General features: G+C 33.2%; 2 protein-coding genes and 1 long non-coding RNA gene across 5 annotated transcripts; 2 read left to right on the top strand and 1 right to left on the bottom strand.

Moving 5' to 3' along the window:
- Window positions 1–25333: 25333 nt before the first annotated feature.
- On the top strand, window positions 25334–40233 carry LOC104649656 (uncharacterized). Of its 2 annotated transcripts, none has more exons than XR_743546.3 (3): window positions 25334–25473; window positions 27188–27265; window positions 39962–40233. It is a non-coding gene; the product is annotated as an uncharacterized lncRNA (long non-coding RNA). The 2 variants fall into 2 exon arrangements; XR_743544.4 differs by lacking the exon at window positions 39962–40233 and adding an exon at window positions 31350–31670.
- A 10305-nt stretch (window positions 40234–50538) lies between these two features.
- LOC101255146 (zinc finger protein 2-like) lies at window positions 50539–51057 on the top strand. Its single transcript, XM_019215949.1, has one exon. The coding sequence runs from the start codon at window positions 50539–50541 to the stop codon at window positions 51055–51057; it is 519 nt and encodes a 172-aa protein (XP_019071494.1).
- Window positions 51058–54885: 3828 nt separating this feature from the next.
- LOC101255442 (TIP41-like protein) lies at window positions 54886–65845 on the bottom strand. 2 transcript variants are annotated; one of them, XM_004248715.5, is made up of 9 exons: window positions 65633–65845; window positions 64314–64499; window positions 61467–61554; window positions 60735–60848; window positions 60559–60618; window positions 60405–60446; window positions 60164–60292; window positions 55346–55451; window positions 54886–55131 (listed from the first exon to the last, which is right to left on the bottom strand). In XM_004248715.5, coding segments are annotated over exons 1-9 (867 nt in total). In that variant the 5' UTR covers window positions 65773–65845; the 3' UTR covers window positions 54886–55129. The 2 variants fall into 2 exon arrangements, with proteins under 2 accessions (XP_004248763.1, NP_001309360.1); NM_001322431.1 differs by having other exon boundaries at window positions 55336–55451; window positions 65633–65841.
- Between the last annotated feature and the right edge of the window lie 6244 nt (window positions 65846–72089).

Here is a 72089-nt window from a genome sequence, read left to right as displayed (position 1 = left end):
CTATGCCTGCCGTGTACAAGATAATCACCATTGTGATGTTGCGGAATGGGTTTGAATCGGGTTTTGGATTGGGAAGGAATTCCCAAGGGATTATTAAGCGTATTCCATCCCCCGTTAAAGGAGCGAGATATGGTTTTGGGTACATCCCCACAGAAGATGAGATGAAGATGAAGAGCAGTGATCAAGCATTGTCTAAGCCGATCCCACATCTGTATCAATCATCTTGGTAGAAAGAGATTGTTTATGCATATTTTGAAATTGGTGGTGGTCCGTAAGAGGCCCGAGACCCACCATTTTGCTTTTCTTTAAATTTTTTAAATTTTCTCATGATGTTTATAAAGGAAACACGACACTTTGTTGTAGCCAAAGTTTGCATTGTTTCCCATTTTGAATGAAGTCTCTTTTATTGAAACTTACCTATTAAATTATTTGCTATAATTTATTTTTGTAGCTTTATTTGTTTATAGTTTCAGTAGCGTTAATTTTAAACCTGCCAATGTCATTTAATTTCACGAGCTGAATAAACAAAATGAGGCAGATGATGATGAGGGTGAAGGGTGCAAAGAGGAAACTGAGGTACCAAAATATGTTGCTGAACAATTTAACAGTTTGAAAATCAGCATAAGCCAAATTTGGAAGAAACAGAAACCGTGAATCTGGGAGACCAAATGTGGGTCAAAAAGGTCAAAATCAGTGTCCACTTGAATGAAACTCAAAGAAAGGATCTAATTCATTTGCTTACTGAATACATTGATGTGTTCGTTTGGGAGGTCAGTGACATGCTAGGGCTGAGTACCAATATGGTGTCTCACAAGTTGCTGATTAATACAGGGTTCAGTCCAGTGAAAAAGAAAGCTCGGAAGTTCAAGCCTGAGTTAAGTTTAAACATTAAAAAAGATATCACCATGTAGATCGAGTCTCGATTGGTAGAAGTGATGCAATACCGACTTGGTTGGCCAATGTTGTTTCGGTCGCCAAAAAAGACGAGAAAATCAGAATTTTTGTCGAATACAAGGATCTCAACAAAGCCAGCCTAAAGGATAATTTTCCGCTGCCAAACATTCACATTCTGATCGATAACTGTGGTCAACATGAAATGCAGTCATTTGTTGATTATTACGCAGATTATCATCAGATCTTGATGGACGAGGATGATGCAGAAAAGATAGCTTTTGTTACGTCTTAGGGTGTATATATCATTTCAGGGTGATGCCATTTGGCCTAAAAATGCTGGTGCTACCTATCTGTGGGATATGATGACCATTTCTCATGACATGATTCATAAGGAGATCGAGGTGTATGTAGATGACGTCATAATCAAGTCCCGTGAGAGTTCGTACCACTCGAAGCATTCAATGAAGTTCTTTGATCATTTGCGTCGTTACAACTTGAAGTTAAATCTCTCTAAGTGCGTGTTTGGGGTGTCGAACGACAATTTATTGGGTTTTATAGTCATCAGAAGGGGTATTGAGCTCAACCTTTTCAATATTAAAGAAATGCAAGAGTTACCTCCTCCGAAGACTAAGAAGGAGGTGACGAGTTTCTTAGAGAGGTTGAACTACATCAGTCGATTGATAGCTCAATCAACTGTGGTGTGTGAGCCTATATTCAAGCTGTTGAAGAAAAATGTTTTGACAAATTGGACTGAAGAGTGTAAGACTGCTTTTGATGCTAGTAAAAATTATTTGTCCAATCCACCAGTATTGTTTCCTCTACGAGAATGGAGTCCATTGTTGTTGTATTTGTTCTTCTCAGATAATGCATTTGGATGCATACTAGGACAGCATGATGAAACAGGGAAGGAGCGAGCCATTTATTATATAAGCAAGAAGTTCACGCCGTATGAGTCTCGTTATACTCTTTTGGAGAGAACGTGTCGTGCTTTGACTTGGATCTCTCAGAAGTTGAGACATTATCTATTATGTGGTAAACTTTCTTGCGTTCAGCTATCATAGCCATCAGTTCAAAATGATTCAATCAGATCCAGATTCATCACCTCCAACTGCAGCTAATGTCTCAAGTTCAAAGACCAGCACATATGGAAGTGAACATGTTGCACAAGACCAATCACTTCAATTTAGTGAAGCTTCACCAGTATTGTGAACTTAAAAGCTGCCGAGTATGTTGAGACAGGGCCAGTAGCTTCCAATGGAAAGGAGACTTAACCGTGGAAGAGAGTGAAGATATATTTGGCATTCTGTAATTGAATTGGTTGAGTCAATTCTATTGTTCAGTTAATTATTCTAACTTTATTAACTAAATGTAATGTAAAGAGACAAATGGAAAACACGTTTCAAAGGACAAGATACATCCGTTCAAAAAACAAAAATGATGCAATGGCCTTTAATGTCATTAACATTTCACATACGTTTTTTGAATTACTTCTTCTCTTTGAAACTCCTACTTTGCAAATCCTATATAAAGATGTATCTTGAGTGAGCATAATACAACACTACCAACATAAACAAAAAGAAGAGAAACTTCTCCCTCCTTTCTTCTTATCCATAGAATATTTTCGGGAAATTGATTCTAAGCAACCTCCAAACTATAAGCCACAAGTGCACGTGTTTGAGAATAACTGTGGAACCTTTGGAAGAGACCGACTAAAACGATTTGCACCGGAGTCGAGCCGAAATCGCTTTCAAGGCAATGGTTTGCCACGATACAGTGTTTGTGACAAGTTATTTATTATATTATAATTCCTATCTAATAACAATATTGTAGTATTTCTCTTAACAATTTGAAATCGAATTTGCTTGGATACAATATTAATAAATGACTATTTCTTTGAACAAAACTTTTAGTGATTTTTCAAAACATGAGTCTTTGATAGAAATAGTTTCAAATGATGGTCACATAAACTTTAAATTTCCTTTGAATAATTAGAAGTTGATTACGTTTTATTTAAAGAACCTTCTATGAATGGTTCCAACACCACTACTAATTCAAGCAATATTATAGTTGTTGATGATGTTGTTTCAAAGAAGTTTGAAAAGGATAACAGAACTGTGAGAGGACATTTGCTAAATCACATGACTAATCCTTTATTTGATTTTTTTGCTACTTATAAATTTTCTAACGAAATATGAGAAAGTTTGGAAAAGAAATATGGTACAGATGATGTAGGAAAGAAAAAAAATATATTGTCGAACAATGAGTTAAATTTCAAATTGTTGATAATAAGCTAATAATAAAAACAAGTTCATGAATATGAGAACTTAACTGTTGATATTATCAACGAGGACATGAAGATGCGTGAGATATTTCAAGCTAATATTCTGCTTTAAAATTTCCCACCATCTTGGAGTGGTTATAGAAATCAATTAAAATATAAGAAAAATAATTTAACTCTTAAGACCTTATTAGTCGTATGAGGACTGAAGAGGCAAACTGTCTAAAAAATAAGATGGAAGAACTTTATATTAATTCTTCTAAAGCTAATCTTGTTGAATCTTCTGTTACTGTTGTGGAAGACATGTTAAAAGACAACATAGAAGAAAGTCTAAAAAGGAATATATGAAAAAGAAAAAACAATTCAACAAGTCGGAGAGCCAAATTGAAAATTTTAAGTGTCCTTGTTTGGTTTGTGAAAACATTGATTACAGGGCTGCCAAGTACTATCAAAGAAAAGGGCAGGATCAAAGAAGGAAGGACAAAGTGATGTCCAATATAATCTTGTTGAGAGTAATGAAGTGATTGCTCGTATAGTCGTTGAGGCAAATCTAGTGGCTAACAAAATTGACTAGGTTCTAGACACAGGCGCCTAAGAGTTATTTCATATATTTGAGTAGTCAACTAATGGAGAGTGTGTATATATGGGTAAATCCAAAACTTTTGTAGTAATGGTAAAGGAAATTTTTTTACTTGAATTAAAATCTGGAAGACATTATTCTTGAACAATGTTTTGTATGTTTCCTCCCTCCTTAGAAACTTTCCGGAGCACTTCTCAACAAAGTAGGACATACTCATATTCATGCATTCAATCATTTATAATTTTTCAGACATATTAATACACTGTTATAACATTCACATAAAAGAATGAAGCAAATTAATTGGATAAATTTCATGACTTTTTCAGTCAAAAGTATAAAACTTTATGTTAGTCATCATCATATAATCACTATAGTGCACTAGGACTTAAACCCAATGTCTTACCATATAAAGACACCTTTGGTCATAAAAAATGGGACTTGAACCCAACTTCTTATTATCATGGTGCACCAAGACTTTAACTCGATGTCTTACCCATTTGGTGCGATGAAACCTAAATTCACTAACTTACCCTCAACCAATGCCTTAATAAACCAAATGCATTACCAAAAAATAATTATCAAAAATCATAAATATAATCTGAACTTGACTTAATATACAAGAAAAATGAACAAAACCAATTAATTAGAATAACATGTGAGAATCAGGGGCGGAACCACCTTAGTACAAGGGGGTTCATCCGAACCCCTTAAATGAAAAATTATACTATTTATACATGGTTAAATAATATTTTATGTATATAGTACATGTGAAACCCCCAAGTTAAAATAAATTCAAAAATTTTAATAGTTCTCAACACTGTTTTGAAGATTATTATAATTTACTAACTATTTTAGAGTAACTACAATGCAAGATTTGTTAGTACAAATAATATGTTAATAACTAAACAAGTAAATGTTTAGACAAAGAAAAATAAAAAGGTGCAAAAGTAACCAACAATAATAGTGTAATCAATATGTATATGTCACATAACTCAATAAAACAAGATCATAAAGAATAATTTCTTTACGAATTATTAACTTACAAAACTAATTTTACTTTTTAAATATATAAGTGATCAAATTTAAGGTTTACTAAAAGTACAAGAAACTTATTGGACTCATATGATTTTGAGATGGTTAGAAAATTAATGATGCATAGTCAAAAGTAAAATATAAAATTAATGATATAGTATTTTACCTTGAGAGAAAAATAAACACAAATATTTTTACCTTCTTTATATTTTCTTTCTTCAATCATTCAATAACGTGTTGGAAAAATAAAGTTAAATAAGACAAGAAACATAGAAGATGAAAGCAATAGAAATAGGGAGACAAGAGATGAGAGATTTTCTTATTATTTCAACTCTTCAAAGTATTCACGAAATCTTTTCATTGTCTACAATATAAAGTCTTATGCCTATATTTATTGTGTAATATATAGGCATATAAAAGGTTAGTCATACATATAACATTAACATGAACATAATGGGGAGATTATGAAAGTGAAAGGTTATGAGAGTAATGGTTATAAAGTTGGAGGTTATGGAGGTTATTTTATCTTCATAATGGAGGAGGTTATGTAGTAACTTCTTGGTGTGGTGGAAATCCATATTATATTGTTTTGTATAACACTCCCCCTTGGATTTTCATAGATAATATTCCTCGTTAAAACCTGACTAGGAATAAACCCTGTGAGAAAAATCCCGGTGAAGGAAAAGAGTACACATGTCTTTTAACACGCTTTGAATGTTGCCTCTTTAAAAACCTTACCAGGAAAACCCAAATGGGATAAAACCATGGTAAATGAAAAGAGTACTACACATATTTTTCTCCCCCTGATAAAACACTTTACTTGATATCTCAGAAAATAATGCATTTCAATTTTGTATCACAACTTCTCAAATATTGATATAAGCAATCATTGGTGAATATGTTTATAAGATTATCACTTGACTAGATCTTTTGAAACGTCTATCTCACCATTTTCTTGAAAATCATGTGTTAAAGAGACTTTTTGTGAAATATGTTTTGTATGATCTCCTTTGATTGTATCCTCCATTCAATATTATTTTCGTATATGGTGGCTGGAATATCCTTTGTAAAAGGAAAATCACATATTTTTTTGAATATGATAGATCATAATTTCAATCAAACACAATTGATTTACTTCATAGATCGGTATTATTTCTGCATGATTTGAAGAACTGGTTACCAAGGTTTGATTCTTTGAACCCAAGATATTGTTGTGCCTTCATATGTAAACAAACAGTCCATTTGCGATCGAGCTTTATCCGAATCAAATAAAGATTCTATATCTGCATAATTAAATTATTTTTTACTCGTGAATTGGTCATTTCAATTTTATTGAAGCTCATATTTTCTTCTAAAAGAAAATCACACATCTTCTATGCGATGAGTCACTTGCTTTGCTAGTTTCTTGTCATAACTTGAATGATATTATGACAATCTTTTCACATAACTTTTGTTATGCACATCAAATAATCTTCTAACATTTGCATAACCAACAATCTGTAAGTGCACCAATTGTACTAATACATGTCATTTTAAATCATTTTTATAAGATCAAAAATATATTTTCTCTGTGTTATGCAGTCTCATTGGATACTCAATGGAATTGCTTTAACACCCTTTAATCCTTCAAAGATTTCCAGTTAACTTTCATCGTCAAGTTAGACATAATAATCATTCATTATGCATATTCAAGTATTCCATCTATTGCCAGATTGAAACAAGTCTTATTGCATCCACCACTAGAGAATATATCTCCATTTATTAATGGGAGGATTTTTGCGTGAACCTTTTATGCCCCGAAGCACTAACCAAACTTTATAGCTTACGGTTATGCTTTCGCACAATAATTCATTTGTACCCCACTGACATATATTTTGATCTATGAACTATAAGTCCAAAAGTATCACTTTTTTATGTGAAACAACATATACTTTAGTGCATTTTATTTGGACAATCATTTATTTGTCCATACTATATAACATATTCAAATTTAATATTCTCATAATCATTTATAGCATTATTTTCTACTTCATATCAAATATACCGTCAATGATCATGTGGATATCGATTTCAATACGACATAAATTATCAAGATCTCTTCATTTTCATCATTTTCATGTACCTGAACCTTCACCAAGTTTTATGAAATGTTATGTCATAGTGCTCTTTCAAAGCACTTACCTCATTATCAATAACCATTTTGATAATTTGTTCCTATCCTTCCTCAAGGAGTTTTACATTTGAAATAAATTGGTCTATCACACTTCTGGCGTACCATAGACTTTGTCCTTTTAAGGACTATTTATTGGAGCATTTGCAGCTTAATTTAAATGTTGATTCAACAAATACATATGGCAAACTACTTGCAACATTTTGCAAATGAATTATATCTTGAACTTCAAGTTCACTTTCTTTTAACGAGAATCTAGATAATTTACCCTACACATAATTTTTAGCTGCTACACATATCTCCCCCTAATGTTAGGAAATCTAACATTCACCCTCAACCTCATTTGGGGATCCACCTTTATACGTGGTGGAGCAATAAAATCATATATGCACACATCAAAAATTTTTGGATGAAAATTATTTGGTTCTTGACCCTAAACAAATTGTGATGGGAGAACCTTGTTGCTTGATGCATGCATGTCAAATAAACTCATCTCATATCAAAAATTTTTTGAGAGATTTGTTCTCATAATCAATAGTCTAGCTATAATTGGAGGCATACAATTTCTGTTAAACCAACCAACATTATCAACGTGATTTTATAGTTTTGGACTATGCTCTTAATTTCATAATTTGAGAAAACAACCTTACAAAAATCAATTCGTAATTTGATACAAAGGCACATGTGACCATATCATCGATGCATCTATCATATATTTATATAAAATGGAACCTTAGGACCGCTTATGTGGCGCAACCACAAACAAAAATTCTCTTTTAACTTATTTATTTCCAAAATTAGCCTTCCGTTTCATGAAAAGTTGCGACTTTTACAAAAAGTTCTGACTTTTTATGAAAAGTTACGACTTTTATGAAGAGTTGTGACTTTTATGAAGAGTTTCAACTTAAATAAATAGTTGTGACTTTTATGAAGAGTTGCAACTGTAATAAAGAGTTGCAAATTGTATGAAAAGATGCAACTTTTATGAAATATTCTGACTTTTATGAAAAATTGTGAATTTACAAAATAGTTGTGACCTTCTTGATAAGGACACTAAGCATTTATTGATACTACCCTTTGTTGTTTATAAATATAGGAATTTCCTCTCATTTTAAAATAATGACAATTCTTCTTATTTTTCTCAATCTTTCTTCTGTAGAATTATATTCGTGTACTTTGCTCATGTTGAGTGACTGACTGATACCATTATTTTTGTATCAACACACTTGTGAATAGAATCACTCTATCCGGGGAGAGGATCTATTCCTTTAAACATTAGGTAGTAGAATGAACTAATTTCTTAAGGGAACAATGTGCATTTACCAGGCTCTGTTTTTCCTTTATGTTTCATTTTGTTAATAAAGATTCTTGTATGTTGTTTAAAGTCATTAATTTATGCTTATTTTTTATTATTTTTTCTTTGTGTACATGTTTTACACTTTGTTGTTTATGTTTATGTTTTTGATCATTATGTTGAAGTAAAGATATGTTAATCAAGAGTTTGATGTAATCATAAGACTATTGGTGTCTTGTAGATTAGAATTTTTAAACTTATAAAATAAATGAATTTAATCTTTATAGAGTGTTCAGTGGCTAAGAGATCCATGAGATATGCAACAAAGGACTTTCAGTGTGCAAAAGTTAGGGTGGATCAACACTACCTTTGAGTTTTATTTATTCAACTTTCTATCTTATCGAGGTATTCAATCGATTAGTGATATTCAAAAAATAAAAAGAATGTAGTGGGATGGTAAGTATTGTACTCAACCTTAATCAAACGTTTAGGGTTTCAAATGTTAGGTTGGAGAATGAATCACCACTCACAATAGGATGAATCTATATTAATGACATATTAGGAAATAATTACCTCCTTATAAACTTTAGATTAAAAGTCCCAAAAATAATAAAGTTTTAACCATATGGATAAAAACATAAACAATAAAATATGTCTTTTAGCTATCAAAGTAGTGTCATCGACTGCGTATAATTTTGAATAAGAGACCTCCCAAGACATCATTTAATCCAAATTATTTGAGCAACATACATTATTTCATTGAACTCCAAGAGATGTATTTTTATATTTTAATTAACTTATCAAGTACGCTACAAATTATATAAGATGTAGCATATTTAAAATTTGTATCCAGCGTCCTTGAGTAGGACAAAAACTCTCGCAATTAATGAATATAATATTTTGACAACTTTTTCAAAATACAAATATAGACATTGAAACAACTACATATCTTTTGTAAAGACTTTGATGATGAACAACTACAGTAAAATGAAGAATTAATAACAATATTTGTAAACACTTAGAATCAAATCCTTTTCGTTTTAAGATTAAAAATACATTTCATATCATCTTTGGATAAAATATTATTGATAATTTGATGTAGGTTTGTACACTCTAAAAAATATATGTATTATCATATGTTTAGAAGTAGATTATTGACATAGTTTACCACCGCGTGAAGCGCGTGAAATTTACCTAGTTACATCATAATAGTAAACGGTCCACATGACAGGTGAACGGACTCATATTCACCTTTTTATATGTTCCAAACAATTTCAAGGGATACAATCCAACCTTAGCTGGTACAATGATCATTTTACCATGAGAACAAACTACAAAGATAATTCTTGAAGAGTCTTTTTTTTCTTCAACAGCCACGTGAATTCTTAATTTCTTTTGCATTACTTTTGAATCAAAATGGCCAAGCGGTTATGCAATTGCTATTTATTCTAGTAAACTTCTAGTTTACTTTTGCATGTGATTCCATCAGCATATTCATATTTGTATACAACAAATAAGATGGGTAATCTTATACATAAATATTTACAACCCACTTTTGTTGTAATAATTTGAAGTTATTAAATCTTCCCATAATTTAGTCTAGTATAATATTTTTCTTTTCAATACTTCTAAAACTTAAAAAGTTTCTTTTGATACTTAATACAATCCCAATTATGAAATTAGTCCTTTCGGAACTATCAATTAATTTTGTGTACTACCACAATTTTCACAACGTCATCCTTAAGGTGACCATCTCCTTCAAGGAGAAAATTATTATAATTGTCATGGTTAAAATTATTATATTCAAGACTTATTTCTTGATAACCAATGACTAATTTATGTTACTATACAACAACATTTATTTTGGTTATGGCCACAACGTTTACAAAAAACTTTTTTCCAATAGTTCATGATAAAATATACCACAACATTTGTGTAGTACTCAAAGTATATGACTAAATGACCATTTATGTCAAAATATTTCTTTTCAATCTCTCAAACCTCCCGGCTCTCATAGAGGTGAGATTTGACATTCATCCAATAATACATGAACATGTATTTATCCAAACAAACACAAGTCATAGTTACTTCAAGAAATAGACCATAACCATTTGAACATGTTCCATAAGTTTTATTAGAAACTCATTGTCATGTTTTGGCATTATGTGTCTCATCTCAACATCAATTTAAGAGTTCAAATGTACAAAAAATGTACTACCACTTTGTATTCCTTTATTTTAATGGAGGATTTACAAAACTTTTTTAAATTGAGTTGTACCAACAACAATGTGTCCAACTTCTCATACCACTTTGATGGATAAAAATTACCTTTAACAATTACCTTCACATTTGAAGGATCATCTTACGAAACAATGTGTCCAATAACCTTTTATACAATTTTAATGGACAAAATTACATTTACATTCGAAGTAACATCTTAATAATCCATATGGTTCTTCCTTTTAATTACCACAATGATGACCATTAGCATTTTACCATATTCATAATCATACATCGAACCACTTGTCATTTTTCACACACAATAATATACTGCTACCACATTCACATAAGAGAATGGAGCCAAATAATTGGATAAATTTCATGACTTTCAGTCAAAAGTATAAAATTTTATGTTAGTCATCATCATATCATCACTATAGTGCATTAGATTTTAAAGTCCAATGTCTTACCCATAGAAAGACACCTAAATTCACCGTCTTACCATCAACCAATGCCTTAATAAACCAAATGCATTACCAAAAAAATAATTATCAAAAATCATAAATATAATCTGAACTTGACTTAATATACAAGAAAAATGAACAAAATCAACTAATTAGAACAATATGTTAGAATCATATAAAAGTCCCAAGTTAAAATAAATTCAAACATTTTAATAGTCTCTCTCAACATTGTTATGAAGATTATTATAATTTACTAATTGTTTTAGAATAACTACAAAACAAGATTTATTAGTACAAATAATATGTTAATAACTCAATAAGTAAATGTTTAGACAAAGAAAAATAAAGAGGTGCAAAAGTAACCAACAATAATAATTCAATCAATATGTATATGCCACATAACTCAATAAAACAAGATCATAAAGAACAATTTCTTTACAAATTGTTTGTCACGACCGGAATCTAGACCCCAGACGAGACCGGCGTCGTTGACCTCTCAGAGGTCGCAGACAAGCCTACTTACGTCATTCTTACTTTACATAGATTAATTTTTTGCGGAAAATTTGAAATTTTTGATTCTTTAATCATACTTGCTGAACATTCTTAACATTCGTAATCGTTCATCATCAACCATCTAACATTTAAGAGATAAGCAACTGAAAGAAATAATTCATTAAGTATTAATTGTATATCGGTCAAAATAACACCAATACAAAGTCTGAACCAAAACAGGAAAGAAATGCTAGTGGAACATGCTCCAATAGCTCAACTCTAAAACTACGCTAGAATGTAAAACAGTAGCATCCTCGAAAGCATGAGGACCTACCAAACTCCGGATGAATGCTAACGTCCGGATAGCTGCAACAACGAACCTGTAGCTCTAGCGTCCACCTGTGCCTGCACCTAAAAGTAGATGTTCGTATGGAATTAGTACACACTTGTACTAAGTATGGGTATATGCAAGCACACCAGGGACATGCATGAGGAAGAAGCGCTCTTTCCTAACAACATGATGTTTGGAAGTCAAGTCGGTGGACTTGCTAAAATGAGATTAGGAAAGTTATGCCATGAGAGTGACATGCATCATTATAATCATCGTATTGCACACAAGACATAACACCTTCACATATCACATAACATATAACACATAGTTTCTTTCATATTATTCATTCATATACCATGAGACCTTATTACCATAGACTTAACCTTAAGACTTTCCAAAATGAGGGCTCAACATATGGGACCTCGACTAGGGAGCCTTCTTTAGCAAACACAGAGTCTGCTTCATTCATTCATTCGTATTTCATTTCAATTCATTCATAGGCCAGTGCGAACACCAACTATACCTAGGATGTAGTTTAAGACTTTCATCGGACTTGCTGTGCAATGATCAGGAATGACCTAATGTCATTATCTGAATCTAACTCACCTCTTGATTATCCTATCCTAACACCTTCGGCATCATTCATTTCTTTATATGATTCATTTGAGGTTGGCCTCATTCATTCATTGGGAACTTTAACTTTAACCGACATAGATCATGTGAGCATCATGAAATCCAGTGTCTCCCCCACACCGAAAAGAGGTGGAATCACCGGCCAAAGTGATTCAATAACATGCTGGCGTTTATGGGGATTTAACCCCGCCAGATCCCTATAGTGGCAATATAGGTTCAAAGACTAGGAGATGTATGGAGACCCATACCCGGCAAGCCGGACGGTCTCATCTCATGAGAGTTACGTGAACCTCCGCCCTTCCCGAAAGAAGGCATCACCGCTCATAGCTAGCCTATCGGTGCTCGGTATAAAGTTCCATTACGTTTAACTCATACATCATGGAAGTTGGCTTCTAGTATAAGGACATCATAGCTCAATAGATGATTTCTCATCTCATCATTTGTATTACGTGTTTTAAACTCAATATTTTCATTAGAGTGTTCATAGAGACTGATCTCTTCATTATCTTAAACTCTCATTGGTGAGTACGTATTGATAACCTTTACTTAGGCTCATTTGAGATTGCTCTCATCATATACATTAGCCTCACATAATGGTTGTCACCATATTCTTCATTTCATTACGTATATCTTAGGTTCACTTTATTTGAACGTATGGTAAATTATGTGTCTATACATACAAGCCACGGGGCTTCATTTATAGTTCGTTAAGTGATTCCTATTTTCCTAAGATTATGTATTACAAGACTTATGTATCTTGTATATATACCAAGATCTTGATTTTTGATCTAATTAGATGACATTATTCTTGAATATTTTTCTCACGTATGACTTATGTATCAATACGGAGGTTTAACATTATAACTCTAGATTAAATCTCAACATTTTCATAAAATAATAAATTTTCTATTTTAATTAGAATTCTAAATTAAATCTCCATCAATACATGAAAGAATTAATTTTCTATTTTTAATTAGAATTCTAAATTAAATCTCCATCAATACATGAAAGAATTAATTTTCTATTTTAATTAGAATTCTAAATTAAATCTCCATCAATACATGAAAGAATTAATTTTCTATTTTAATTAGAATTCTAATCCAATCCCCCTTTTTATTTATTTTTTTTAATTTATTCATTAAATTCGTCTCATTGGGGAGGTTGTGGGTTCGAACCCCCACAACCCCCTTATTTTTCCTCTCATTTTCGCTGAAGAGAGGCTGTGAGGTGGTGGGTTCGAACCCCCACAGCCCCTCTATTTTTTTTTTAAATAGGGGAATGGCAGTGAGGTTGTGGGATCGAATCCCCACAGCCTCACGCCATTATTTGCGCCTTTCCCTTCAGCGCTGAGGTCGTGGGTTCGATCCCCACGCCTCGCAAAACTTTAATTATTTTTCCTTCTCCCTTCTCGCGCGTTCTGGGAGGTCGTGGGTTCGAACCCCACGCCTCTCATTTACTTATTTACGTGATTTTTCTCCTCCTCCTCCCCCTAGGTTGCGATTTCGACTCCCCCTGCCCCATTCTTTTTCCATGCGAATTTCGCCAGCCCCCCTGTCCCCAGTTCGAGCCCCGCCTTCAGCACTCCCCTTTATTTATTTTATTAAAGCATATTTTGGTGAGGTCTCGGGTTCGATCCCTGAAGACCTCACCTATTTTTTTTTATTCGTTTTTTTTGCTCAAATTTTCCAGAATGCTTCTAAAACTTATTTCCAGGTTCTGGGACATTACTCCATAATTTTGCACATCATTTTTACGGGTTAATTTAGCATTTGTTTCTTATACATTCGTTAATGTTCTTAAGATAAATTTAGGGGGATGATTTGATCATTTATCGTGACTAGAATTTATAGCCTTTCAACCATGTGAATATTATGATTTTAAGAGCCTCTAATTGCACATAAAACACGAGTAATCTCAAATCTATTAACATGCTAAAGAAAGACTCAAAGTCATGATCAAAATCTTGCACAAATACATACATATTTACATTCATATTTTCCGAAAAACATAAAATATAATCACATCATCATGAACACATACTCGAAACGAGATTATCACCACAAACAAGTATCCCTAAATTCTATCAACAAGAATACCCAACCTAAGATCATAGGGAGCTAGTGACAGGGACATGCAACGGGGAACAACCTTAGTTTCGAGCTGAATAGTTTGAATCGTAAGGGACCTCTTGGGAAAGGATCCAAGAGAGAAGAAAACTCATACCTTAATCGATGTTCAAACTTTAAATGTTGCTGCCCGGAAAACTCCTCCAAACCACTCCCAATTCACTTCAACGTACACCTCACTCAACAAACCTCTCTTAGCCTTGACGTTTTGATTACTTTTTCTTTTGCTTAAAAATTTTTTGTGAGTTCTTCAAGCATGAAAATTGTTGATATTTTGGCAGAAATAATGTGAGGAAGATGGAGAACGTGAGAGAGGGAGTTAAGAAGCGTGAGAGAGAGAGGACTAATTGGATTAGGAGACTAATTCAAGAATTAGTCATAACATTTAAAATAAATAAATACAAATCTATTTTTTTATTTATTTATTTATTCATTTAAAACGTGAAAGGACAATTATGCCCTTAAATACCTATTTATTCTTATTTACATAATTCTCTTTTTTTTTAATCGTTACATTGTTAACTTACAAAATTAATTTTACTTTTTAAATATATAAGTGATCAAATTTAAAGTTTGTTAAAAGTAAAGGGAAAATGAAAAGTAATCCCCTATACTATGACTGAAATCTCAGAGACGCGACTTAACTAAATTAAGATCGTATTACCCCCTAAATATATTTCTTTTTGCAATTTTGTGCACTTTTTTTACTTACGTGACATCCTAATATCTCTCACACGCCTCAATTGTGTGGAGTCATGGAATGTGTCACATAAGAAAAAGGTGCACAAAATTACAAAAAAAGTTAAGTTTAGGGGGATATTAGGACCTTAATATAGTTAATGTGTGTCTCTGAAATTATGGTTATAATCTAGGGGGATATTTTTGTATTTTCTCAAAAGTAAAACCAACTTATTGGACTCATATGGTTTTGAGATGTTAAGAAAATTAATGATACATAATCGAAAGTAAAATATAAAATAAATTATATAATAATTGACCTTGAGAGAGAAATAAACACAAATATTTTTACCTTCTTTATATTTTCTTTTCTTCAATCATTCAATAGTAGAACAACCGTGCTGATAATGTATTGTAAAATTAAAGTGAAATAAGACAAGAAATATAGAAGATGAAACCAATAGAAATAGGGAGACAAGAGATCAAAGGTTTTCTTATTATTCCAACTCTTCCAAGTATTCACCAAATCTTTTCATTGTTTACAATATAAAGTTTTATGCCTCTATTTATAGTGTAACATAGAGGCATACAAAAGGTTAGTCATAAACATGACATTAACATGAATATAATAGGGAGATTATGAAAGTGAAAGGTTATGAGAGCAATGGTTATAAAGTTTGAGGTTTTGGAGGTTATGTTTATCTTCATAATGGATGAGGTTATGTAGTAACTTCTTGGTGTAGTGGACATCTATATTATATTGTTTTATAACATTTTTTACTTTTTTCTCTTTTTTCATTCACACTTTTTAATTTGCATTTCTTATATTTCACCACCAAAGAAATAAAAAAAATAAGAATAAGAAACTCAAATAATAATAATAATAATAATAAGCAAATAGATCTAAAAGGGAGATATTGAAACCTCAAATCCCTCGTTTAATTAAGGTAGTCCAAATATATTATGACTGAGAAGAATCAAATACCAGTTGTAGTTTATTAAAAATATGATATATACTCCTACATTTTTTTTAAAGGAAATTAAAAAGTCGGAAAAAATTTGAAATTAATTTTTCCTCTTTTGTTAGATGAAAATAGTACATGTATATAAGACATTTTTGTAACAATATGGGTATATGTGAGTCACTTTTATAGGGATATGTGACTCACTTTTATAATGAGTAGCTTACTTCTAAAGTACTATGTTGAGGGGTATATCAGACCATTTTTCATGTTCTTAATTTTGGGCGGTGTTTCCCCTAATTTTTCTTCGCGTGATTAAGTTCGAGATAAGTTTCAAGAATATACCTAAATTATTCTTTTTTTTATGAGTTTCATACCTAAACTATTGAGAGTATGATTTTCATACCTAAAATATCACTTATTAGCTTGAGAAACACACCTCAGTTGTGTGTGTAATACATCCTATCATTTATTTGAAAAAATCTTGACACATGACATTCCACATGGATAAAATATTTTATCTTGACAAAAAATTAAATAATAAACTATTAATATTAACTAAAATTAATGATTAAAGTAATATTATCCTCAAATCATTATTTTTTTCATTAAATAAAACTTACGTTAGTTTTCTTACCCACTCCACCACCTCCTCTCCGTATCCCCTCCTCCACCCACCCTCCGACAATCCCCGTCATTTTATTTTTAAAAAAATTTACTATTTTTTTTAAAATTATACTTCACCTTCCTCAAACACACACACACACCCGCCAAAAGAAAAAGAACCAAACACTCATTCCGAGAAAATATTGATATTATTTTATTTTTTTTAAAAAAAATTCTACCTCACTCCTAATTTTTTTTGTATTAAATATGTGCATATATTTAAGGAATTCTTATCTACTTGTGTATCGAACATAACATAAATAAAAAAATATTTTAAAAAAATTCTTGTCGCGGCAAGTAAAAAATATTTTTATATTTATATATCTAACACAAAAAGAGAAAAAATTGAAAGCGGAGGGTTAAATGGAGTAATTTTTTCTTTTGAAAAATAAAATAATTTCTAAATTAATATTTGGGGTGGGAGGAGATGAAGTGAGAAAAATTAAATGGAGGATCATTCCTTCTAACATAGCAACATACAAAATGTAGTCCTAAGAGCTTTAAGAGTTTTTTTGGGGGAAAGAATTTGTGAGAGACAAACATTATGTTATCACTTATATGAGTATCTTTTTATTCCAAGTGAATTTATGAGGTTACATTTCTCGATCTCTTGTATTCTCTTTTATATAGTGTATTTCTCATCTCCTCTTACAGATTAGGTCAATTAACTCAACAACGTTAAATATTAGTGTCTCTTTTGACATAATTCTCCTTTGTCTTCTTCTTTAGTATCTTTTGATGTTTGTTTTGCTAGATAATTCTACATGACACTTAATTATTTTGATCCTAACAAGTGCTATCAGAACACGTTTAAAAATGAGTGTTTGTCTTGGTGTGTTCAGTTCTCACCTCAAACTATTTGGCGATAACTAAAAATTTAGTTTGAAATGTTTTATTATAATGTTACACAACGTAGAGATAGACTTAATGGGGGATATTTTGGAGACGGATATTTAACTTGTTGAAAACTTATAAGAAGAAGGTGGAGCAAATTTAAGTAGTCAGAAATCTTTGCCAAAGGGGAGTATTGTTGGGTGTTTGCTTCAGAGTTTCTCACCATAATTGAGTTTTCATCAAAGGATTTCACAACCCAAGGTAGATCCTAGGAGTAACATGGTGCATAGGACCCTGAGAGACCCTACACATGCTACTTAGAATGAATAAATAAGATAATAGAAATTGAAGAGAATTCAAAATTAAATACATCTGTTAATCATAAGAGTTTTACAAAGTAAAGCGGAAGTCTGACAATATCTCAAAGTCATCTAGTACAAAAGAGTGATCATGGTGTAATTCGTATATCACATACAATTCAAAAATGTCATAAATGTCAAGTGCATGGTGATTTGATATGAGTGCCGCCTCATGAACTCAATGCTATGAGTTCACCTTGACCTTTTGTAGCTTGGGGCATGAATGTCATTGGTCTAATAGAGTCAGGCGCTTCTAAAAGACACAGATTTATTTTGGTGACCATTGACTACTTTACCAAGTGGGTGGAAGCATCTTCGTACAAGTCCGTGATCAAGAAAGTTGTAGCTGATTTTTTCGCAACAATATGATATGCAGGTTTGGAGTACAAGAATCCATCAATACTGATAATGGTGCAAATCTCAATGTCACATGATGAAAGATATATGTGAGCTATTTAAGATTACTCACCGAAACTCAATCGCTTATCGTCCTCAAATGAATGGAGCTGTAGAGGCTGCCAATAAAAATATCAAGAAGATCATGAGGAAAATGATTGACAATCACCAAGGTTGGCATGAGATGTTACCATATGCTTTGTTGGGTTATCGAACGACTGTTAGAACATCGATTTGAGCTACTCCATACTTGCTTGTATATGGAACAGAAGCAGTCATACCTGCTGAAGTCGAGATACCGTCTTTGAGAATCATCCAGGAAGCTGAGTTGAGTAATGTTGAATGAGTCAGCAAACGGATTGATCAGTTGACATTGATTGACAAGAAGAGGATGATTGTCGTTTTTCATGGGCAACTATATCGACAGAGAATGATTCGTCCTTTCCACAAGAGAGTCAGAGCCAAAATTTTTGAAACCGGTCAATTAGTCCTTAAGCACATTTTTCCTCACCAGGATGAGTATATAGGAAAATTTGCGCCAAATTGGCAAGGATCTTACATAGTTCGCAAAGTTATATCTGGAGGTGTTTTGGTCCTGTCGGAGATGGATGGCACCGCATGGCCGAAACCGATCAACTCAGACGTTGTCAAGAGATATTACATGTGAATCTTCAAGTCATATTTATGCTATTTCCCTATAATTGTTATATTTTCCTGTAATTGTTTTGTTTAAAATTTTGTCCCTTTTGTAGTGAACTACGTCTGACCTGAATTCTAAAAAATGACATATGTAGGTGTCCTATGTAGGTCTTGGTCACCCCATTTGCGCCTTTTAATATTTCTGTTTATTTGAACTACGTTTGACCTGAATTCTCAAGAATGAGATATGTAGGCGGCCTATGTCGGCGTCGATCGATTTCCTAGTAATTTTCTTATTACCGTTAACCCTTGAGGGGAACTATGTTTGACCTGATTCCTGCCTCAACGGGATACGTAGGCACCACAAGGGTTCGGTCATATTTCCCATAAGATTTTTATTCCTCTTTATAATAGAAATTTGGGACAAAATTTTTGAGAGGGACTCCAAAATTCTCGAGGAAAAGATTTTTCCTCAACAAGTCGAGACTGAAGTCACTTTGGAATCTATAACTGGAACATAATTTTTTAGGGTATCACGAAAATTCCATGATTTCCTTGCCAACAGTTAAAGATAAGCAAAGATAGTTAATTAGGACAGAAATTTTGAGGATGACCTCAAAATTTCAACAGGGGTTTATCAACAGTCTAGAGTGACGTTGAATTATCCCCAACAAATAATCACATAGACCTCCAGGCGTCAAACTTAAAGAAGTTCGCTAAGCCTGACATGACATGATACTTAGCAATAATATTTTTCAAAATACCACTTTTCGAAAATTTATTTTAAAATTTCTCCTTTATGTTTCATTAGTTTTGGCAGAAAATATTTTGTCTTATCTATCAAGAGTCGAGAGATAAAAAAATCAACTGGAGAAAGTAGGGAAGAAGCAGACAACTGAAGAAATCGACACTGATCAATTTGTTTTTAAAACTAATGATTTTTCTGTGGACGCAGGTTTATAAGTTTTTGAAATCGACAAATTCTTTCAATCGATGAATATTTAAGGGGGCGAAGAACTCTCCAAAATTTACAATTTTTCTGTGGATGCAGGAAATAGTTTATATTGCTTATATCGAAGACTGGGAGCGGTAACATTATTGTTTCATTCAATTCCCAACAGTGAAGTCTATAGTGAAGATATAACTTTGTTCGAAGATGAATCAAACGAAAATCTCAAGAAAGACGTTCTACAACTTTTCATCAAGGACGTCGTCTGCATCATATTATCAAATGTAGTAGTATTACTACTTGGAGGGTCATTTTATTTGATTTATTAATTGAGATGATACACTACCTGTAGGGTCATTTTACCGTATCGTCAATTAAGATTATATCATCTATCCAGAAAACACCTAGAAGACGCTATGTTGCTCGATTGAAGTACTATCTTTATTCACTGCCAAGATGACATCAAGAGAAATCATGCATCGCGAGTTCATATTCACACATCGTGGGAATAATATACATGCCCCGCAGAAAATCAGGCATCGCGGAAAGATATTCATGCCTCGCTGGAAAACCATGCACAGTGAGTTAATATTTATGCATCGCGGAAGATCATGCATCACGAGTTAAGATTCACACATCGCAGGAAGATATTCATGCCCCGCAGAAGATCATGCATAGCGGGAAGATATTCATACCCCACAAAAAATCATGCATCGCGAGTTAATATTCACACATCACGGGAAGATATTCATGCCCCACAAGAAATTACACATCAGGGGAAGATATTCATGCCTCGTAGAAAATCATGCATCACGGAAAGTCATGCATCGCGAGTTAATATTCATGCATCGCAGGAAATCATGCATCACGAGTCAATATTCATGCATCGCAACGAGAAATATTCATACATCGCGAGAAGAAATTCATGCATCGCAAAAAATTGATGTATTGCGGAAAACAAATCATGCATTGCGGAGAAGAAGTCATACATTGCAAAAGAAAATTTATGCATCACGGAAAAGTCATGCATTGCGAAAGAGAAATCATGCACTGCCAGAGAAGGAAATCGTGCATCTCAAGAGAAATATTTACCCCTCAACATCAACTGCATCTTTAATTTGGCAAGAGCGAATGCCAAGAGAATCATGGAAGACGACATCAAGAGAAATATCAACACTGCATCAACTTAAATTTATTTTGACATCAAATGAAGAGTATATTGAAAATTATATCCCAAACATAATACATAAGCTTTATTTTCTTTACGTCAAACCAATGAAGTTTGATGCCAAATGTTGAAGAAGAGAAATCAAGTGTCAACACAGTAAAGACACTGTTTCCCATTTGAATTGCATTTTAATTCTGACGAATTTTATTTCAATCTTTATCGAGAGTATCCAAAAGGATGAATTCTCCCAAAACCACAGGTGTGGATGACATCAGAAAGAATGCAGCACAATGTGGAACTTTTTCTTAGCAACGAACTTGGATAAAGTCCAAAGAGGAGTGTCAAACTCTTAGGACGCGAGCAGGAGAACGACTTCCACCACAATCAAACCACACCCCCTATTAGAAGGCACATGATTTTTTTCTTTGACTTTTGTTAGTTTTGATTTTGCGTTTGGAATTCCTGTCTACCGGAAGCCAGTTTCTAATCTGAGTGACGATGCACCAAGAGTTTTGAAAATTATGTCCGTGTAAGTTCTTAATTATGGGTGTGAAGTACACCACATTCATGACTAAGAGGTTACAAACCTCCTTTTCACACTCGATTAATTTATCACTTATCCAGAACCAAAGGTTATCTAGATTTTCTTTTCAATCGATCGAGTCGAACTACACGCATCGTGATTCCTTGAGTCTAAGGATATGTTGGCGTGCTCAATGTTGAAAAGTTGGTTGTATTCCAACGTTCTCTTTTAAATTCTATTCATGAGCATTTCGATCCCTTCATAATTCGGTATCGAGATGGATTTGGACTCTTTCAAAATCATGCATTAAATCAAGCGTATTAAACTACAAGCGGCCTGAATTCTCATATAGTCTGAGATATGTAGGAAATTCATTTCTGGGGTTCGACTATAATTCTTAAAGTCCGTACCAAATTCCTCCCTTAAAGATGAATTCGTGGTCAGTCAAAATTGGCTTGGTCAATTTCATTTTTGTCGAATTTCTTGTATCAATCCAAGTAAAACGAGGAACAGTTGTTGACACTCAATTTTGACCCTCCCCGATTGAAATTAATTCACCTGTTTCTTGAATTCCAAACAAATTTGAAATAGTTGACTTTTTAAAATTATAAGTGGCTTAACTATTTTATATTGTTAAAATTTAGGAAGCTCGTTAATTAATTGGTATTAATTCATCCTAATCGAATCTTCAAAAACTATTTCTTTCGTTTACGTATTTAATTCATTGGACTTGTGGGTCAATGACATTTTTTTGCCATCCTTTTGTCTCTTCCAAGAGACTGATTTATTAAGACCAAATCAGCCCACTATCTAAACCCATTACCAATAATCCCTTTCCTCAAAGCAGCCAATTTAATTAGTATAAATTATAGGAACCACATATTATAAATACAAAATGACCTTTTATCCCTTTTAGAATTGAAATTACTAAAAATCCCTTAAAATTCAAGGAAGCGGGATACATTCAAATGGCACGGGATACATAAGTCTAGATACATCATATTTTGCATCTGCTGCTATTAATTAGGAGTAATTACCGTGATTTCTGTTATTTGTAACTGAAATCACGTAATTAATGTTATAAAGCTTGTATAACTGATTAGTAAATTCAAATTTTAAATCAGATGATCTTCATAAATCAAAATTATTCTTATAAAAGTTGATCTGCATACTAAGAAATAAAAAAAAGTTTGAAGATGAATATCTCAATTCTGCTGCAGCATTCTGGAATTTGGGTAAGCGATGTTAATTATGAAGGTTACAAAGTTGATGGTATTGTTGTTGGCCATTCTATTTCATTTGTGAATCTGAAAACGTTGATTTTATCAGAGCTTGAGATCGACACTGTTACAAAGGATATTAAAATACGATACATTGTCGAGGAAGCTCATGTCCATTGAAAATAAAAAACGACATGGGTGTGAAACTTTATTTCGAAGTAAAAAAGAATGCATCTGAAATCGACATGTATCCGCTTTGTATTGATACAACTGATAAAATTTTATAAATAACTAGATTCAACAATGATGCGTTTTTAATGTAACAGTAATGCTATATGAGTTTGTTTGTGTATGTGATGTATCATATACATGCATATTATTGAAAATATGTTATATTTTACGTGTATATTGTCTTTTTAGTTATTCAAGTGTACAAAAAAATTGACTTGTTCAATTGTTTACTATATGATTCGTGTATACAACCTTATGAGTTATAAATTTGATATATTATATTCAACAGTGTTGGGTTTCAATGTAACAATAATTAAAGATGAGTTTATTTATGTATATTATGTATCAGATACATTCATATGATTGAAAATATGTTATATTTTTCGTGTATACTCCATTATGAGTTATTCTAGTGTCCCAAAACTTGACTTGTTCAAATGTGTACTACATGTTTCGTGTGTACTGCCTTATGAATTATAATTTTGATATATTACATTCTAGTGGTGCTTTGCACTGTAATATTAATCTGTGATTAGTTTGTTTATGTATATGATGTATCATATACATTCGTATAATTCAAGTTGCTAAATATATAACTGCAATATTTTTACATGTATATATTATAACTTATGTATCATATACATCATTTTTATAAGTGAAAAATACTTAAAACTCAAATAATAATGTATCATACACATTAGAACTTAAGTGTCATATACTTCATTTTATAAATTAGCTGTCAAAATTACTTAAACTGAAACACTAAAAAATTTGTACCTTAACTTTATAAAGCAACACTGTGTCTAAAACAATAACTTGAAAACACATAACATTAATAACTAACAAATTATTGTAATACCAATAAGCTTTAGAATAACACAAAAAATAATTGTCTTCAACATAAAACAACATATAAACTTGTTCATCCTGTCCCAGCTAATTACTAATCTATGTTAACAATGTCATCTTCAGTTGGTATTGTGAATTACCATCTCCAGATTTACACTCTTCCATAATATTTATAAACTCACACGATGAAGAGAAAGAACGAGACTAAAATGTTTACCCTTTAAAAACTTAGAAAATCTGGTTATAAAGAAGGAGACTCCTACAAAATATCAAATAGATATGGCTGCAAATTTGTACTTGAATTCAAATTTTATTAAAGTGCAAACGTGTGGAATGGGAAATTCAAATTAGACAATTATACACCTAAAATGTAAGAAAATAAAAAAGGAATAAAAATTAATATGACAAATTTTAATTGGGACTGTTAATGGGAAAGTGGGTAGCTTGAAAATAGGATTTTGTTTTAGTAAAGTAAAACTTGTCAATTGGGTGAGAATTATCTTTCATATTTTTTTAATTGGGGAGAATAAGAAATTTTTGAAAATTTTATAATAAGTAGAGATAAATGATTCTTAAGATAATTAAAGGAATATAGTTAAGTAATTTTTCCATTTAATTACCCAAATTCCATCGCACCTTATTTGCCCTGACCCAACCTATTTTCCAATTCCAAAGAGAAATTTAAAAAGTGTGACACCAACAGCAGTCCCAAATGGTGCGAACGGAGGAGGAACGACGCCTCGTGCAGCGAGACAACCCGGAAAGTGTCGATGCGTACCACACGTGAACAATGAAAGCGAGTACAACGGAAGAGCAAGGATAAAAAGGTCAGTACACTGCGATTTTTTGTTTTCTTCCTCCCGCTCCTTTCCATTTCGTACGACCCAAGCAGCAAAAGGAGCACGCCTTTGTCCTCTGGTGGCATGAGATTAAGACACGTCGAAGCCAAGGACATAGAAGTTGAGTCCAAGTCGTCCATTCTACTTTCCCGTTTCGGAATGGTTTGGAATCGTCAGAAAAAGTATTCATCCTGAAATGGTAAAAGGATTTGGGGTTTTCAAAATTTAAATTGGTTCTTGGCCTTACCTAATTCTACCCTCACCTCTTCCCCTTCTAAACCCTGTTTTCGTTCCTATATAAATTTTCTTTTGAACTTCTGCTGAGGAGGAGATTTTTTGGAGAAGGGAGAGAAAATTTTAGTCCTGATAATTCTAAAAACAAAAACGGAGGAGGAAGAGGGAGAAATTTTTGAAAAAGGCAAGTTATTAGATATTTTCTTTTTGGTTGGACATTTTTTTTTCTCGAACAAAGTAGAGAGAAAACTCCAACGCCATAATCCTTCATAGAACATATTGTAGAGGCTCTCTTTTTCGCATTTTTGAGTTTCATTGTAGGATCCGATTGAGCATTCACGTTCAAGTTTTGTGTTAGTGGAAGTGTCTCTCTGAACTCATCAACCATCCCAAAATCGCTGCACTATAAGAGGTAATAAACTTATCTCATTTTGTCGAATATATCATTCTCTATTCTAGTCACTCGAATGAAGTATCTCTATGTTGAAATGGCTATTGTGTTTGACTGCCATTGTCGTCATTCAATTGAGATTACATGATCAATTGTTGTGTTCTTAAGACTTTATTCAAGCTCTACTGTCTCACTTATCGAGTTTTTTGCCTTATTAGTTTTGTCTGGTTTGAGTTTCCTTTGCCATCTTGCATGTTCGTTTTCCAAATAAGTCATACTTAGCCTTTTGGCAAACATTTTGTTTTCGATGTGATCTTTTGATCTTTGGTTTGTTACTACTGCAGAAAATTTAGTACTGGACTGTTGGTTAATTAGTTTTGGAGTCTAAATAGAAGTATATTTCTCTTTGCTTGGTGTACATGTGTTTGAAAAGGTTTTCTAGCTTTAAAATTGTTAACCTTTGGCTTATTTCTAGATTTTGATGATTGCATTTGGTTTATTTCTCAAAATGTTCAACTCATCTTAGTCTATCTCCGTTTGTAATGACGTGATAATATTTAGTTTTAATTCTTTCTCGCTTGATGTCAAATGTGTGATTTGGTATGTGAATCTTGTCCTGAAGCTTGATGTAGTCTCTCTGCATGTCTATGCCTACTTTCTCCCTTCACTTGAAGTGGTGAAAAAAAAAACGCTAAAAACCTTCCCTTATCCATGTCTGAAATTTTCTGCAAAAATAGGAACATTTTACTGATCTGGTCAGCTGAAATTTTCTGTTCAAATACTCAAGCGTTTTTTTATTGATACACAGTTTCCTCAATGTCTTTGTCCAAATATTTATTGCATTTTAAGCTTAATGATATCAATCATAAGGGTCTGCTTTTGTCAGCATAAATATGCCCAGTTCCTTGTCCATTTAATCACTAATAGCCTTAACTGCCTAAGCTACCACTACGCTTTGGTGTTTTCTTTATTGTGTGAAGCGTCTTAGCATATGTAGTCATGTGTCCCTTGATTCGGTCGGTAGTTATGTTCATTTGATGTCCCCTGCATGTTGTTCGATGTTGCGAATCTTTGATCTATTGACTAATTTGCTCAAATGGTTTGTTGGCTTCTGGATATTATGTTGGGTTAGCAGTTAACAAGGAATCTGATCTTAGCTCTAAATGTGAAGATCATAATTGCAATTTTTCTTTGATAATTTGCCATTTTCATTTAAATTTTTCTAGCTTTGAAGAGTATGCTTTAGTCCCCTTGCCGTTTGTTATCCATGGCTGGAAAATTTATTTATTCTCTTGATACTCATTGTCGGTTTTTATTAGGTTACGTGATTTTTTAAAATCATTTAGTCATTAGTTGATCCTTGTAGTCTTTTTCTACGGTGTTAGCATTAAAGGATAGTAACATATATGCTTTCTCTACTTGACATCCTCTCACCTTGAATCAAGATTTATTATTCACTTTATTATTCTTTGTTTGCATGTAAAAATCCATCCAAGTCCTCGTGGACTTCGTTTTATTCCCGCATTTTCGAGAGTTGTAAAGGCTCAACGTCTCCATCAAGTCTCCCAACTTTAAAATTGACGGACAGTTTCCCAAAATCGAGGAAAATGGAGCCATTAAATAGTTGAAGTTTTTGGTGGCCAAAAACCTATATTTTGTATTTATTTATGTCGTATTTTGTTAGTTTTAGGCTTAAGGCCTTGTAAGTTTACTTATTTTTATTTCACTAGTTTAGGACAGGTACAAGTCGAGTGGGCCTAACACCTACAAACGGAAATGAGTCCAAACTGCGGTCCAGGCGGATAGAACCCAGGTTTGGGCCCAATCTCCCTCTCTCTCTCTCTCTCTCTCTCTCCCGGTATTTGCTTAATTAGTGTTATTTAATTGTCAATAATCTTAGGGTTAATGAATCGAAATCCCGCAAGACGCTATTTTGTTTTAAACAACTTAATTTAATCAAACCAAGCAAATGACTTAAAAGTAAATTTTACGAATTATAACTCACTTAGATAGTATGATTAATACTTAATTTTTAAAGCAACCTTATTTAATTTCATCTTAAAATTAAAGTAAGATCTTTTAGCCAAACGAGTTAGTTGTTGGATAATTACGAGTTAGTAAATATTTTAGGTTCCGTAAATTTTCCTAAAATATAAATAGGAATTTCGGAACCCCTTTAAAGTTTCAAAATGATTTTTCTGTTTAAGTCTTTTGAAAATATAGTTTTTTCTTATTTTCTTTTTAAAATTAAATGGCGACTCCAAAAAAGTCAAAATATATAAATATAATATTTTTCAAAAACGTTTAAAACAAAGTACTTATATAACAAATAATAATTTTGCAGAAACATAAACAATAAATTTTAAAGCATGTAATAAAAATAGCAATTAATGGCATAAGCATAAATAAATAACTGTAAAAAATATACCAAATCCTATAACAATAGAATGAAACATAAAGAAAAAATTGAGTCCACTGAAAACACAACCCCCTTAAGGAAATTATTTCACCTCTAGTACTTGAGGTTTAAAGGAATTGATCCTCTCAGGATAGAATGATTTTATTCACCAGTGTATTAATACAAAAACAATGGTATCAGTAAGTCATTCAACAGGAGCATAAAGTACACGATTATTTAATTATGCAAAAGAAGAAGAAGTTTAGAACTTTCGTCGTTTTAAAATGAGAGAAAATCCCCCTATTTATTGACCAAAAAAGTTAGCGTGAACAAATGTTTATTGTGCCTATTAGAAATGTCCTAACTCTTTGAAAAAGTCACGACCTTTCATAAAAGTTACAAACTTTTCATAAAAGCCGCAATCTTTTATAAAAGTCATAACTTTTTATAAAAATAATAATTTTTCATGAAATTGACAATGCTTTATATTTCATTCACATCTTTTAAAATCCAACAATGTGTACTTGACATATCAATTCAAAGCTCTAATAAATGAGATTGACCTTCAATCTATATTGTACCACCCCTAGACAAAAATGATTAAACTCGAATCACCAAAGGTAAAATAAGACTATGGAGAAACTGTAGAGTAATGCATCCAACAATGCAAGTATACATAGGATAAAAGGAGAAACATTCACAATTCCATAATTAAAAAGAAAAATTTCAAGGTATAACTTATATATATTCATCTGGGTCAACTAACTCACATAATTTGACCCAAAATTTCATTTTTGTATCAGTTGGTTAAAATTAAGTTTGGCATAGTATTCCTTCCTACTGGCGATCATTTGTTTAAAAAAATTCAAAGGGGGGTGATATTTATACATATGGAAGATTTGGTGGAGGCTTAATTTGTAATATGGTTGTGACAGTTGCGAAGGTTTCTCAGAGGATGGGAAGGCTAGTCATGAAAATAAATAAATTAAAAAAGAATTCTACTTTGTGATGGCGTCACGTAAGCGGGTCTAGAATTCTCTTCTATATATATATATATATATATATATATATATATATATATATATATATATATATAGGTTTCTCAGAGGAGGGGAAGGCTAGTCATGAAAATAAATAAATTAAAAAAGAATTCTACTTTGTGATGGCGTCTTTTTCATCACGGCAGTGTTCCTACTTGGAACCCTCATGCGCGGTGGCAAAGTCTTTTCAGCACCACTGTCTTCTCTCAAACTTGCAATAGTTGCTGCCGATGATAACCTCTTCCTCTCGTCGACCCACTCGAGCTTCATGGCTGTTAGTCTAGTATGTCCCTCCGTAGCTTGTGCCTTTACCATGGGAACTGTATATTTCTCTTCCTTTCTCCATGATTGTCAATTTTTGGAGATGAGGATCGATCACCGCATGGCACTGCTGGAAGAACTTCTGCCCAAGAATAATATCAAAGAGATTTATGGGGGCGATGATGAATTTGGTTTTTCCTTGCCAATCGCCTACCGTGATGTTCACCCCGTGCGCAACTCTAATTATGGGAGTCGATGGTGCATTGACAGTCCTGATTTGGGCGTTGCATGGACTATATCGCAACCCCAACCTCGTTGCTGCTGTCTTGGTCATAATATTGACCTCCGCACCTGTGTCGACCAACGCACGAGCATTTTTCCCATTGATCGTGATCTCGACAGATTGAGCACATGCCATAGACTTCGCAAGTCCCTGATCAGCATGCTTCGGCTGCGCTTGCCTTGGCTTCTCTTGCCTTGGCACCTCCGATGGTTGCTCGATGATAGCTCCGCATAGGTTTATCAAGCCCAACGGCTTAGTCTCCCCGACTTCATCTTCCTCTTGGGCTACCTTTTTCTTCCGCTCACGGAGGATAGCACCAAGACTCTTCAGTTGAGGGCACTTTTTATAGCTATGCGACCCTTTGCATATGTAGCAACCATCCGGATTCCTCACCGTGTTGCCACGATCTTCGAATCTCTTGCTGTTGGACTCGTAGGTGTCATGCCTCTTGGGTTGTGGCCGTTGCTCCTCGCCTTCGCCACAATCTTCCCCACTATCATCATGACTATCTACCTCGTTGTCTTCCTCGGCACTAAGAGACTTCTCTCGCCTGAAGTCTGTCAAGGCTTCGGCCTGCTTAATGGCTTCATCAAAAGTCCGGACCTGTCGCCGCTCCAACTCCGTTCTGGCCCAATTTTGCAGCCCATCCATGAAGTGGAACAACATGTCTTCATCCGTGAGGTTGGGAATCTGAAATGTAAGGGTGGTGAACTCCTGCACATACGCGCGTATGCTGCCCTTTTGTTTCAACTCCCTAAACTTGCGCTTTGCCTCATAGATGACATTGTTGGGATAAAATGCCTTCTTGAAATCCTCACGGAACTGCTCCCATGTGTTCAAAGTGCATATCCCCTTTCTGACGTCGGACTCTTTACGTTTCCACCATAGTATGACCATCTTCGAAAGATACGACACCGCAGTGTTGATCTTGTTCACATCACTTTGCACCCGAATACACTTGAAGTAATTCTCCAAGTGCCATAGGAAATTCTCCACCTTCTGTGCGTTGCGAACGCCTTCAAAGATAGGTGGCTTGGGAGTCTCGACTCTGGCCTCCCTTTCCCGGTCAAAAGTGATGTGGATCCACCAACCTCCCTGTCTTCCTTGAGTGCTGCCACTTCGGCGACGAAGGGACAGACTAGACTAACAGCCATGAAGCTCGAGTGAATCGACGAGAGGAAAAGGTTAACATCGGCAGCAACCATTGCAAGTTCGAGAGAAGACAATGGTGCTGAAAAGACTTTGCCACCGCGCATGAGGGTTCCAAGTAGGAACTCTGTCGTGATGAAAAAGAAGCCGCTGAGGCACTTGCCTCCTATGAAGGAAGAAGTTCAAAAGATCGGATCGAGAAAGGTCGGGCAATCGATGAAGAGGCTACTCGAAGGGATTAATCGAGTACGCGAGTTGATGATCGCACGACAGAACTTGACGCCGATACAGTCGCAATGCGACGCGGTCGTCGCATCATTAGGTGGGGGAGATTGTGACGTCCCGCCATCTATCCAGGCAGATGGCCACCTATCCAAGCAGATTGCAGCATGCAAATGGGGACAGGTGGCCCAAAAGTTCAGCAGACGAAGGGGCAGGCAGTCCTGGCATGCAGCAGACGGAGGGGCAGCAGCCTTTAGCCTTGGAGAGGCTTGTGCAGACCCTCTAGAACCTTGGGGCAGACTAGAGAAATCTAGGAGTCCCTTTTGGAAGAGTTAGAAACATTCTTGGAATGTAGACATGTCTTGAGTGCATGTATTTAGGGACTTATATTATTTGTTGGATTATTGGATGATTTACAAATACAATGACTCTCCTATTTATACTACTCTAATGACTAAGAGTAAATAAATGCTGCTATACAAGTCCCCTCTTCCAAAATTCTGTCTATTGTCTTTCTTCTTACTTCTCTTAGCGATCCAAACAGTGAGAGGCTTACTTGAGTTTACGAGATCGTGCAAGAATCATGAGTAAACCGTCAAGTGCCGCAGGGAGTCTTGTCAGAATCAAAAAAGCCGTGACAAGTGGTATCAGAGCAGGTTAATCGTAAGAGAATAACGAACGAAGGAGACGTAAGCGGGTCTAGAATTCTCTTTTATATATATATTGGACACCCATAGTAATTAGTTGCTTAGGTTATGGAGTTGTTAATGTAAAACCGCTCTTTGAAGTTACTGAAAGTTGTTTTTGAAATCCTATATTTTGTAGGTCTTCTTCCTTTGAGCAAGAAGGTTTTCCATTATAAAAATTGGCATAATCGTACAAAGCACATTAAATTTAGTTATATTATTGTCTCATCAATTCTTTACATTGTATCAATGAATTGTGTATGGTTATAAGAAGAAAATCATAAAACATACATACCAAAAATGAAGTATTGAAGAAAGACAATAGCTTAACAATTTTGAACTTGCTAGCTAGTGACCACATCCACGGTAACTTGTCCCGAGTATGCTTTTTGTATAACGGAATTTTCTACTATTTAAATGTCTACATGTATACACTCAAAATTGAAGAGTATAAATATTAGATAAACTCAAGTTAAACACCATGTTTATGTAGTATTGTTCAACAATACCTTTGAACTTGCTACCTAGTGACCTCGTCCACGATGACTTGGCCCGGAATATGCTCTTTGTATAACAAAATTCTCTACCATTGATGAGAAAGTTTGTTCTTTAAGAGGTCTCAACCCCTCAACTTGCATCAAGTTATTGGAAAAGAAAACAAAGAGAATTATTAACAAGACATTTACAACCAACAAACAAGAGTTGAAGCACTTCATATTATTTTTTGTTAAGAAAAAAAATGAAGTATTGTGTTTGCAATATTTTTTGGGTAGAAGGATTATGCCTATATATAAAGGTGATATTCAGGAGTCAAGTAGGTATATTTCTTTGACTATTTTGCTTTAAGGTGTAGGAAGCAAGAAGTCATCTTATTCATACATTTGAATTTTCATGTTTGAAAATGTTAAATGTGCATTTGAATGTTAACGATAATTTTAGTCAAGGAATGAGGCATATTGAATATTATTACTAGATATGTTCTATAACAACATTTTCCTTTGTCAAATATCCAAGATTTAGCTTTTTTGATTAAAGTTTCACATAACTTTTTGGCTTCAAAGAATGATCTATATATGTTCTCTATATAAAAACAATAGAGTTTGACTTGTGTACATCAACAATATGCAAAGAAAACAGATTAACTTATAAATTGTTTTTTGCACAACCAATCACTTAAGGTATTTTTTTTTTACATACAAGCTTTCCTACTAGGTGAGATTTGTACTTTAAAATATGATAGATTATCTGCTATAAGAAATAAAAAATAAGTATGTGATGATAAAAAAAATTATTACGTGAGTGTATATATCTTAAACTCAAAAGAAAACTTTTATATTATCAGGCTACTCAAATAACATATCTTATAGTAAACCTCTCATAATTGATCAATAATTTTTAAACAAAACATGTCACCTATTAAAAAAGTAAATATAATCTAATATTATATATTGATATAAAAAATAAGGTTACACACTCGATGTATATGAGCTCAATAATTAAGGGAAAATTTAATCTCATTTGTCAAACTCTAGTTGGAAAAAGTTTTTTTTGAAACTTATCATATCAATAGATAACAAATTTAAAATATATTTAAATTAATCCTAATACTACGATCATTTGAAAAAGTAAAATATGAGATATGGTTTAATATTCTCATTACCTACCAATGCAATTATCAATAAAATACTATTTATTGGTGGAAGCATGCTTCCATTTCTCCAACCCTACCCACTTTTAAAGACCCAATTTCACTTTACCATTACGACACTCAATTGGTTTTTCCTATTCAATTCCATATCTCACTAGATCTAATTTTTCCCTTTATCAAAATATATTCTTTACGCAGCCCCACATATATAGTTGAATTAATATTCATTTTTGTAATGTGACGCAATTCTTAATAGTAGTATTTTCCTCCAAATAATGGTCAAAGCTTACTAATATTCTACCTTGTATTTAAGAGGATGAATTTGCAAAATGAAAAAGGGTCAAATATTTCTTTAATTTGAACTATTAAAATAGTTTAAATATGTATTTGTTGGTATAAGTATACACTCATATGTTATTGTTTTGGTTTAAATACACATCTCTCATTATAATAAAGAGTACCTTTAGATCATATTTAAATGGGAAAATTATCTTATTAAACATATATAGACTTATCATATATACTAATTCTATCTATAATTTCCAATAATTATATATTTTACTATTGATTAAAAATTTTCTATTGTATATTGAGAAAGATACACCCATATATATTTGAATATTCATTTTTAATTTGTATCCTTATCGAGTTTGATGCAAATCTTAATCTAATATTAGCAATATTTTCCACCAAACAATGGTCAAAGCTTACTAATATTCTACCTTGTATCTAAAAGGGATGAATTTATAAAATGGAAAAGGATCAAATATATCTTTCAACTATCAAAACTAGTTTAAAAATACCACTCCTTATATTTGTTGATCCAATTATATCCTCACGTGGTATAATTTTGGTTTAAATATACCTCTTCCATTATAACGATATTTAAACTATAATTAATGGAAAACTATGTTATTAAACATATATTTAAACTATATATACTAATTTTATCTATAATTTTAAATAATTACGTATTTTACCACCAATTAATAGTTTCATATCATATTTTGAGGGAAACCACCTAGATACATATGTATTTCTACCAGATACGCTAAATTAGGAAGAGAAATGAGCTAGATAGGGGGGGGGGGGGGGAGATAGTCTTGCATGCGAATCACCCTCGCTACACATTAGATACATGTATCTGTATGAATTTCGCGCAATTTACATGTATTTGAGATACAAGATACAGAGGAAATTGACAAGTGGAATGAGAAGGAGGTGAACAAGATTTGTTTACTTATAAATATACATGCGAATTTACGAAATACAATGTATAAAGAACAAATTATACCTAATTTTGACCTGAAATATCTAGAGATGTATGTATCTGGACATATCCGGATGCATCAAATTCTGGTAAGATTCATAATATGTAAACTAAAGTATACTTAAGTAATTTGCTTCCAAACTAGTGATATTTCTGCTAGTTTTCCTATTTAAATTGATGATAAAAAAAAAAAGTTGGAGTAGATTAGGGTACCATGAATTTTTCAAAATGTCAATATTTTAGCATTTAAAAAGGCTCATTAGCAACACTTTCAATATTTAGTAAAAATGTCATATTTTAGTTTGTTATGTATCTTATTAATGTTTTTATTATTTGTTTTTATTTAAAGAATATATTTATTTAATAACAAAAGGGATAAAATTAAGGGAGAGAATATTTCAAAAAAAGGTAAGCATCCTTAATTTTCTCATCAGTTACATTTTCAAATAAAATTTAATTTTTTTTTCTCTCCAAAATTTTTACCTTTTTAAAATTATATTCCTTCCAAAATATATTCTATTTATATTTATTATAGTTTTTTTTATAATTTATATTCATTCCAATAAATATGCCAAATTTATCTATATAGTCATTTAAGAAATGTATTTGCATTTTTATATATTTTTTTCCCTATATAGTTATTTTATTCTTCGAAATTCTTGTATGTATTCATTTCAATATGTATTTTATTTGTATTTCTATTTATTCCAGTTTTTATTTTGAATTTTGTATAATAATATATAAAATACAAAAAATTAGTATGATGAAAAAGTGAATGAAATATAAAATTGAAAAGAAATAATTGAATATTTGGTGTACTCATTCTTAAATAAAATACATAACTAGTTGACATACTTTTAGAATAAATACAAATTAAAAAAAATGTCAAATTCAGAAACAATGCAACATAATTTTTGAATGAATACAACTATTAATTGTATAAATATATACTGACTAAAACAGTATTAAAATTCAATATATACTTCCAAATTTATGAATACAAAAAATAATAAAACTATGAAATACAAAAATAAATACTAACTGTGGTACATTGACATAACTATCAGAAAAAAACAGAATACAAATTAAATTAAATAAATGAAATACGATTCCAAATCTATGGATACAAAATACAATATAACAATGAAATACAAAAATACATACTGACTAAAACAACAACAAAATTCAATATACACTTCCAAATTTATGAATACAAAAAACATCAAAACTATGAAATATACACAATCAAACTCATATAATGTGTTACATTGACATAACTAACACACACAAAAAAAAAAATAGAACACAAAATACAATAAATATATAAAATACAAAAATAAATACTAACTATAACATAATAAAAATTTCATATATACTTCCAAACGCATTGTAACATGAATTTTTTTGAATCTTAAAAATTGCTAGACAAATTAAATTAAACATGCAAGACACAGAACATGCAAAAAAAAAAACTCTTCTCCAACAAATTGGTCTTCTTCAACTTCATGGTTATTAATTTGTGTGGGATTTTGCACATCGACAGATTCAGGCATTTTTCCCCGTCGTATATCCTCCTTAGATTTAGAAGCGAAATCTATATTGTTGTTTAATTCTTGAGTGAAAAAAATTTGTGTGGAATTTTGCACATCGACAGATTCAGGCATTTTTCCCCGTCGTATATCCTCCTTAGATTTAGAAGCGAAACCTATATTGTTGTTTAATTCTTGAGTGAAAAAAAATTAAATGATAAAAAACGGAAGAACTTTGATTATTTTGTCCAATACCTCTAGTTTCTCTCTTGAAAACGTCCATTGAAGAGAGAATTATGTAGTCTCAAATCCTAAAAAATGTTTTAAGAACAACAACAAAATTTAAAAAATTAAAAAAATACTAAAATCAGTAAGTAAATAAATAAGGAATCTAAAAAAATAATAATACCCAAATCAATGTTAATCTTCATATCAAATTTTGCAACGAAATTAAATGAGAATAATAGAAAATATTAATATATTGAATCGAAAATCTGTGAAATTGATTTGGAAGAATGTTAGATAGAGAAATTGAAAAGAAGAATAAGAAAAGAGAGAGAAATCTGGGGATTTGATTAGGAAGAAAATAAGAGAGAGAAATTAATAAGCTTAAGAAAAGAGAGAGAAATTAATAAGCTTAAGGAAAATGTGTAATATATGAGAGAGAAAAAAAGGTGTAAATAATGAGAGAGAAAATATTAATAATATCAGAATAATTATTTATTTTTAAAATTATGACATTTTTGACATATTTAGTAATATTATTAATTTATGGATATTATCACTAAATAAGTTAATTTTTTTGACTAGTTAGCTAAATTTTCCTTAAAATTATGGCAAATGGTTTAATACCTCAGTTGCTTAGTGATTTAAATGTTCTTGATCGGTAACAGTCATTTTCACCAATTTCCCTCTTGCCATAGGTAAATTCTGTCAAAATAATACCACTCCTATTATACGAGGGCATTGAACAACAAATATAATTACCCCTATAAAAAGAGAAAATATTGAAAATATTTCTAAATTTGACGTGAATTATTAGTTCTGTTTCAGACTATTGACAGTCTTAAAAACACCTTTTTACTTGACTAATGAAACTTAAACACACCACGATCTAGCAACATGAGTGAAATACACCCTCAAATTCGTGCCAAATCTAGGTGTGTTTTCAACATGAATATCAACTTCTTATTAAGAGTGTCAAGCCTCTACAAGAGTTTGAGAGTACTTCCTATGTTATTTGGCATATCGGATTGTATATAAGTTTAGCGAGTCAAGTAGATGAGTATTATAAAGATTGTCAATAGTTCAGAATTGAAACTAATAATTTACCCCAAATTAAAAAATATTTTCTAAAACTTTTATCACAAATTAAAAAGATAGTATTTGAAAACAAAATGGAGGAATTTAGAATGGTTAAGTATCTAGAATTTTTCCAATGTAACACTTCATTTTCACGCACTTCCATAAGACTACGTTTTATCTAGCATTTAATGACAAATATAACTATCCAAATACAAAATACAAAAATATTCTATATTATTAGTTAATAAAGTTTAAAAATTATATATCTAGGAGAACATACAATAGCTCAATGAGACTTCAATCTAGTAAATGTCAAATACAATGATCTAAGATATGCAAACCTAATTCAAATTGGGGTACCACAATTGTATTATTTTAATGAAGGATATTGAGCACCAAATGTTTGAAGGAGTCAATAGTGTTGTTTTCTTCCACACAAAATACTTCGGAAAAATGCTTAATTAATGCATATATACCTTCACAATAGCGTGGCCAAAAGCAAATTATAATATAAGATTTTATCAAGTGTGGCCCACAAAAACTCTTGAAGAACGTACACACAAAAACTCAAACAAAAAGTTAAGCTAAAAATGAAAATCAACAACATTCTTCTCGACGGATTGGATTTTGGTGGTGAGGCAGTGGTGTCGTGGGAATAGGCAGCACTGAAATAAGTGTTGAACGACATTAAGGTATGAGTTTTCTTCTCTCTTGGCCCCTTTTCCAAGAGACCCTTAAGGTTCATTTTAATCGCAATTAAAAAACTAAGGTTGTCCCCGTTGCATGCCCCTGTCATTAGATACTTTGAAAGATTCAAAGCATGCGTTGGTATGTCTTCTGGAAGATAATATTAGGTCTGGTTGTGATTATGTATTGAATGTGTATTTGGAAATTATGTAAGGAATGAAAGATGTATTCCGGAAAAGTGTTTTACGTTAATTGTTTGAGCATGGGTGTGTTGTAAATTAACTATGTTGTTGCCTGAAATTTGTGTGTTATAAATATTGTGTTTTCGTATATGTAAATGTTAAAAGTGTGATGTTCATATAAGGGTAATGTTGTTGAAAAAATGTCACCCGAATTACTCCAAGAATCAATATATAAACTATGAGGTATGTTTTAATTTTTTTTAAAATTACGAGGTCATTGGGAATTGAACCCAAGACCTCACCAAATGCAAATTACATAAAAAGTTCATGAGAAAAAGGAAAAGAAAATTAAATTTGGTGAGTGGAGATTGAACCCACAACTTCTTGAATAGATGAGAGAGTTAGGAGAAATATAAAAGAGAAAAATAAAATGAGGGAAGTGGGGATTGAGCCCACAACCTCTTGGATAAAGTTAAGAGAAAGATTAAGAGAAAAAGAATGAGTTTGTGGGGGACTGATCCCACAATCTCTTTACCTTAAACGAGAAAAAGAGGAGGTAAAAGAAAGAAAATATTATAGGGATGATGGGGATCGACCTAGGGTCCCCCAAATCTGAAAAATGCAATCACCAAGTTTAATATAATATTAAGTGTTGCTCAAGGAATTCGAAATCAAGCTCCCTTGCCCAATTCCATATTGACACATAAGTCATACGTGAATAAATATTTTATAAATGCTGCCTCTAAGAGTCAAAATCAAGATCTTGGCATACCAACAAGATGCATAAGTCTTGTACCACATAATCTTAGATAAGTATGGGTCACTTAGACGAATTATGAATGAAGCCTCATGCATTGTGCGTATGGATCCATAAGTCCATCGTACGTTTAAAAGTTAGTGAACATAAGATGGATGTAATGAAATGATGTGAACCTCCTAAATGAACATTCACGAAAGGAGAGTGTAGAATGATGTAAAGTCAAATCTCAAGCATACTCCAAAAAAAAATCATAGTTAATATGTAAAGAAAAGAGTGACTACATAACTATAGGCTAGTGCAAGTGAGATAAGCTGCATCTACGCCTAAAAATCATTGTCACTAAATGAAATTTCTAAGAGAGTATATATATACTAAATGATGATTAAGCAAAGAAAGAGTGGCTACATGAGGATAGGCTAGCACAAGTGAGACAAGTTGTGTCTATGCCTAGAATCAATGTTCCTCAATGTAAACTCCAAGATAGCATATGTATGTTATACGATGAACAAATAATGAAAGGTGAGTAAAGATGAAACGAAAAGATGTTAAGAGAGAATAGGATAGGATAATCAAGAGGTGATCTAGAGTTAAGTAATGACACTAGGTTATTCTTGGTCATTGCACAGCAAACCCGATGAAAGTCTTAAATTACATCCTAGGTATAGCTGGTGTTTGCACTAGTATATGAATGAATGAAAATGAAGTACGTATGAATGAATGAAGCAGACTCTGTGTTTGCTAAATGAGTCTCCCTAGTTGAGGTCCCATATGTTGAGCCCTCATTTTGGGAAGTCTTAATGTCAAGTCCATGATTCCAAGGTATCATGGCATATGAAGGAATGATATGAACTATGTGGTCTGATATATGCAATATGTTATGTGTTGTTTGCAAAATGATATTTACGATGATGCATGTTACTCTCATAGCATGACTTTCTAATCCGATTTGGCAAGTCCACTGACTTGACTTTTCATAACTCATGTCTTTAGGAGAGAGATCTTCTTAATCATGCATGTCCTTGGTGTGTGATTGCATATATCCATACTTAGTACAAGTGTGTACTAATCCATATAACTCTCTACTTTTAGGTGCATGTGCAGGTGAACACTAGAGCTTACGAGACTACGCTGAAGTTATCCGGACGTGGAGCATTCATCCGGACTTGGTAGGTCCTCTTGCTTTTGAGGATGCCTTTATTTTATATTCTAGCTTAGATGTAGGGATGAGCTAATGGAGTATGTTCCACTAGTGTTTCTTTCCCAGTTATTTTCAGATATTGTATTGGTTCCATTTTTGAAACTCTATGTTTTTATACAGATATGACTATGATTATCTTGATATTAGATGGTTGTTGTGAAACGCTTATGAGTTTATGTAGATAGTCTTATACGATTTCAATGTTTCTCACTATGAAGTCTAAGTAAATAAAAACTTCGAAAGTTTTCGCTAAAATTAACCTAGATGATGTAACGATGACGTATGTAGGCTTGTCTGCAACCTCTGAGACGTCAACGACGCCGATTTCGGCTAAAGTCTAGAATCTTATTGTGACACTCTCCAACCCTAAATAGAGCATTGCTATGAAACATGGTCTAGATCTCCACGAGTTCAATAACATTTTGAAGGTTGATATGATGAACTAGATGAACCACCATAACTACCTCGCCCCACAGATCGTTGTTGTTAACTGTGAGACCCCTAGCCTATACTGTAAGACCGATGAGGTTGTCTGAAAACCCTTGGTTATTAGTATAGATGCATGAACCGGTCCCCATGTTTTGGAAGGAACCTCTCTCTATAAGCTCCCTTGCCTCCAGATGAGGCATCAAAAAATTGTACAGATACACGGGTCCTCTTAGGTACCCGAGCTCCTCTCTTTCCATCAACTCTACCTCCTTTACGGAGTTCACAATGGACATAAGGAAGCCCAGTCAGGGGATGATCTAAACACAATCAGATGGATGAAATAAATCAATTCCGTCACAAATCTGTGAACTATCTTCGCCTAATTAGGGAAAATGGTCAAGGCATGCCTAGATAACTAATAGAACCAAGCATAATGCACTACAACTATGAGACAATCCTACCTTAAAATCTCAAATCTTAACCGACTCTCCTCTCTCACGCTTCAAGGGATGAAACACTCATAAAAGGCATCAGTAAATAGCTCCCAAGTCACTTCTGGGCACCCAATCGACTAGCACCTTGAATAAACCCTCCACCACTCTCTTACTTGTCCACCTAACTAGAGCATAACATATCTGACTTCTTGCGACTCAGCTAACCCCATATTCTTTAGAAACTCTCTACAAGTGGTCAAAAACTCATGAGCATCCTTGCTATTTCAACCCTGAAACAAGGTTGGGTCCATCTCTTCATATACCTGCGTTGCTCATCATCTATTAAAACAACTAAAGGAACACCTTGAACCCCAACTATTGGTGCAGGGCCATCCTTAACTATGGGACCCATTAGTGCACCCTAACAAATCATAAACCACTGGAATTATTATGACTCGAGACTACACCCTAGACGTGACCGACAATCGAGAATCATTTTTGATCCCTAAGCGAACATTGGCCTGATTGACTGCTTAGCAGAAGACTTGCTTAAGCAATAATAGTCTTAAAAACAAAATTTAGAACATTCAAACTCAAAGTAAATACTTAAGTACTTAAACAGTCTGTAAAATAGTGTAAGCACTTAGGTTTGTTAAATATCCGCAAATATTAAGACAACAGTCTCAACCCTTTGTGAATGCCACAAGGCTCCCACGAACGCAGAGGACAGTAATCATACCCTCCGCGAATGCAAAGGTTCCACTAATATACCCTTCGTGAATGCAATCACTAGCTTTGCGAACAAAATCGATTGTATTAGTACACCGAAATTCAGCAAAATCACCTAACACACAAAACTCTGGATAGACCCCTGGTATTCGTTCGAAACGCTGTACATACAAACCAAATATGATACCCTACTAAACTTGACGTTTTTGAGTCAATAAAACCATCAAATTAAAACATGAATCATATGTCTCCTTGACCCAGAACCTATGAAAATCGCAATAAACTATCAATAACTCAAAAAAGATCAAGCTACCCTCAAGACCTCCAAAAAATCAACTAAGACATCACCTAGGCCTAAGATCATCCCCAAAGTCCAATGAAAATATTGAAAATTCAATCAGAGCGTCTGAACCCCGATTATTGACCAAAGTCTCTTAGTCCAAATCACTAAACTTCCGCCTCAAGGGCTCAACCATGAAACAACTCCAAATCAGAGAAAAATTACACTCTTGGACCAAATTTCAGATTCCGAGATTAATGCAAATAACAGAATTTCATTCCAAGACTCGAAACTCTGATTGTTACCAAAAATCAATTTTAACCGTTTTAAACCTTTTAAAACTCAAAATCATGTTTTAGAACTAACTCTACAAACTGATCATGAATTACACGGGACAACTACCAGGAGGTGTAAATTTTGGGTCATTACAATGACGAGGAGGAGGAGAAGGTTGGAAATGAAAGAATGTAAGTTCAAATATTCTCACAATATACTATTCATGATAATAAAATACTTACATTATATTGTATTATGTATATACTTATAATGTATAGCAAATATACTCACAATATACTACCTATTATAATAGAATACTCACATTATATTATATAGGTCTAACCCATCGGTGACCCCCTAAACTGGACACTAATTTTCACTTAGACACCTTAACTATACTTTGTTCATTTTAGACGCCTCATGTCATGTTTAGTTGTGTCATTCAACACTTTTTACTGACATGATATAGTGTGTAACACACTCACTACCAGCGCGTGAAAGGCTTATTTAATCATTTTTATTTTATTTTTTTCATTTTCTTCCTATTTTTTAGCCACCATCTCTCAAAACTTGAACTCCTTCCGTGGAGAAATAGTTTTGATGATGCTATGGACAAAAAAAATGAACTTTAATATGAAGAGAATTCACAAAAGAAAATTTTCAACCCATTAAAAAAATCGCAATTCATGTTGTTGCAAAGAAGAAGGGCAGTGAAAAATCTTGAAAGACGATGGATGGGGTGAGAGAGGGGTGTAGAAGACATGTGGGTGGGGAATGGGTTGGGGTTAGGATGGACAAAGGTGTAGAAGACATTGCGTGGGAAGGGGGGGGGGGGGGGAATAGTGAAGGAGACGATTTGGGTAGGGGTTGGAGTGGGTGGGCAGAGAAATGAAATGACCTTGGTAGTTTTATCTTTTTTTAATTATTTTTTGGTGTAAAAAATTTCACGTGTCATTAAGTCATTGACTACTTCTTCATTCTACTAAAATATTATTATTAAAAAATATTTTTAATATACATGCCACATGTTTTTATTTAATTTGTCACTTTGACATGTTATCGGCGAGTGTGTTACACACACCTTGTATATTTAGCTGATTGTTAAAAAAATGCTAAAATGACACAATGCAGAATGTCATGAGGTGTCTAAAATGAACAAAATTTAGTTAAGGTGTTTAAGTGAATTGGTGCCAAGTTTAAGGGGCCACCAATGGGTTAGGCGATATATTATATACTTAAATATATAAAAGTTACAAGAGATATCTAAATGAAAGTAGTTTCAATTTTTGTGAGTCAATGCTTATTTAAAGTTACTGCTTACAAGCCACAAGTATTGTGAATTTAATGTGTCAATATTTGTTTAAGTTAATGTTTGCTAACATTATCTTTTCAAGTATTAACTTATTATTATAGTGACTACAAATTTAATTTCAATATGTGGTTATATAAAATAACGAATTATTTAATTGATGTCATACAAATTTTATGAAAAAAAATAAAGAAATGCCAAGATTCAACGTTTTAACTTTATTAATAGATTGATAAATTTCAAAACATACAAAGTTACCATTACAACTGTTCCTTTAGTAACGTACTGTATTGTTGAGGTATGTTTTTTATTATGTATGTCAAGTTTATACTATTAGTGTTTACCATTACTAGAAGGTAGAAAAATAGACATAATCAATGAGTGAGAATTTTGAGTTAAAGTTATACAGATAAAGATCTCTTGATTTTTCGCGATTGAATTGACTTTATAACTTGTTGTTTGTATGTAATGCACAGAACCTTTCGCGTTTCCCCTAGAAGTGGTCCATATGCTGCCCTTTCAACTATTGCACCTTTCTATTTCGTGCATGCAATCGATATTTTACTGAATTTTGGAATTGTTGACCTTCCACTTATCCTATGATAATGGAAATTAAATGTTCAAAAAGTTGTACAAGTACATCCAACCTATATTTTGCTTTCATTATCTCCTCTTTCCTCTTCATCCAACAAGTAAAATTAATAAAAATACAACAACACCACACCTTTGATTCAACATTTTATCTATCGAGGCATTAATCAAAATAATTATTTTAAATATATATAATTAAAGAAGATGATATATTTTAAATAATTAACTAATTTGTACAAACTATAACGAGTGTTTGACAGTATGTGTAGATGGTTTTACAAAGTTAAAAACTAAATTTATTTAATAAAATATTTTATTTAATTTCATAGAAAATATCATAATTTGAATGTCTAAATGAAATAAACTAACAAAGTCTTAAAAAGGGATTGTGTTTTGTGAATATATCCACCTATATTTTTCAATTAATTTACTCCCACAAAACCAGGACAAATAGTTTTTTATCCCTCTGTCAAACTCTGGATATTGCGTGTTTTCCTTTAATTGATTGACAAATCCCATCACAATTCTTCTCTTATATATACTGTTATTATCCTTATCTGGACGATATTTCAAATGAAGTGGGCAAATTCCTTTTGTAACTAACCACTCAAGGAATAAACCTAAGTCCTACTTTAATTTAGACTTTGGACCATATTACAAGCTAAATATTTTTTGAAATAGAAACCAACCTAAATATGGTCCACCTTTTACCCAAGGATAAATAAAACTTAGGCCAATGACCTTAAGCTCACATGCAAGAAAGATTAGATGAACTCCCCTCACACACATCCAAAACAATTAATAAAGTAGTGGCTTGGAGTCATTAGCTCTCAGGTTTGAATTTTAGTGGAGATAAAATTATTAAATAATTTTTTCTATCGACATAATACATATGTTGGACTCTAAACTTGGTTTCAAATTTTAATTTTGACCTTTAACTTTCATAATGCACAAACAGACACTTTAACTATCCAATTTTTAAATAAATAAACACATCAGTCCTACATGACACAATACACGTAGGACACCACATAGGACAAAAAATGACATGTAGGACATGTGTGTCTATTTGTTCAACTTTATAAAAGTTTGAGTTTCTATTTGTGCACATCCAAAGTTGAAGAGCATAAAAGTGATTTGAAACTAAGTTAAAAGATATATTTATGTATTATGTCTTTTTTATCTATCCTAATTTTGGTGAACAGATTTATCTAGTATTTGTTATTGATGGAAAGTGAAAGTCCAAATATGTTCTAGAATTAATCAAAGTTCACAAAAATTAGATTGGGTATTACAAATATAATGATCGTATAAAAGATTTGAGATGATTTGTACAAGTCTTGTAATATTTCTACCATTTTTCTAGTGGCACTTTGGATGTCACATATCATTTTCAGTAGGGAACTTATTTGTATTTTAGTTTTTGATGATACTATTAGAAAATGTGCACAAATAGGATGAAACACTTGGTTATTTGATGTTATGGAGGGTCTTACTATTGTCCTGGAGACACGAATGTCATACATCATTTTTGGTAGGGAAATTAGGACTGAAATAGTCTCTATAATACCAATCACAAAAAATTTACTTTTTATTGAAAAATCTTGAGCTTGACAATATTCAAATAATTATTATCTTTGAGTCGTATTTGTTTGCACTTCATTGATATTTCAATTTAACTGTTTCAAATGTCAAACTACTAAAGAAAAATACATTCTCTTTTTCGTAAGACTAAACCAACTTAGTATAGAGTTAAGTAGATCCAAATTATTCTAATCTTTAACAATTTTATGATTACTGAAAAGTAATTCATGAAAAAAATTACAATGAAGACCAATTACCATTCATTTATCAGCAACTATCATCATAAGCAATGACCCGGTCGGTCATTTTGAAAAGTTTCATGAATTTACCGTTTCATTCCTCCCAATATCAATTTTAAGTCTTTTATATCTGAGTTTAAATAATTGATTTTGAACTTTGAGTTAAAAATTAAAAATTTGGTAAGTTTATGAATTTAAAAGGCTAAGTTGTTAAGGAAGTAATTTTTGTAGTCCTTCAGAGTTTTAAGTGTTAGAATGAAAATTTTCAATTCCATCATCCCTGAATGTGAAATCTTAGTAGCGAGAGTTGTCTATTTCAATGTTCGAGTCTTTTTGAAGATTTGAGTACTTCAATTATAAAATTGGGAAATTTAGCTTTTGAGTTGACTTTGATCAATATTCAGAATTCGAATGCTTAGATCAAAATTCTGGGAGTTCCATTCGATTCGAAGGATGATTATTTGTTGCATTTTTCAAGAACCGCAGATTATTAGAAGCTGCTTTTGCCTAGTTCCATAGCGACAATATCTCATTTTCATCTGATGTCTTCCGATAAGATTACCTTCATTCAAAATGTGGAGCCCTGTTATGAAAATATTGCAGTAAGAAGGCGAAGGGAAGATATGTTTGAGAAAATGATCCACCAAAGCCAAGGGTATTTCACAGCACCAAGCACTTGCTAAAAAGGATTTAAATAATTTATATTTGGTCAAAAACATGATTTTCGCAAAATGGTTCTAATCTATTTAAATAATTTTTTTTTTTTTAAAAAAAAAAGTTTACCCCTCCCAACACATACCCCCACCTTTCACCAACCTATCTCTAAACGAATTTTGTTTTCAAAAAATAAAATAAAAAAATCTATTTTTCAATAAAAAATAAATCTACCCCCTCCCCTTGGGGTACCACCACAACCCATGCCCTCACTCCCTCCCTCTCCCCCACCTTCCACCAACCTACCTCTAAAAAATTTTTGTTTTCAAGAATAAAAAAATTCTATTTTTTCAAAAAGTAAAAAAAAGAAAAAAAAAATTACCCCTCCTACTCCCCTATCCCTCGTAACCCCTCCACCCGAGCACCGCCCCCCCCTACTCCCTTATCCCTCGTAACCCCTCCCCATCCACCTACCTACCCTTTAAAAAAATTTGTTTTTCAAAAAACAAAAAAAAAATCGTATTGGCAACCCCTCCCCTACCTTCCATCAACCTACCCCTAAAAAATTTTTGTTTTCCAAAAATAAAAAAAAAAATCTATTTTGTAAAAAAAAAACAAAAAATTTACCTCCTTCCCCCCTCCCTCCACCAACCTACCCCTAAAAAAAAAAAAATTTTCAAAATTAAAAAAAAAAATCTGCTTTTCTTAAAAAAAAAAAAAGAAGATCTAGTGCCCCCTCCCCTCCCCCCACCTTACACTAACCTACCCCTAATTTTTGGAAAAAAAAATAAAAATAAAAAAGAATCTATTTTTCAAAAAAATAAAATAATTTACCCCCCCCCCCCAAATCTTCCACCAACCGATTCTTGAATTTTTTGTTTTGCAAAAGCAAAAAAAAAAAAAAATCTGCTTCATTTCACTTATACGAGCTAAATATGAATTCTCATGTTAATCCATTTTGTCCATATTTATATGAGCTTAAATAAGTTTAAGATCATATTAACCCATTTAAGAAAAGGAAAAAAAATATGAGTGATCCCTTTAATTTAATATGGATTAAGTGGTTTTATTTCACCCCTAATCATGTACAATTGGATAGACACACTTAGGGATTGTGTGACAGAATGTACTAGTAATACATGCATTATCAATAGCTGCAGTAATAACACTTGCATTGATTATACATAAATAATTTTTATACATTGTTGATTTGATACTTTAAAATAGCATACATTGCATGAAAAAATTATTTATAAAGATACCCTCCACTATTTTGGTGAAAAATATGTAAAGAAAGTTTTGAGAAGCAAGTAAGTCTTTTGATCATGCTAATGCCTGCACTGAAACCATTGCATAGCTAATATCGAGAAATTCATGATATTAGTAAGGTCAAATCCATCAGTGGCACCAATTTTCACTTAGACACCTCAATTAGGCGATATTCATTTTAGACGCCTCATGTAAGATTCTGTTGTTTCATTTTGATACTTTTTGCTGACATGTCAAAGTAAGTGTGATACATTCAACAATAGCGTGTGAAAGACTTAATTTAGCCATTTTCAATTTTATTCTCTTCTTCTCCACCATTTTTCAAGTCACCACCCCCTATCTTTTTTTCAAGCTTAGATTCCTTCAATGGAGGTCAAATTTTTTATTCAAATCCGTTTTAAAGTCATTTTCTTCTTCTTCATTGTATTACTTATCTAAATATACCATCACCTCCCTCCATTTTTTGTCAGAAAAATGGATACCAACACCCATATTTCATATTTATTCTCTCCTTCTTTCTTCTTTTCCCTCTTTTCTTTCAAAAAACAATACTAAAAAGAAAGAAGATGAATAAATATGAACAATAGTAAAAGAAAAGAATATATTTTTTGAAAAAGCATAAAAGAGATTTTGAGTGTAATAAAATAAGAGATTTTCTAATAATAATATTTTAAATTTATTTACTAAATAAATTTTATAATTATTTAAACTGAAAATAACACATAATTATTTAATTAATTGTTTCCCATGTCATCAACGACTGTATTACCCTCCTTTACATTTTTGTCAGAAAAGTGTAAATATGATACAATCAATAGAACCCTACATGAGGTGTCTAAATGAACATCTAAATGATCATCTCCTAGTTGAGGTGTCTAAGTGAAAATTGGTGCCGAGTTTAGGGAGTCATCGATGGATATTAGTAACACACACCTTCATACACAATAGAGTATACATATTAGTTATACATAGGTTGAAAAAGAGTACCAAACAAGGTACTAATATTACACAAGACTAATGTATGTATTATTTTTCCTAATGCACTACCGAACGACCCCTTAATGTTTTATTGTTTTGAATATACTTTTACTTTAAGTTTTAGAGTAATACTATAAAAACTTGTCCATATTATGTTTAAATTTGAATATATTTTGTTATTCATTCCAGAATGTAACAAAAACTACAACTTCTAGCTCTGCCTCAGCATGTAGCTTGAGTGCTAAGACGATCCCACCAAGTACCATTAAAGGTGTTGAAGATTTGAATATGTATAAAAAGTAATATTTAACTTATATATACGGTATCATTTCCCAACAAAGGGGTTCAACCAACCATGTTTCACCCGCCTACACAACACAAATACTGAGTATCTCTGCCACAAATGCTTTGGCTGACTGAACAGAAAAAAATTGCTTGCATGGTGAATAAGGATTTCTACTGTTCATATACTATGGCCACAAGATGTCAGGAAAGAAACCCCAACATGAAGACAGCCACATAGATACTCCACCTTCAGAAGAAAATACTAAACAAAGTTGTCCACAAGATTCTCTCTCATCTTTTTCCTATTTTTTATTACCATTATTGCCACACTTTTGGCCCTACCACTTCACAACATGTACATCAATCACATTCTAATTTAATGTAGTATAACACACTGCCACCACTCACTCCAACATCTACATTCTGTTCAAAAACTTCTCATACACTAGTTCTTTCATACAGGAAATAACTTTTTGCAGTAGGGTTTCCATCTTTATAATAATTGTCACCTACTTGATAATGAAAGTTTCTGCAGTGTAACAGCGCACAAAAAAGGAAAAAAAAACCCAGGGGAAATGACGAAAACACATTGTGCAGCCTAATGAAGCATTTGGATATAGTGTTAACGTATAAGCTATCTAGTTCTTGATAGTATAACAAAACTAAACTAAAAGCTTCAGGCAGTCAGGGTCAATTAAAAAACCCTACCTTTAGGCATGTGTCAACTCACAAAGCCGCTTGCGTGATTTCTAAGTCATAAAATGCTACAAGGAACGATCATAAACAAATGTATCTATAAGCTACAACGAATAATAGAAGCAGCAAAACCACGGAAGACGACAAATTGTAGAAATATGATGAGACCAAAAATGGAATCAAAACTGGATTGTCTATCTTGTTTATCTCTTATTTATAAAGAAAATATCCAGCTGGTTTATTTTAGTAACTCTAGTGGAAATTAAAGTTTGATATATCAAAAGAATTCATAAATACTACGTCAAGGAGAGGTAATCTTATTCTACCTTCTGCATAATTAGGTAGAATTACTTTAATAGTTACCTAATTAAAGGTTAGAACCATTTCAACAGGCGAGAGATATCAGTGGGGAATCTAGACTTGACAAAGACTGCAGTGAAACATGATCTAAGCATTGTCCCCTAGAACACCAAGCATCAGCTGGAGGGGACAGTGAAAATAGATATGATCAATCATGGTTATCTAATCTGACCTTCACCGCTTGTGAGATCTCTTTATATTCCTTGCCTGTCTGTCTGGAGCCCTTTAAAAGTCCTTTTGGCTAGTATCTCCAGAAAGCACCTTTGTACATCCACAAAATTTCAAGCTGGCTCTTCAGTGAAAATTGTGGTAGAAGAAAAAAGTAAACTTCTGCTCAATTACAATACGATCGAGAATGAGACGTGCTGAAGATGGCTATCAAGGCACTTCTGTGCTTGATCAAGGAGAATGGTTGAATTTGAGCTTAGGAAGAAACTTGCCTTCGATATCTAAAGAATCTGAGTCACATATACCAACTTCAGGCAAGGTTTTTTCATGTAACTTCTGCAAGAGGAAGTTCTACAGTTCACAGGCACTAGGAGGCCACCAAAATGCTCACAAGAGGGAAAGAGGTACAGTAAGACAGTATCAATCTCAGAGGATGATGACAATGATGGCTTTGCCGATCAATAACCCCATGTTCAGATCACTTGGTATGATTCCCCACTCCCTTCTGCATAAATCCAGCAGAGATGCAAGGGCAACTGCGGCTACATTCAGTGAGGCTAGCGCAGGATATCAGAGGACATCGCTTACCAATCAAATGGACAGATCATTTGATCTGAAGTGGCCTGGAAGTTTTCAACTAAATCAGCAGCAAACAAAAGACCATACCACAAATCCCACTAAGCTTGACCTGAATCTGAAGCTGTAATTGTTCTCCTCATCCATATAGTCAACCCAACCCCAAATATTGAAGAACTGAGGCATAGTTGTTATTGTTGTTGTTACCTGTCCCACATGGATCTCGTTATTTGTCCATCTGTTACAGCTTCAGTCCATCAGTACATGAACTATTTTGATGAACTTTGGGCAACAATTAAGAGAAAAAGAATCCTATAGCAGTACAGCTCTCTAATATCAGGATTTTTTCCATACCCTAGTGTAAGATCAATAACAAGAATTTCAAGCTTTTCTCATGTCCAGATATGAAACCAAACGTGTAAAATGTTAGTGCTTTTGTTCCTACAGCACCTGGAACAGCATAACACCAAATCTCCATCATATATATAACAGAAGGTTCTCTAGCTTGTGTTTATAGTCTTCTTTTCTATTTATGATCTGTAATCTAGAAAGTACCATGTTTATGCTACAAGAAGTTGGACGAATTTTATCTAGAAGTTAAAGAAAAGCAACTACATTCAAACATTCTTTACTAATTAAGTTTGAAGATAACTAATATATTTGCAAGGGAGTGAGAGAGTGCATTGAGCAACACACTGGTTTCGCAGCATTAGTGGAAGATGGAAACTATGGGGGGAACCTTAATAAAATTTCCATTTCCTTCTCATAAAAGATGTAGGAGAAGGAAATGAATCTCTCAATTTTTTTTGTTTGCTTCCATCATTTCTTTTTCTCTGGATGGTGGTGAACAATGTTCATGCCTAAGATATCACATACTAAATTGAAAATAGAACGATTTGACCTTCAAGCTAGTACTTTCAACACGTCAGTTTGACCGATTCTTCACTTTCACGTCCCAGGTGAACAGAACTGAGAAATCTAAACCCCTACTAATTAGCAAATATTAGCAAGCCTTCTCTAACACTTACTTCAAAGTTCTACTGCTACACGACATCAGCAGAGTACAAAAAGAAAGCCACTACTTGCACCTCTTGTACGACCTTTTGAAAACTAACAGCCCCAAATGAAATCATGTATGGATGATTCATCTTTAGTTTAATGCCAAATCAGCCAAAGTAAGACCTAAAATATTCAGCATACATCACAAGCTCTCTCTACTAAATGCTTTGAGATATTGACACTAAAAAACATCATGTGAGTACCCATAAACACTCTTCTATATATCTTTACTGACACACATTTGAAGACATATCTTTGATATCTGATAGTCATCATCTATCTAAATTTCATATTATGTAATATATAAGATATAGCGCTATAATTACACATCTTACTAAAGCACCAAATATTAGTTCTATGTAATGCACTTACAATCCTGAGTGACATAATCCATGTTTGATAACATATCTCACAGCTACCAACAACTGAAACTTGTAGCTTCTCCTTTTTCAAGTATTGAGCACCTCGAAGCCGTTCCTGTCAAACATTTTTTTTCTTACTGAATACTACGAACTTTCTGTTTAGCCTTTTTGAGGAAATACTAAACATCTAATCTCTCGAAACAAATCATCGGTACCTGTGGGATATATAGGAGAAACGTATTATTATTGAATTGTATATTTACATTCTTACTTTGAGCCCTATTCGGTATACACTACATGCCAATCCTTCTCCAAGTAGGATACTTGGATACAAATCATATTTATATTCCTACTCTAACACTCCTTCTCAAGTTGGTGCATACAAATCATATGTACCGAGCTAGCTACAGCTATAATTAATATGGAGAGTAGTGAGAGACTTGGTGAAAATATCTACAAGTTGATCCCTCGACATCACAAATTTTGTTACAATATCTTTGGAGAGAATCTTTTCTCTAACAGAGTGACGCTCAATCTCAATGTACTTAGTCCTCACATGAAATATTGGATATAATGTGATGATTTATGAAGGGCCTCTTGGTTATCACACATAAGTCTCATCTGACTGATTTCTCCAAATTTTAGTTCTCTAAGCAATTGTTCTAATCCAAACTAGCTCACAAGTTGCTATAGTCATTGCTAGATATTCTGCTTCTGCACTAGATCGAGCAAACACATTCTGCTTCTGCACTAGATCGAGCAAACACACTTAGTTTCTTACTAATCCGGGACACCAAATTACGTCCTACTAAAACACAATATCTGAATGTAGAACGTCTATCAGAAGGTGATCTCTGTCCAATCAGCGTTTGTAAGGTGATCCCTGCCCAACCAGTGTTCGTATATACAACTATCTGCTCATGACCTTGATCCTCGAAAAAGGAGTCCTTTAACTACAGTGGATTTTATATATCATATATGTGAATTCCATGTAAATGGCTATCAGAGGAAGAATCCAAAACTGACATACAACACTCACAAGAAAAAAAATGACATGTCTAGTCACTGTGAGATAATTCACTCATAATACCATCTAGCCTAGTGTGTAGATTGCATCGCTCACCTTACGGTCTAAAAATCGTGTGAAACCCTATAAAAAAAATTGGCAAATGCGCAGGAAAATTGGCAGAGGTCACCAAATTAGGGTTCCGGTGATCTAAATCCAAAACAAACTTGATGGAAAGGCTCACACGGATTGGGCGAGCCTATGAGAAAAAGAATTGCTCAAAAAACTGGTTGGAACATGCCTCACGTGTCTGCGCCTTGGCAGATCTCGTCGGACGTGACAACCTTTTGATCAGTGTGTGGGACATTAGTTCACAACGGTGCTTGTTGGTTTTGGTTGCAGAGAGATGCCCGAGACCTGATATTGTTATCCGATTTTGAACAACACCTGTATAAACCATATTATGGTTGTCTGACAATGCCAGAATAATTTTCAGTCACCCGAAAAGAATGCACAGTGCTAATATTCCATGATGGCTCTAATGTCATGAGAGAAATATAGGAGAAAAATATTATAATCATATTGTGTATTTACATACATCTACAAGTAGGATACTAAATACAAATAGTATTTATATTCCTATTCCAACAGTACCCCATAATGGATTTGGAGGCAACACAGAAAGAAGAGGGGCTAGCGTTAGCCCTGCAACCTCACCCACCCCCACAACTTCTGTGAATTTTTGGTGTGAATCTTCCATCTAGATCTTAAAGAAGTTGACCATACTCCCGTCTCACGATCGCTCATATATTGAAAGATAACTATCATCTATTCTAACTAGAATTCAAATTATTGGGTCAATAATGGTAAAATTAAAGAATCTTGTAGTATAATAACCCATCAACCGGTCAACCCCTAATGGAATTTGTATTCATACAACTGGACCCATGTCCAAAAGTTGAAATATGTCGCTTGAAAAGTTCTAATAAAGTAATATTGAAAATATTGGGTAATTTGCTGATGGGAGCTATTTTGTTGGTATACAGCTTCTTCTTTATCAGCAACTTCACAAACTATATTCATTTCGTTGCCAGATGTTATTCTAAGGGAAGAATTATGACAAAACATATGCTGGGATTGACCATTTCTCAGCACAGGAGTCCACTCTATCAGGCGAAACATGAATACTAATCGACTCTCCACTATCACCTGCCCACATGAGGTGCACAATATCATTTCTGTCCGCTGTTTAGGACTTCTATGATAGTCATTCAAGCTTCACATGGAGAGCTTTTACAGTTAAAGATTCTATTAAAGGTTCAAGTGAGAAGGTTCCAAGTGGATAAGAGATTTTGGGGTCAAAATGTCTTTTGATTATTGTTAGAAAAGAGTGATTATTCTCGCTTCTCTACCATTACACTCCCATTTCTCTGATGCTCCAACCACTTTCTTGCACTCTTTGCATGCAGTACGGATCGCTCCAGAAATCCAGATGACACACACTTAAATGCGGAAAGATCAACTATTCAAATGAAGGACAAAGCAAAAGCACTCCAGGTTGTGCTATTCATAACTTGCTTGAGGATAAATAACAAAATGTAAATTAAGTTCCATAAAAGCGGGTAAATGAAAAGATCTTAGACAACAATCTAGGATCATACTACTGCTTACAGGACACTCCAATATTAAGTTTTTGAGTCTTCTACATTACAATGGGAAGCCTGTCAGCAACAATGCTTGGATCACTATATGCAGCAGCATCAGAGGGATATCCTTTCTGCAGATATTAAGAAGATTAGCAAAGGGAATGCTACAAATTAGGTAACTATAACACAAAAGCAACACAATCTAACATCAGAACTATGTCAATATGCAATCAAAGCTGTAGTGCCTTGAGTATAAAAAAAAAGAAGAATGTATATTAAATTCCATAAAAGCGGGTAAAAGAAAAAGATCTTAAGACACAAATCTAGGATCATACTATTGCTTACAGGACACTCCAACATGGAGTTTTTGAGTCTTCTGCATTACAATGGGAAGCCTGTCAGCAATGATGCTTGGATCACTATATGCAGCAGCATCAGAGGGATATCCTTTCTGCAGATATTAAGATGATTAGCAAGGGAATGCTACAAATCAGGTAACTATAACACAAAAGCAACAGAATCTAATATCAGAACTATGCCAACATGCAATCAAAGGTGTAGTGCTAATTGGACACAACACTCCTGTAAAATAATGAATTTTCTAACAATAGGCTTCAAGAAGAGAGATAACCTTGCTTAACTGGACCAACTAAGGTTTTCTCAGTCTCTCATTTCTTATCAAAATGCTTTGTTCTTCAAAAAGTATTAAGCAAATATCTAGTAAACAAATGCTCCAAAAGCACATCCCCATAGAACCTCTCTTCTACTTTCTAGGAGAGAGAAACAACCTTCTTATTTCTTCTTCCAGTAGCTCCAGCCGGGAAACCATCTTTTTCTTCTTCATCCCCTTAGTCATCACCTTCTGTTATAGCCTTCCAATATCTTTCTTTCTTCCCTCTCCATTCATACGATTGCTTGCAAAACATGAGAAAAATAGGATATATTTCGACACTGGTTTTAAATCTTTTGATATAATGAGATAGACCTCTAACAACTCCGTGTGGTATGAGTGGGTTGAGAGGAGTCGTAAACTGATGAAAAGATCATCGATGAGCAACAACATCATGGAATGGATATGCTTTACGCTTAAAAATGCTTTCTGCAGATCACATGAAAGTGGTCAAGAGATGGAAAACTTCAGAAAAAGATGCAGAGCATTTCTGAACTAGGAAACAAAATGAGTAAAGGAGGTATATGAGCATTTTGTTCTTAAATAAGGGAGAAAGATCAGTCCTTATTATACCAGAACCAGCTTTGAATGCAGACTGGTGGGACCAGAAGGCCCTCCAAGAATAACTGAAGCCAACTACCCTTACATGAAAGTCGTACAAGACGGTAAATGGCAAAGCAAGAATCTCTTGAAGCAGAAGTGATAAGCAAGATGAGTAACATTAAAATGTTGACAAAATCTAGTGGACAAGATGGACTGCTGCGAAGATGTCCGGTAGAAGAAATTGCCAGGAGGCAAGGATCAAGAGCTCTCTAGTTGAAAGAAGGTGATAAGAAAACAAAAGTCTTAAAGGGCAATGATCATAAGAGATGTAACAACATTGATCAATTATATATTTAGGGTCAGACAACTAAGGGTGCAAATAGAATTGAAGGTAAGATAGTTGATTACTACAAGAAACTATACACAAAAACAATGCACTAGAGACCTGTTCGTCATTTCCAAAACTGTCCTGTATTGACAACAGAGGAATAGCAGAGGTTACAAGGATAATTTGAGGAAGAAGAAAGATGATGATGAGTTTAAAATTGTGTGCAGTTGACAAAGATCCAGGACCAAATAGCTTTACCATGAAATTCTTTATCAAATTCTGGGAGGCAGTGAAGCAAGATATTATGAATGCCTTTCAAATAATTTATGATAAAGAAATGTTTGAAAAAAGTTTCAATGTCACATTCATTGCTCTTATTCCAAAGAGAAAAGGTGCCAATGAGCTAAGGAACTGCAGGCCTATCAGTTTGATAGGCTGCATATACAAGATATTCTCCCAAATTATAACAGAGAGGTTGAAAGGGGTGATGGAAAAGCTAGTTGACTCACAACAAATGGCCTTCATCCAAAGGAAAATCATGGATGTTGTCTTAGTAGCAAATGAAGCGGTGAGATCTGGACTGAAGCAAAAGAAACAAGGAATCCTACACAAGTTAACCTAGAGAAAACCATATGATAATGTCAACTGGGGATATCTACTGAGTCTACTGGAGAGGATGGGCTCTGGGAGAACTAGATACACTAGATCATATTGCATCTCAGCAGTGAGCTTCTCAGTACTAATTAATGGTGCAAAAGCAGGTTTCTTTAGACCACAAAGGGTCTTAGACAAGGTGATCCCCTGCCACCTTTTCTGTTCTTACAAGTTGTGGAAAGTCTCAACAACAGGGTGAAAACAGCAAAAGCAAATGATTGGCTAGAGGGCTTTGATGTGGCTAGAGAAGGAAGGGAAAGTCTGGAGGTGACGCATCTTCAGTATGCAGATGATACACTCATTTTTCGAGATGCAGTAAAAGAACAAGTCAAATTTTTTCGGGTGATTCTGGTTTTTATAAGGGATATCAGGACTCCACATCAACAGGAGGAAAAACATTCTATATTCATCAATGAGGTTGTTAATATGGAGGTGTTGAATGCAATCTTAGGTAGTGAGATTGGCTCATTACGAACCACATACCTTGGAATGCCTCTGGAAGATAAGTTCAAATCATCTGAAGTTTGGAATAATGTGCATGAGAAGTGTAAAGAAATAGGCCAGATGGAAGAGTCAGTATATGTCCTTGGTAGGGAGATTAACACATCAATTCAGTCTTACATGCCATGCCAACATATATGATGTCTTTGTTTCCATTTCCAAGAGGGTTATTTAGAGATTGGATAGCATTAGGAGGAAGTTCTTATAAAAATGGAAGGCACTGATAGTAGATAAGAAGTCTGGGGGACTTGGGATTAAGAATTTGAATAATCATAGCAAGGCACTGAGAATGAAATGGTTATGGAAGTATACAAATGAAAAATATCTTCTGTGGGGAAGTAATTGAAGCAAAATATGAGGAAGGTAAATGGATGAACAAGGAAGTTAATTACTACACCTTATGGTGTGAACTTATGGAGATCAATCAGAGTTCTGTGGAATAAGTTCAAGGATAATACCAAAATTAAAGTGAATAATGGGGACTTCTGGAAGGATGATTGGCATGAGGCAGGCGATGTGTCAATGCTCTTTCCTGACATTCAGAACTTAGTGTTGCACCAACAGAAAACCATAGCAAATCTGTGAAGTGTGTAGAACTGAAGGTGCGGAGCTTCATTTTCAGAAGATAGCTTAATAATTGGGAAATTCAAAGAGTTGCTGAATTTTTCAATACAATATCATTTCAATGGAATTCGAGATGTTGATGATGAACTTTGGTGGCAGGGTAGTAATGAAGGCTCTTTCAAGGTGAGTAAAGCTTACAGGAGGATGAACCATCTCAATCAGCAGCAATTCAGTTGGCCTTGGAAACACATTCGTAAAACCAAATTTCCTCACAAAGTAGCATGTTTTGTATGGCTTCTAGCTAAGGAGGCAGTTCTTACACGGGATAATCTTATGAAGAGGAGGACACATTTATGTCCCAGATGTTTTGTTTTCCAGTGAAAACCCAGACATAGTTAACTACCTAATGATACATTGTAAGATCACAGGGAAACTATGGAAATTATTTTTAAATCTTAAAGGCATTTCATACTCAATGACTGTAAACTGAAAAGATTACAGAGGCACATCAGTGTTGGGAAGAAGTAGGTTGCTGGCTAAGAACAGAAGCAGATGGAGAACTATTCATGCTTGCATCTGGTGGACAATTTGGAAGGAGAGGAACTCCAGATATTTTGAGAGTATAGAGAATATTATACAGCAGCTCAAGTTAAATTGTATCTTGATGTTGTTTTTAGAGTAGTCAGATATTTTCTAATGATCCTGTCTCTATTACTGATGTATTAGACTCATTACAGACATAGGATCATTGATTTTGGAAGTTCTATTGTACATATGATTTCAGTACTCTCCATGTACTGATGATCTGTTTCTTTGACATATATACACAGTTAACAGTTACAAAAAGAAAAAAAATTATCAATAATAAAACTGACATGGAATGTACTCGAAGAAGGGAAAGTTCACGGTGTCCCTAAAAGTCTCTCTTAGATGGAACTATGTACGTCTTTTTTATTTATAAGAAACAGAATGTTGCATCGACCATTTACGTTATAAAGAGAGTGTGATATGCCACATAAATATGCTGCTTCCATTAGTTTTGAGAGTTCAGGTACAAGTTCTCGAGTATATTTCTAAAATATTGGTAAAAGGAAGCACAACTTTTGTCATTGAACCTTTTTGGTTATTAGGGTGCTATGCATGGTAGCTTCATTCTTATTGTGGTTAGTTCTATCCATATTAGTCTAGTGAAGTCTCAGTGAATACCAGGGGAGGTCTTAAAATGTGTAGCCATTTCTTATTTCCTGACTTCGATAGGCAGTAAAAGTTCTTGGTCACCAATTCATTAGCTGCAATAAACATCAAGTGCACACACGCACACAGTAGTTGCAATAGCTACGTAATTAACATCATTATGAATTTTAGAATGTGATATACGTAAGATTAGCAGCCCGTCTGAGGTATAGCAAGATCTCTGCCTCAACCAGCACATCCTTTTCTTCCTACTTGCTTGTCTCTTTCTAAATTCTCCACCACTTTTTATTACATTTGGATCTGGTTTCTTCTTCTCGCATCAGAAGCAAACCTACACTCTCTGCTCCCTGTAAACTATCTACCCACTACAAGATCTCATAATCACTTCGGCAGCAGCTTTGTGAAGTCGTGCAACATACTATCAGCCTAATCAAGGTCACGATCGATATCGCCACTAGCATCAAGATTGTCACTATCATCAATATCGTCACTATCATCAATATCGATCTCAAGATAGTGAATGAACCAACCATTTCACTAAAATTTAAAGTTAAAAATTATTAAGCAAAATTCAGAATATAAAACCGGTTGCAGTGGCCACAATATTGAAAATGGAAAGAATTTAGGCACCCACATAGATACATTTATACTAGAGAAGTGTGTGTGGTTGTGCATGGAGAGAAAGGAAGAGAGAGGATGTTATACTCACCGAAGACAAGGCCTGAAATGTGGTTTCTCTCCAGCAGCTTTCACGAAGAATAGAGGATTTGTTATGCTCCCCAAATAAACAATGCAAACGAGTGTCTCTTAGTCTCATAAGCACTCCATCAACCCTAAGCTATAGGAACATGTCAAACTATCAATGAAAGACATAACAGTATTTCTGATGCAATGGATTCGTTAGTTAACCATAATACTATTTATGTGGAAAATGTGTAGCAGTCACTCACCCAGAAACGCAGCAATAGGAACCAACCACTAGGCATGACTCTCTAGAAACATAAAAAAACGTCAGTCCAAATCTATTATAACCAACTAAGATTGTGGAAGTTTGAATTAATGACATTGTTTAATTAAAAAAAAGGAACATCATGAGAACATTACCACTTTAACAGTCAAAAGTGAGATCCCATTATCTGCCAGTTCATCTTCGTATAAGATTATCTGTTCAAATTGAAGTAAAATTTACCTTCGTGCTATAAAGGTTAGATATATCAAATTGACATGAATGACACTGCTCGGCTGCATGACCCAGAGATCACTTAAACTCGAGTTACCACCTCATCATAGAAGAGAATAGGTTCTTTAGACGCCAATGCAACCAAATCAATTTTCTCCTTACAATCCTCCCACTGAATGCAGCTGCTGCCTTCTTCAGGTATTGCACTTCCACACTGAACAGACAACAGCAGCCAGAATAAGTAAACAACTTTTAAAAGCAAAGATGCCAGTAATTGAAAGATATGGTTGAGAAAGGAAAACAAAGAGAAGTCTTTATTGCTGATGGATCAAAGATATTTTAAGCAATAACACACAGAGATGGCAAAACTATATAATATTAAATGAGTAACGGAATAGCAATAATCTATAGCATATAATTTATTCAAATTATATAATGCCTCAACTCAGAGCAGATCGTTGCTATGTTGTAACCCTGAAATGCACATGAGTCAATTGGCTTAAATAAGCGCCTGTTTGGATTAGCTTAAAAGTTGGTCAATCCTACTTTTAAATCGTTTTTAACCCTTGGGAGTGTTTGGCAAAGTTAAAAATAACTTAAAATAAGTCTTAAATGACTTTAAAGAAAGTTAATAACCAAAAGTAGGACTCCCCCTACTTCTTATTTTTTGCTTTAAAAACTACTTTTTTCAGCCAATTCAAACGGGCACGACGACAGCCTACTAAGCTTAACTCATTGTCAATTGATTCAAAAAAAATTTGCAAAAGAAAATTTTGAAAGACAACCTTCTCAATCTTTAAAAAGTTTTATTCGAAGGGCATAAGGTAGAAACCTCGACATTGCTTTCGACAGTTTCACTTCCACAGTAAGGTGTTGTGAAGGTATAGTCATAGTCGAGCACCACCTGTTGCAAAGGTTTACTGCAGAAACCAAAAAGACAAAATAAAAGAAAAAAGGCAAAAAGGAGTTAGGAAAAGAAGAAAAAGGTAAGCAAGAAAACATATCAGAGTACTCACCTTCACCATAGAAAACAAAAGAAATACATTTTCCCTGGTCAAGAACCATACCATCAACTTAGAGAAATTTTGATATTGCACTGAAGTCTCAAACCATGTCCAAAGGGAAAATTGGAAAAAGAAAACAGGGTAAAAGGCACGATCTCCTTCGATAGAGATCACCTCAGGTAAAAACAGATAATTCTAGTGATTTAGAACTTAAATCACACCCATTCAATTGACAATTATAATTAGCAAAGTCTCCACATTAACAAAGTAATTTACAGACTACCAAGAGGCAAGAGTACATGATATTTCAGCTCCTAATCTCAATGATCTAAGAGATGCTAGAGATGTCTGTCAGTTCTATGGTTAGTTGATTACTATGAACTATGAAGTTCTAACAGAGAGGACAGTAATGAAGACACTTGACACGCTCTCTCTCTCTCTCTCTCTCTCTCTGTGCCTCTTCTATGTGAAAGCGTTTCTTTTTTAGTCCATTTCAAAGGATTGACAATTTAATATATTTGGTAACAATTTAACTTAAGCTTCCCATTCTACCCCTTAATGACAACTTTGACAGCCTCAAAAATGTTAGGCGTGTTTAAGACCACAAATTTCAAAATTCTTATAGCCATATAAATGTAACGATACATTTCAAACAATAAGTTTTATAAGTCACATATATATATATATATATACACAACATACACAACAACACTCCAAGCATAATCTCACAAGTGGGTTCTGGGAACGGAAAGATGTATGAAGACCTTGCCCCTTTGTGAGCTAGAGAAGTTGTTTCTGATAGCCCCTCAGCTCAAAAGAAGTGTAAGCTAAGAAGGATTGAAAAGAAATAACAAGATGAACAAAGCAAAAGAAGCAATAGGGAGTAGTAAATATTGCACAGTAAGATACTACGTGAATACTAACTTACGCTACTAAATAAGGAGAAGATGAGTTGAGGCTAATAGTTCCTGCCTCTCCCGCATAAAAGTACGAAAACACTTGGCTACCTACTACCTTCTACCTTAATCCTCGACCTTCATACCTTCCTATGACCATGTCCTAAGTAAGATGAAAATGTGTCATATCCTATCTAATATCCTCCTCTAGTTCTTCTTCGATCTACCTCTACCTCTCTTAAACCTTCTATAGCCAACCTCTCACGCCTCCTTATTGGAGCTCCGTGCACCTCCTCTTTATATGTCCAAATCATCTCAATCTTGTTTCCCTCATCTTGTCAGTCACGGATCTCACTCTCACCTTGACTTGAATTAATATGCCTATTATATATTTTAAAAAATCCTTTAGAGGCTCTTACATTGTGACATTTGATCATATCCGGTCAATGGCGAGAAGTATGTCTATTCCTAAAAGTTATGGAGATACTATCTTCCTCAAAAAAGCTCATTTGAATTTAGGAAGTGCTCATTTGGTGTAATAGTCTCAGGTTGTGGAGTCCAATGATTCAGCTAAAGGCCAAAAGGCTGATCCTAGTGAACCCGATCTTCTCTAGACTCTGAATTCTTGAAGGTTCTATGAGTTAGCATCCTTGTGGGGGAGACTTATTCACATTTCAATAGTACAATGAGTCCAATCACAGACAACTGGAAATGAATATCCTGACAGAAGCCATTACAAGTGTGTTTAACTTATAAAATAGCTATCATCATGTTCTAGACTTCTAGTGTTAGTGCCAGCCATATTTTCAAAAAGCACTGTTTCTCCCCTCAATTTGATGATGTCCACATGGACACAGCAGTCACTGTTGGACAAAATGGAAGATTGGTGTTTTTCTTTAGCAGAGGAAGTTTTCTGAAGTAGCTTTAAGAATTATCCATTCGTTTAAATAGTTCATTGTTGGTCCGATTGGTGCATGTTCATCAAGAATTCATTCTCTCAGATCCTGAAGTTCTCTCTCATTTGGATTAAGAGCAACACCTTAACCACACTATGTAAATAGAGTTGTTTTAATATGCAGTTGTTTGTATATACCATCACCATCAACAAGGCTAAAGTGCATGTTCATCAAGAATTCATTCTCTCAGATCCTGAAGTTCTCTCTCATTTGGATTCAGAGCAACACCTTAACCACACTATGTAAATAGAGTTGTTTTAATATGCAGTTATTTGTATATACCATCACCATCAACAAGTCTAACTGACCGAAATTGCAACTTTGACCTCCTTTATTAGTTAATACAGTACCTTGATATTGTTCAATTTGAAAACATAAATAGTTAATATCAGATATGAAGGACCAGCAAGACAGAACATACAAAACCTTTATATTACTGTCAACCTAATGCATGATGGTTAATTCTTCAAGGATACATAACTTGCATGCCAGAGGGTTCTGCACTCCTAATTCAAATTTTCAAAAAGTTCTCAACCCCCAGACCCCCTTTTACCAACAAATAAAAACGAAAGAACAAAGACTGAATGCTCTTGGAGATACTTAAATGTCCTCCCCTTATATTGAGAAACATCTTTTCAGCTGGACTGAAACAAAAAAACTTTCAACAATCAAAGTGCACGAAATCTAACCACCAAATCAAAGAGCAGCTAAACCGCTACCTCGTGTTTTCATTATCATTCTACTACTAATATATAAAAAAAGCTGGAGAAACATATGCGAAATTCTTCAAATAGCATAGACTAGATAAGATAACGTAGAGCACCTCCTGAATTTCCATTTTGCAGCCGCTGGAACTTCAACAGGCGGCAAGGCCTCATGTTTCCAACTTACTAAAGCATCAAATGCGTTGAAAAAGAATTTTGTGCCACTATTTACATGCTTAAGCACCAAACAATTGTCTCCAAATACCATCTCCGGCAAGTGAGTTGTCTGAAGTTCTTTTTCCCAACTGTATATGCATATAAACATTAGCATTTAGAGAGGAACTAAACCTTTCAACTGAAGAAGATATCAAAATGCTTGACAAGAACAGCATTAGCATTTTGAGGAACTATACCTTCCCGACTAAAGAAGATATCAAATGCTTGACAAGAACAGGATAGCAATGGTTCTACGTATAAGTATAAAAAATCTGCAGCCAATTGTTCATTGTAGCATTACTACAATAAGACAGGTCATTTGAATCTCACAAGTATTTCCAACCATTAATTTCATGATGCTACATTGCCTTTCATAAAACTTTTGGCAGCACGGTAATTACAATCCATATGTCTTTTACGAAGGAAAAGTAACGGCCTAGTACACATTGATAAGTTTGGAAAGGAAAATTCCTATCACACTAAAGTAGTTTGCTTAGTAATAAACACGGAATAAACATAATAACTTAACCTTAAATTTGGTTCCTCTTGAGTTCCTATTTCATGTTTGATCCTAACTCAAGCCCTACATTTCTACTGTGCCTGGCTTCAATCTTTCAATTAATAATTAATTACAAACTCTGCTGTGTAAGTTTTGCAAAGCATAATGGTTTCAAGTAGGGATAAAAAAGGAGGAAAATCATAGGTTAATTTCCAGTATAATATGAAATACTGCAATTGTCCATAGTTAGCAGATCTATTTATCAATAGTTAGCTAACCCATACTACCTGGTACCTACTCTGGTGTTGGTAGCAGATACCCTATGGTTGGTAAAACCATAAATCGTTTGTGAGAGCAGAATATCTAGAGGAAAATTTAAAACAAACAAAGGAGGAAATTTAAACACGTCCTTCTACGAATAGATCACAGAGAGTAGAAAAGGACTTAAGAGGGAAGCAATGATGGTGCCGCCACTGATATTCACACTTGCAGTTCACAATCAGACCTTTAGTATGCTGGCAGTTCCCAATTACAGTATGTAAAACGAAAATACACAACTAAACAAACACCAGAATCTCCAACGCTTGCAGAAATCATCATATAAGCTTAAAAGGCAAGAAATTAGATGCGCTTTAAAAGTTCACAGAGAAAAAAAACAAACAAAAATTAAGCATTAAGGCAAGCAAAAGACAAGATGAGGGTTAATTGGGGAAAGGAGAAAACCGTTGAAGATGAAGAGAATTGAGAATGAAAAGCTTGCGACACTCGATCTCCCAACCGTGAATGCGGAGTCCACGACGGCCGCCCGGAAGAGGTTCAGCTCCGGCCGCCTTTAGTTCTTTATCATCACTCTCCCACTCCATTATCGATCGCCAAAGTCAAAAAGTTTCGAAATCGTAGGGACTTGGTCGAGCAGGAGCCTTTATTATAATGATTGAATTTAGGGAAACTACAAATATAAATAGGTCAACTAACACATATAACAAATATAAAATTTATATTTGTATTTCATAGCAAATTTTGTAAAATTGTGTTTCATAACAAATATAGAAACTGTATAATTCGCTATATATATACAGTTGAATCAAATTGTATAAAACGAAGTGTATTAAATAAGAAAGAGAAAGACATTTGGGCAGAGAATTGTCTGAAAACTAAATGTATAAAACGAATTGTATTATTATAAGTGTATAAAATAATTATCTACAACTTGAATTTGTATAAAATGAGAAAGGGAGAAAGACAAAAGAGACTTGACAAGGAATATACAATTGAATCGAATTATATAAAACGAGAAAGAGAGAAATTAGATGCAATTTGAAAATTGTATAAAACGAGAAAGAGAGGAAGGCAAAAGAAACTGGGCAGGGGAGCATTTTTACTGTATAATTGTAAGTGTATAGGACGAAAATATATGTATTTGCATGTGTATATACAATTTTCTCACGTTTTATACAAACAAAAACGCAATTTATACATTTTGCTTCTGTTTGTATAAGTAAGAAAGGCGAGGGTGGCGAGCGAGATTTGGGAGAGTGACGAGCGAGATCTGGAAGAGGGGAACAAAAATATATGTATTTATACAATTTTCTCTATTTTATACAATTAGAAACAATTGTTATACACTTGTGTTTGTGTAAAAAGCGAGAATGCGAGCGAGAGATTCGAAGAGAGTGGCGAGCGAGATATTTGGAAGAGAGGCGCCTGACAATTTTTTGCAAACGTTTGCTATGGAGCACAATTAAATCAAACCCTAGCTACTCCATTTATTTTAGGTTATTAGTTTGCTATTATATACAATTTTTCCATATAAATATTTGATCTAAAAATAATCTTTTATTTTGGTTCAAAAATACTTTATTTATTATAAACAATTTATATTAATGTAAATGTCAATATATGTGGATTGTTTATGATTAGGAGTTCTACTTGGGGATCAAGTAAGGTTTTCCTTATAAATAAAGGGTTTTCTTCATTGTAAATAAAATTTGAGTAAGATCTATCAATATTGAATATACTTCAAAATGAATAAGAAATCTTTTCTCTTCTCCCTACTTTATTCGTATTCTAATTTCATATAGTTTCATAACACGTTATCAGCACGATTGTTAAAGAATTATGAAGAAGACGGGAAAAGTGTAAAAGAGATCTTGCAAAAGTTATGCAATAAGATTATTATATCTTCAAGGTATGATTTTTCCTTATGTTATAATTATTTATGTGACAGATCTGAAAGTACCATCTAAAGTAAGTATTTAAAGAGACTTGTTGACTTTTTATACATTTAATTTTAACCGATTGGAAAAAGAATTCCTTAATTTATTTTAATAATTAAATAAGCATAATTTAGCGAAATGTATGTTTTCAACCTTTATATAAGATATGTGATCTATTAAGCTATATTTATGAACTACAAATGTTAATTATAATAAATCAATAATTTCAATTTTATGTGTAATTATAATGTACGATCATGTTAATGATCATCAAAAGTGATAAAATTACAATTATTTTGAAGGCTTGAGGTTGAGCCTTATTGTAGGTAAGATGATGGATTTATGTTCAATCGCACCAAGAGGGTAAGACATTGGGTTAAAGTACTGATGCACCATGATGAGAAGATATTGGGTTCAAGTTCCATCTATTTATGGTCTAAGACACTTTATATGAATAAGACGTTAAGTTTGAGTCTCAATGCACTATATTGATGATATTTTGACTATTAAAGCAAAAAGTATGCTTTTGATGAAAAGCAGTCATGAATCCTATTCAATTGAAAGCTTTCATTCCCTATAGTGAATGTAATAGTCGTGCATATTACGTATGAAAGAAGAAAGACAAGTGTTTGAATAATGCACATAAATATAGAATGAGGTACTAAAACTATCATAATTTGATATGCACATGTTTGTGTTCCATTCATCAAGAATGAGAACTTTTAACAAATGCTAAAAATATAAATTCATTGTTTAAAGGGAATGAGGTGTAAGTCACCATGCTAGGCATGAGAAAGATTGCGACCTTGGTCAATGATGTGGTATCACCAAGAATGTCTCTTAGCAGACATGTATTATAGAAAAGTTTCATGTTTTATCTTCGGGCTTGTATTGGACAAGAATTAATGCAATTGAGGCACATTCTATGGTAAATAAGAAGTTTACTGATTCCAATACTTTCTTAGTTTGACACGATTGTCTGGGACATCATTAGTCTATAATGTTTAGACGAATGATGAAAAATTAAAATGGCCATCCATAGAAGAAACTAGAAATTCTTTTAAATTTTGAATTCCTTTATACTACTTGTTAGCAAGGCTAGCTAATTGTGAGACCATCATAAACGAAAGTTGATATTGAATTCTCTGCGTTCTAGGAACGTATACAGATATTTGTGGACCTAGTCATCCACCTAGTGGATTGTTTAAATATTTAATGGTCCTAACAAATGTTTCTTCTATATGGTCTCATGTGTACCTATTATTATCTCGCAACTTGATGTTTGCAAAAATATTGGCACAAATAATATGTTTACATACACAATTTTCTTCAGATTAGTTCATTCAATGATGGAATCACGACTCACCTAAAAGGTAAAGTAATTGAGAAGAAATAAATCTGAAAATTACTCTTGGAGTAATAAAATTGAAATTTACTCATATAATAGTAAATTAGAAATTTACTAAAGCAGAAGGCACATGGCGTAGAAACTTGAAGTTTATGAGTACTAATAATTTTATAGTTGGCATGAATAATTTGGTCATCCCAAAGATATGCATACTGGTAATGGACATACATTGAAAAATTAGAATACTCTTCAAGAATTCTTTTGTTGTTTGTTCTTATGACAAGTTGATTGGATCAACTAATGTTGAGATTAAATCTCTAAATTCTTAAGTATAAAATATGAATATGGGTCCGTTCACCTATCATGTGATATGATAAAAAGGTGCCTGAATAAGATAATCACATGTACGTTTGTTGTCAACTTGCAGTTTGGCATTCGCAAAATTGTTTGTGCATGATAATTGAGCTAAAAACACAACTTTTAGAATATGAAATCAAGATAATTTATCTTGATTATATTGATAAACATATAAGATGATGTGACATTAAATGTCTCATATAGTGAATCATTGCTTATGAAAATAAAACTTCATGTGTTAATCTGAAATATGATATTACATATAAAGGCAATTGTATGAATCAAACCAATAAGTTATGAACAATTTTTGTGTTAAGTGGTTTATGGTCAGGGACCAAATAATTTTCATATGATAATTTTGATGTGCAATATATGATTAATGAATATACTATGATGCACAAAGATAGATTCATTAAAAGATTGAGATATATATTAGGGGAGATTAGAAACAATACAAAAGTTGTAAATACTCCTATTGAATTCTCTTAAGGATAGAGTCTTCGACATGCATGAAGCATAATCGACTAATCAATTCTAAATAAAATAATCCTTGAAAAAGGGGAGGATCCAAGAATCAAAATGATCATAATCAGGAGACAATGTGCTCTTGGAGAGCCTACGACATAACATATCATGAAACCTCATGAGAGGGGTAGCTACCTAAAAATAATGAAATGAATGAGATGTCAATAAATTATAGGGTATTGTGAATAGATACAATATAGTATATCGTTGACTGTATCTTTGATACAATAGCGCAATATTATAAAAAGATTATTATGATATAAATTCTACGATTATAAAAGCATGTTTGTGTATAAATAACTATCAAGTGAAAAGTGGAATGATGCATCTTGGTAAGCGTAAAGCTTATTTGACTTGCAATCTAGGCACTAGAAGTTGTCATACATCTAATATTGAATGTTGTTACTTAACAAAAATTGATATGAAAATATCCAATGGATTCAAAATCTAAAGCATATACAAGTTTTTGAAAAACTTGTTTATCATCCTCATAATGATTAAATAGATTCAAAATGCATAGAGCATATACAAAATATTATTATGCAAGTTGATGACTAGAATTGAAACTCTTGAAGATTTTTCAAAAGGCAATAGATTATTTGCTTAAAGAAGTCAAAGTAAAGATCTAGCAAAAATCTTTGATCCTGAAGAGAAGATTCATAAAAGCATATAGAAAAAAAGCATATTTCGTCAAGATTTTTCTACTCTTTATGAGTTCCCAAGAATGGTGATATCAACATGTAAGAGGTCTGTTCAAGTAATATTGTAGTTGATTTATTCACCATGTCCCTACCAACTACAACTTTCAAGAAGATGGTGCCCAAACTTAGAAAACAAAGATTCAAGTCTTTGGATTGATGTTCACATTAGGGGAGCTAATACGTGATGTACTCTTTTTCCCTCACAATGTTTTGTCCCATTGGGTTTTCCTTGTAAGGTTTTTAATGAGGCATCCATAATGCATCTTATTAGATATGTGTACTCTTTTTCCTTCACTAGATTTTTTCCCCACTAGGTTTTATCTATTAAGGTTTTAACGAGGCACATAATCTAAAAACATTCAAGAGGGAGTGTTACAAACAATTTGTATTATAGTGAATGTCTAATTATGTGGAGTCCTTGTAGGATATGGTTATGAATCCTACTTGGGGACCAAATAAGGTTTTCCCTATAAATAAATCGTTTTCCTTCATTGTAAATAAGATTTAAGGAAGACCTATGAATATTGAATTTACTTCAAGATGAATAAGAAATCTTTTCTCTTCTCCCTACTTTATTCGTCTTCTGATTTCATATAGTTTCATAACGTCTTTAATATTTTAATGAGTTAAAATTTATTTCTTTCAATTAAATATATTATTATTTTATTTTTTATTTTTAATAATAATTTTTTATCACCAATGTTTATCCTGTTTCAACTTGAAAAAATGAAGAAATACAAATATTCATTAATTTATTTAAGAAAATTATCGTTATGTTTATTTTATATTATCAATTAAAAAGTTGTACGTGTAGTTATTCTATTTTAATTTTCAATTGATAAAATGAGATAGGAAAGAAAAAATATTTTTTTCATTTATTAGTTAAAGTGACTTTTAAAGAAAGAAACAAGAATATCGTTTTTAGAAGTAATCTTTATATTATGAATGATAATAAAATGTGTCTAAAAAGAATAATAATAATATAATAATATATATATATATATATATATATATATATATATATATATATATATATTAGAAAAATGGATATTTTCGACCTTTTAAATAACAATAAGGATATTTTTGGACCAACTTATTAGCAGTAGGGGCATGTTGGACAAAATTGTTGCCGACATGGGATTTTTAGACCAAACAATTGAGTGATGACATTTTTGTTTGATTTTGCATAGTTTAAGGACATATTTAACTCTTTTAAGTTGAATTTAGATACATTAGGAATCATTTTGTTAGATACAACATTACACATTTACACTCTGTTTGGATGGGTGTGTCCTTCACAATGTATATATTGCACTGTTTTAATAAGGATAAAGATATAAATTCTCAGTGAACTTGTTCCAAAAGGTCAGCACATGTTTAAAAAATCAAAAGGAATAATTTTGAAAGACATTTTGGGTCAAAATGTTACTAGCAGAACCAAAAGGAAGAGTTTCAAGTATATACAATAAAGTAATTAGCTTATAACAGATATAATTATGATTTTATATGCATAAAAATGTCAAAAGTCGTAGAGCGTATACACTAACTATTCATTAATTATGATACACTATTTTCTTTTTTATTCAATTAAAGACGTGACAAAGACCACTTATTATTCCAAAACAATAACGTAAGTCCACAAAGCCCATACACACCCAAGTTAGGAAACAAAACAACACAAAAAATGACAAAGAGAACCTAGAGACAACTATGGAAGAAACAAAAGGAGAAAGCTGCGCCCAGAAAATGAAATTCTCATAGGATCCATCAGATCTTCACGAGCAAGCTAGACTCTGTGAAAAATTGGATCTTCTATCAGAAAACGATTGTGCAATGACCAAAATCTCACATGTGTTGGATCAATTTTAGTCTAGACATCAAAAAACGTCATTGATGTTGTGCTATTGATTATGTTGAAGGTTTTTTCGACACAATGTTGGTAAGAAATCATCTCTTAATCTGTCATAAGATATAACCTCAATAATAGCTAGGACGGTTGCTTTAAAAAATTGATGACAAATTTATTATTTGCT

Source organism: Solanum lycopersicum, chromosome 10, assembly GCF_036512215.1.
Source record: "Solanum lycopersicum chromosome 10, SLM_r2.1".
Lineage (NCBI taxonomy): Eukaryota > Viridiplantae > Streptophyta > Magnoliopsida > Solanales > Solanaceae > Solanum > Solanum lycopersicum.
The sequence above is the reverse complement of the archived record's forward strand: the minus strand, read 5'-3'. Positions and strand labels throughout refer to the sequence as shown.

What these genes read in the sequence shown, in the direction of transcription:
- LOC101255146 (XM_019215949.1), top strand. Translation starts at nt 50,539, where the DNA reads ATGAGACGTGCTGAAGATGGCTATCAAGGCACTTCTGTGCTTGATCAA.
- LOC101255442 (NM_001322431.1), bottom strand. Translation starts at nt 65,772, where the DNA reads ATGGAGTGGGAGAGTGATGATAAAGAACTAAAGGCGGCCGGAGCTGAA. An exon ending in CACTTTTGACTGTTAAAGTG is followed by an intron (nt 60,447 to 60,558) that starts GTAATGTTCTCA and finishes TTATGTTTCTAG; the next exon opens with AGAGTCATGCCTAGTGGTTG. An exon ending in CATTTCAGGCCTTGTCTTCG is followed by an intron (nt 55,452 to 60,163) that starts GTGAGTATAACA and finishes TAATATCTGCAG; the next exon opens with AAAGGATATCCCTCTGATGC.